The following is a 72,089-nucleotide window of genomic DNA, read 5'->3' as shown; positions in this document are numbered from 1 at the left end:
GAGAAGTCAAGGCTCAAAACCATGAATCATTCTCCACGCTTGGCTCCAGCTGTGGAATAGTGCATCCCATAGGAGTCTTCTTATTTCTGTTCTTTGGCTGCTCATTGGCCTGGTCTAGAGTGGAAATTGCAGGCCTACATAAGTAGCATTTTTTTATTTCAGGTTGTTTTTTTTTTTAAAAAAATTGAAAATCTAACAGTTGGCTTGTAGGGTGGTTATCAACAAGAAGGCAGAGTGTTACTGGGTGTCCAACCCACCCAGTAAAAAGTCCCACACACTCTTTCCATTCTACATCTTTCATCAATTAATTTTGATGTTGCTCATGTGTGCTGGGCTCCGTTGAACTATCTCTTGAGGCTAATCAATTAATTATACAATGCAACTCTGTCCCGATGTATTTCATAAGGATTTTAAAGTAGCGGCATTGATTTTTGCGCTTGTGGATTTTTCTCCATTGGCCATCCTGCCAAGCCACCTTTACGAAAGACCAGAGGCCAAAGGTGAACTGGGAGGCTTCCGTTTAATTTTTCAAAGATGGCAGGTTATTTATGAGTACCGCTTTGCTTGCGGGTCATTTTCCCTCTGCTAAGCAGCTGCATCAGCGCTGGTTTGTTTTTTGAAATCGTTTTTATTTGATTTTCCAAATGTAAAGTTGTAACAGTACCAAATACATATCCATATATAGAGATTTCTCTGAATCTTGAGACTTCCCGCTATTCCCTCCCTGGGTCCTATTGTCAACATTTTCTACTGCATATTATTTCATAATTTATATTTTATATATTTCCATATTTTCCATAGTGTTTGTTGCATTACAAGTGTTATTAGAATCCTGCTAATGTTTTCATATGCTTACAGTGGTCTCCTAAATAAATCATAATTTTTTCCCATTCTTTCTTAAAGTTTTGGTCTTCTTGGTTCCTGAGTTTTCCAGTCAGTTTTGCCATTTTGGTGTAGTCCAAACAACCTTTTCCAGCCGTGGGCCGGTCCACCGTCCCTCAGACCATGTGGTGGGCTGGACTATTTTTTTTTGGGGGGGGGGATGAACGAATTCCTATGCCCCACAAATAACCCAGAGATGCATTTTAAATAAAAGCACACATTCTACTCATGTAAAAACATACTGATTCCCGGACCATCTGCGGGCCGGATTGAGAAGGCGATTGGGCCGCATCCGGCCCCCGGGCCTCAGTTTGCCTACACCTGGCGTAGTCCATCAGCTTAGTTTGCCATTCCTCTCTGGTAGAGACTCTTCTTTCCATCTCTGGGCTAGCAACATCCATGCGGCTGTTGTCACATACATAAAAAAGCATTTTATGTATACATCAGCGCTTAAAGATTGCACAATGCATGGGGGCGACATTCGTTCTCCAGACACAACGTGGACTGGAACCCTGAAAGGCTGAAACAGTGGGACAAACTGGAACAAAGCTTGCTTGTACAATGGACCATGAGAATCTGGCTTTGTGTTACACTCATTGTGTGAAGAGTTGTGGGTGGCAGTTGTGGCACCACACAACTCACTACCGGTGTCAGGTCATTTTGATCCCTCCCAATGGCCAATGGGAGATGTTCCCTCCCTTTGGCTATGGGGAAATTCAGGTTTACCCACCCGCTATAATTGGTCAATCATGTGAGACCTCAGCTCCTCACCTGACACTGCAGTCGGCTTTTTGGTCTCCCACCCTCCCATCCTCATTTCTGTGGTTTATTTGTTTTTTGTGGTTTATTGTTTTGCTAATGACCTTGCTATGCAATTTTTTGGTTGCCATATTTGAGTCCAGGAAGGAACTTCATCTTCAAATCAATTGGCTGGTCTCAAGGTTTTTGTTAGTATTCAGTGGTCTGTGTTTGCCTGAGCTTGAGTCTGGACCAAGGATTCTGAGCTCCTGTGTTCCGATATCCAATCACAGAACATTTCAGGATTTGGGCCTCTGCCATTGACTCTTAAAATCTTAGTAATGATTCGCAGCTTGGAAGTTTAGACAGCCAATCACGTAGGGAGCAGTTGCTTCGCCCCTGTTGTCCAGTTCTGTTAATTCAATAAAGGTTCTTGCTGTAATCACTGTGTCTTTCCTCGTGAGAACCCATGTACACCTCAGTTTTTGCCTCCCACACAGCAATGGTCACAGATTTGGCACCACTGCCTGGTTGTAGGGATTGATGAAACATCCTATGCCCTTTTAACATGTGGGGACTTTGCGGGGTGGGTGTGGGTTATAGGGTTGTTGTTTTCATTTCGATTATATATTTTGTGGTTTTATATTTTGATTTTGTTCTGTGAACTGCCCTGGGACCTCCAGGTATAGGGCGGTATGTAAATTCAAATAATAATAATAATAATAATAATAATAATATAACTATCCATTCTGATTTCTCTCAATTTCTCATTTTTTCCAGTCTTAAGTTCAGTTCTGCACATTTCTGCATTACTTTTCTTTTATAATTATAATAATAATAATAATAATAATAATAATAATAATAATAATAATGCCTATACAACAATTTGCTAGCATTTTATTATGCATTTGCAATTCTTCTGATATACACATTTTTGCAAGCAGTATCTCTCAATAGAAGGGGTCGGCAAGGTTTACCTCGCCTGGGCCAGTTCACTCCAGTGGAGATTGCTCTGTGGGCCAGATTGTGTGTGCGCCTGAGCACACGTGCCTGTGATTTCCAGCATCTGCGTCTGCGCAGATGTAATTTCTGGTGTCTGCATCTGTGCAGACGTGATTTCCGGCGCCGCGGAAGCGAGTCCCTGCGCTGCACTGCACCAGTTTAGCGCAGTGTGTGGGGACTCACCAAGCAGGTGGCTTGGTTTGGGGTGGCTCGTGGACCAGTTAAACGGCCCCCGTGGGTCACTTGTGGCCCATGGGCCTTAGATTGCCTACTCCTGCTCAATATAGTGCATTTGTGTGTGTGTGTTTTTTGTCAAATATGCATTTATTTACACACTTTCCCCAATATATACATTTTTGCACACATTGTTTTGTTGTGAAGGGAAGACTCATTTTGTCAGAAGTCTTTTTTATTTATTTAAGTATTAATTAGGAAAATTAAGCTTTTTATGCACGTAAATCTGCTTTTTCATCTTTCCCCCCTGTATGTTCTTCTTTTCTTTTTTCTTAATTGTTTTTTCTTTAATTTTCTTTTTGTAGTATTAGATTGTAAATTCTTTGTATATGTTTGTAATTAGATTAATAAAGATTAGAGAGAGAGAGAGAGAGAGAGAGAGAGAGAGAGAGAGAGAGAGAGAGAAGGGCATTGCAAAAATCAGAGAAGAGCGAATTTTGTAGCACTGCTACATTTCGATTCAAATATTGTTTCAGGAGGCGGGAATCAAGTAAGGTCACATAAAAATGTCAGGCAACTGGATGTCTGCCCCACCCCAATCTAGGTGGACATGGGGAATTCACCGGAGGAATAGAGGACAACCCCCTTTGCTGTGGACAGAGGAAGAGAGAGACACTGTCATATTACTTCGGTAGCTTCGTGTCACTGCAACCCTCCATAAACAGCATTCCTAGCTTCTGATTAGTCAAATGTTTTGCATGTCTCCGAGGCCTTTCAGATAGCTAAAGTTGAACTTTATTTATTTCCTTTGGCTAACTCTCAGAAATATGAATTGTTGTCCACTGAGAGTGACCCCTTCATCTTTGCTAAATTGAATTTGGCCACTTGGACTAAAGATGGAGCAGATAATTCGTTTGCATGGCTCCAGGACGGTCGACATGTAAGCCAAACAGTCAGAAATTAAGGATGATGAATTATAGCAGGGATGGGAGTTTCACACGCAGGGTCCAAATGCAAACCCAATTTTCCTGGGAGAAGTCCTGGAATTATGAAAGCCATCCCGCTTCTGATTTGATCCCAGAATATGCCTAGCTCCAATGTGTCATTGACCTCTAACAATGCTTCTCACTTGTCTGGATGGGAGATAGAGGGTGTGTTTGAGGATATGCATAACAAGTAGCCTACTATGCTAGGGTAAATTTCACCTTTATTGCCATGCCCATATTTGTCTCTGATCCTGCCCATCACGGGCATTTGGTCTCAGAGGAGAATGTGGAAAAGTTCCCCCAGCCCTGAGTTACAGTGCTGGGGGCTGATTCTGAAGAGCCAATTAAGAAGGGGGAAAGTGAGCTTTGCCACATTAGGCCCTTGCATGCAAAATAAATAATGAATTAAAAAATGACTTAAAGAGAAATCCTACCTTACTAGGGTCACAGTGGGGAGAACTGGGTGGTGAAGCAATTCCTGGATCTATTTTGCTGCAACCAGGACACTGACCGCAAAGCGAAGAGATTTAATATGCCAACTCCAAGGCTATAATTGTTCAGATGGGAAATGATATATATAAATGAAAAAGGATGTTTAAAACAACGTTGGTAAAAAAACACACACAAAACCCCAGAAGCTCTCCAACAGGAGAATTATAGGGACAGAAGTACCTAAACTGTGTAGAAATTGTGCTGCCTCTCAGAAGGAGAGAGAAAGACTGGCCTTTGTGACCTCATGTTGATAGTGGCCAATGAAGGTTATTGCACTTTGAAGGCTCACCATTCAATCTGGGGTGCCAGGCAACACTTGCCTCTACCAGCTGCACTCACAGCCTGCTGTGATCAGGTTTTTTCTTACCCTCTCCTGGCCATTGAGACATCATGAGGATGCTGCCTTCCTGAAGGAGAGAGAGAGAGAGAGACTGGCCTTTGTGACCTCATGTTGACAGTGGCAAATGAAGGAGAGAGACTGATCATTGTGTTGTCCACCTGATGTTGTCTACCTGAAGGAGAGAGATTGGCCGTTCTGATCTCATTCTGGTGCTGATAACAATGTGAATGATGAATAATAACACAGGACATTATAGGGACATTGTTTGGGAATTATAAGGACAGAACTACCCAAACCGTATAGAAATTTATTCATGTATGTGACTACAGCAGCAAGAATGTTACTTGCCCCAAAATGGAAAGAAGCAGAAGACCCAGCAAAGGAAGAATGGATACAAAAACTTATGGAATATGCAGAAATGGCGAAACTTACCAGAAGAATAAGAAATCAAGGTCACAATCTTTTTATAAAAGAATGGAAATGGTTTATTGGATATTAACAGGTAAATTGTAAACAGATAATGACATTGGCAGGATTATTGTAATAGCCTGCAGTTTCATAAGAGTATATGTTTAAAGCAGATGAATAAATGAGCATATTAGGTTAATTTGGATATGCAGAAGATATTAAAAATAAATTTAAGGAACCACAGAAAGAGGGGGGAGAAAGTCAAGTCAGAATGATTGTAAAACCAGTGACCTGTATAAACCTGAAAAGTATAAACAAAAAAATAAAATAATCATTAAAATATATAATTGTTCAAATGCATTGGGGGACATGCCAAACCCCAAACCCCATCATTCCCTTGACTTGCCTCCATCCTCTACAGCACCTGTGCAATTTGGGAACTGCCAACTGTGGTGGGCTTTAAATACCTGCTGAAAAGAAATTTATTTCATCAGGCTTTCGCCGACTCTTTATTTCTGATCACTCACTGCTCACTTTTTTTGGTTCAATGCTCTCTCAAAAAGCCGAGTTCCATTCACTGGACAGAAAAGCAGCCGCCACTTGAAGAAAATGTTTAAAATAACATTTGTGAAAAAGAGACTTTTCTATTAGGCATTTTAGGTACGGAGATTCCAAGAGAGCAGAAAAGACTTATCATGTATGCGACGACAGCAGCGAGGATACTATTGGCCCAGAGATGGAAAGAAGACAAAGTTCTAACCAGAGAGGAGTGGCTGATGAAGATGATGGACTAAGCCGAAATGGCAAAATTGACTGGGAAAATCAGAGACCAGGAAGAGAAGAAATTCCAGAAGGAATGGGAAAAATTATAATGTATTTAAGAGAACACTGTAAACAACTAAAAACCTTGGCAGGATTAGAGTTATGCTTGTAATGTCAAAATACAATGGAAAAATGCTTAATAATATTTCTAACAAATTAGAGAAAATAGGATAAGCTGAAGGAAAAAGGGATTGACAACAGAAACCAGGGAAGGGCGGTGGGAAGTCAGTTTCTGAGAATCCTAAATCTGAAGGTGAATAATATGTTTAAATTGAAATTTGTTATGTAAAATCTAATTTTAAAATTTTCCAAAAAAAGAGAAAGAAAAACAGCTGCTGCAATGAGTTTGCTCCCTCCACTCTTTTCCTGTTGGAGAGAACATTTTGCTCTAGCCGCCATTTTCTCTTGGGATTGGAGAACTGAAAGGAAGAACACTGTGGCCTCAGCCACCTGCCAGAGAATTTAAGGCTACTAGATTATGGATGTTATGTGTGGAGGTTTGGGGTACCACATTTGTAGAGTTGCAATCTGTTGTAAATCATCTTGAGAATCTTCTGACGGAAATGCCAGGATGTTGTTGTTTAGTCGTTTAGTCATGTCCGACACTTCGTGACCCCACAGACCAGAGCACACCAGGCACTCCTGTCTTCCACTGCCTCCCGCAGTTTGGTCAGACTCATGTTGGTAGCTTCGAAACACTGTCCAACCATCTCATCCTCTGTCGTCCCCTTCTTCTTGTGCCCTCCATCTTTCTCAACATCAGGGTCTTTTCCAGGGAGTCTTCTCTTCTCATGATGTGGCCAAAGTATTAGAGCCTCAGCTTCACGATCTGTCCTTCCAGTGAGCACTCAGGGCTGATTTCCTTCAGAATGGATAGGTTTGATCTTCTTGCAGTCCATGGGACTCTCAAGAGTCTCCTCCAGCACCATAATTCAAAAGCATCAATTATTCGGCGATCAGCCTTCCGCCCTGTGGAACGCCCTCCCATCAGATGTCAAAGCGATAAACAACTACCTGACATTCAGAAGACATCTGAAGGCAGCCCTGTTCAGGGAAGTTTTTAATATGTGATATTTCAGTGTATTTTTTATCTTTGTTGGAAGCCGCCCAGAGTGGCTAGGGAAACCCAGCCAGATGGGCGGGGTACAAATAATAAATTATTATTATTATTATTACTTATGGTCCAGCTCTCACTTCCATACATCACTACTGGGAAAACCATAGCTTTAACTATACGGACCTTTGTCGGTAAGGTGATGTCTCTGCTTTTTAAGATGCTGTCTAGGTTTGCCATTGCCTTTCTCCCAAGGAGCAGGCGTGTTTTAATTTCGTGACTGCTGTCACCATCTGCAGTGATCATGGAGCCCAAGAAAGTAAAATCTCTCACTGCCTCCATTTCTTCCCCTTCTATTTGCCAGGAGGTGATGGGACCAGTGGCCATGATCTTCGTTTTTTTTGATGTTGAGCTTCAGACCATATTTTGCGCTCTCCTCTTTCACCCTCATTAAGAGGTTCTTTAATTCCTCCTCACTTTCTGCCATCAAGGTTGTGTCATCTGCATATCTGAGGTTGTTGATATTTCTTCCGGCGATCTTAATTCCGGCTTGGGATTCATCCAGCCCAGCCTTTCGCATGATGAATTCTGCATATAAGTTAAATAAGCAGCGAGACAATATACAGCCTTGCCGTACTTCTTTCCCAATTTTGAACCAATCAGTTGTTCTATATCCAGTTCTAAATACCAGGATACAACCCTTCAAAATCAATCCATCAGTCATGTACAAAACTGCAACTCAAATAACCTTATGTGGTCATTTGTAGCTCTCAGGCAAAACTTTGTTGAGCTGCCCGGTTGAGCTGCTTCTGGAAAATGATGGGTCAGCTCAAGCGGAATCCAGGGGGAAAGGCTTTCTTTTGCCTCTCAAGTGTTGCCCAATGTGAAGCAGATGGGGAGGCAGCATCAGAAGGAGCACACATTGTTTGGCTCCTTTTCCCACGGCAAATGTAAAGTGTAGCCAGACATACAAGGCACACATGCTCCACCTGAAAATAAATGCTTTAGAATGGAGCAAACATATGTTCAAAGTTCTAACCATTTATCCCACATTTTAGCATGTCTGTAGCTCTATTCAGGTGTTCTAGACAGCATCTTAAAAAGCAAAGACATCACCTTACCAACAAAGGTCCGTATAGTTAAAGCAATGGTTTTCCCAGTAGTGATGTATGGAAGTGAGAGCTGGACCTTAAAGAAGGCTGATCACTGAAGAATTGATGCTTTTGAATTATGGTGCTGGAGGAGACTCTTGAGAGTCCCATGGACTGCAAGAAGATCAAACCTATCCATTCTGAAGGAAATCAGCCCTGAGTGCTCACTGGAAGGACAGATCGTGAAGCTGAGGCTCCAATACTTTGGCCACCTCATGAGAAGAGAAGACTCCCTGGAAAAGACCCTGATGTTGGGAAAGATTGAGGACACAAGGAGAAGGGGATGACAGAGGGCAAGATGGTTGGACAGTGTTCTCAAAGCTACCAGCATGAGCTTGACCAAACTGTGGGAGGCAGTGGAAAACAGGAGTGCCTGGCGTGCTCTGGTTCATGGGGTCATGAAGAGTCGGACACAACTAAACAACTAAACAACAACAACAAATATGAGGGAGGGAGAGCATACAGTGGTACCTCGGATTAAGAACAGCCTTGTTTACAAATTATTCGGTTTACAAACTCCGCAAAACCGGAAGTAGTTTCCCGGTCTGCGAACTTTATCTTGGGTGGTGCTGTGGGTAAAAGCCTCAGCGCCTAGGGCTTGCCGATCGAAAGGTCGGCGGTTCGAATCCCCACGGCGGGGTGCGCTCCCGTTGCTCGGTCCCAGCGCCTGCCAACCTAGCAGTTCGAAAGCACCCCCGGGTGCAAGTAGATAAATAGGGACCGCTTACTAGCGGGAAGGTAAACGGCGTTCCGTGTGCGGCTCTGGCTCGCCAGAGCAGCGATGTCACGCTGGCCACGTGACCCGGAAGTGTCTCCGGACAGCGCTGGCCCCCGGCCTCTTGAGTGAGATGGGCGCACAACCCCAGAGTCTGGCAAGACTGGCCCGTATGGGCAGGGGTACCTTTACCTTTACCTTTAAGAATGGAAGCCGAATGGTGGAAGGGCACCGGTGGTGGGAGGCCTCATTAGGGAAAGTGTGCCTCATTTTAGAATGGTTTCGGTTTAAGAACGGACTTCCGGAACGGATTAAGTTCGTAAACCGAGATACCACTGTACTAGTTTTGTCTCCCCGTGGCTATCTCAATGGGTCTCTGTGAGTTGGAGGGAAAACATCTGTAATGTGGATCCTTTTCTAACCCTGCAGTTCCCATAAGATTTAGTTATCCTTCCAACTTGTGGAGGGCAATGAAGCTAGCATGCTTACCCATGCTGTCCCTCATCATATGAAACATTTAGAACAGTGTTTCCCAATCTTGGGCCTCCAGCTGTTTTTCAACTACAGTTCCCATCATCCCTGACCGCTGGTCCTGCTAGCTAGGGATGCTGAGAATTGTAGTCCAAAACAGCTGGAGATGAAATTTTGGGAAACCCTGACAAAGAAAACCTAACTAGGATTTTCCTGTCTTTAGAGTAAATAGCTGGACACTCCATTCAAAATCCAAAGCATGTTAGTTGTATTATTCAGGGTGTATTTAGTTACCTTTGGTTTTCCTTTTCCATTGTTCTTCATCTTCTCTGCGCATCTTCTCAGGGCTAAGCTCTTGTCTCTGAAACAGACCCAGTACGTCTGTTAGGCAAGGGAAGCCAGTGTGGCCTCTCCAGATGTTGTTGGACTGCAACTCTCAGCTTCCCCATCTACTTACCATTCTCACTAAGGCTCATGGGAGTAACATCTGGAAGCCGACATTTGCTCTAAGGTATTGTAGCACACTGTACCCAGCAAACTAATCAACATAGCTACTCTTCTAGAGCATGTACAAAGAGCAAGCATCTCCACCCCCATTGTTCAGTCCAGACACTGAGGTCCAGCACTGAGAGCCTTCTGGCAGTTCCCTTACTGCTACAAGTGAGGTTACAGGGAACCAGGCAGAGGGCCTTCTAGGTAGTGGCACCCTCCCTTCAGATGTCAAGGAAATAAAAAACAATCTGACTTTTAGAAGACATCTGAAGGCAGCCCTGTTTAGGGAAGTTTTTAATGTTTGATGTTCTTTTGTGTTTTTAATATTCTGTTGGGAGCTGCCCAGAGTGGCTGGGGAAACCCAGCCAGATGGATGGGGTAATAATAATAATAATAATAATAATAATAATAATAATAATATACTTAAATAGGCAAGTTTTGCTATCTGAACACAGTGTGTTTTCAGGAAATTGTTTGTTAGATGAGCGTTCACATAATGAGTCAATGATCTATGAGGAAATTTCTAATGTATTCCTGCCCTTGGGATTTTGACCCTCCTCCCCCAAAACACCCACAGAAAATAACCCTATGAAATCTTGTAAAGGCAAAAAAGTGCTCTCTTATTTATCTGGTCTCTCCCACTCCCTGCCACCATGGTTTCTGGTGAAACAGCTGCTGTGGACCGGAAAAACACAAAAAAGTAAGGCTTGTTTAAGGCTGCTTATTTGTTTACAGTACTACTCGCAGCTCTGGCTATTTGGCTGTTTGAATCTGTAGTATGTATACAGTGGTACTTCAGGTTACATACGCTTCAGGTTACATACGCTTCAGGTTACAGACTTCGCTAACCCAGAAATAGTGCTTCAGGTTAAGAACTTTGCTTCAGGATGAGAACAGAAATCGTGCTCCGGCGGTGCAGCAGCAGCAGGAGGCCCCATTAGCTAAAGTGGTGCTTCAGGTTAAGAACAGTTTCAGGTTAAGTACGGACCTCCAGAACGAATTAAGTACTTAACCCAAGGTACCACTGTAGTGAGATTTGGGTGTTAATTCCTTGTTTTTGGACCTGTGAGTATTATTCAACACTGTTAAGGGCAGAAGGATCTCATTTCCCCAAATACAATCTCATAGGTCTATTAAATTATATCCTGTGCCTTAAATCCGAGGCATATTCACCAGGGCAGGGGTAGCCAATGTAGTCCCCTCCTGATGTTTCTGAACTACAATTCCCATCATCCCTGACTACTAACCATGATGGCTGAGGCTGCGGGGAGTTGTAATCCAACAATATCTGGCTTTCCTGTATTTGGGAGTAAGTCCTTTTGAACTCAGCTGGACTTACTGATGCTTATACATGCTTAGGAATTTTTGCGTGTCGAGGTCCCCAATACACCCCAAAGGAAAACACAATTGACACTTAATTTTTGTTTAAATTTTTGGGCATAATTTTGGCCACAACTTTATTCAAATACAGCAATGTGAGTGGTTGCTTAGGCATTGGTAGCACTAACTGCCCCCGCACGGGGACAGCTCTGACATTCGCACCCCCCGCGAAGTCAGCAAGGGTAAATCACCTGGGGAGAGAGATGGGACTGGGAACCATGCCTCACCTATCCCCAGCATGCTCCCAGGGGCTTGCATGGCCCTAGCCCCTTGCCAGGGGGTTTTGGACAAAAGCATGGGGGAGCCCCTGGGTTCCTTTAACGGTAAAACCCTTCAGCAGCAGCAGCAGCATTTTGAAGGGGCAGGCACAGCCGAATCCATACCCCTCCAGCAACCAATTCCAGACCAATGCCTAACCGCAAACCTTACAAGTTGTGACAATTTGCTACGCGGTAGGCGAAAACCAAGTGGCACACACTAATCAGCCAAATGGCAAAATTCCTACCGGGCCCCTGCCCCAAAGCAGACGACCCCATGACAGGCAATAGCAAGGTCAAGCAAACAGCCTAACATTAGAGAAGGGAGGGCGGGTGATCCGAAGCACGCAGTGAAAGAGGACGTCCGTTGTTGCGTGCCTTGTATTTAACAAATAGGGCTGTCAATCACTAAATGGCAACATCTAATTTTCCCCAGTAACAGCCTGCCTCTGCTTGCGAGTTGGCCAAACCATCTGCCCAGAAACAGCAAGGTGTCTTGGAATCCCCAACCGCAACACGTGCTCTCCGTAATGGAGAACACACTTTGTGGGATTTCTGTGCATGGAAACGTTTCCCCCAGTCTTTGCTTGTTGTTGTTGTTTACTCGTTTAGTAGTGTCCGACTCTTCATGACCCCATGGACCAGAGCACGCCAGGCACTTCTGTCTTCCACTGCCTCCCGCAGTTTTGTCAAACTCATGTTTGTAGCTTCAAGAACACTGTCCAACCATCTCGTCCTCTGTCGTCCCCTTCTCCTTGTGCCCTCAATCTTTCCCAACATCCAGTTTTTGCTAGGGGGGCAGAAATTGTTGAACTGTGTTAAAATATGCAGGTGCCGATTGATTGATTAATTATGTGAGGCTGTCATGCGTTTGGAATTAAGTCAGTCCCACTATTAATTTGGCCTTTTGCTTCATTCCAATAAAGCCCCTTTAATCTCTGTTATTTATGCAGATGATTCGTCAAGCAGAATCTTCATAATAATGGCCAGCCCTCCAAAAAAACCCCGACACCCCCTTGCAACCATCCACAGAACATCTCTCTCTCTCTCTTTCTCTCTCAGGACAGATGGCGAGGGCTGAAACTTCATGAATTTGTTATTGACCTAATTGGAATCACATTTGTGCATTGTTCTCAAGATACGCTGAGGGGGTGGATATAGAACGGTGCCAGTATAGAAATGTGGAACTGTGAAAATCCTACAGAAGGCAAGGGAGGGAGGGGGATTCCAGAACCCCTTGGGTCATTCTTGCTGCCAGAGCAGACCACTGTTGACCCAGGGTCAGACATGGGGAGGCACCTCACAGCTGCAGTCGTTCCCCTTCATTTCCCAGTAGAGGTTCTTCTAGGGAGCGAATCAGCCTTAAATAGGATATCTAAAGCCTGGGAAAAGCCACACAGATATGGAGCAATTTACAAGCTAGTAATTAGGGAAGCTATATAGTCTCAATGAATGGAGTGAATAAAAGCTGTGAAGCCTAGCCCTGACTTCATTATGGTTCCTGAACGGGACCATGGAATAGGAATCACATATCCACAGATACAGAAAGTGGTCAGCAGCTACTGAACAGAAAACAAGATGCTACAGGTTCCTCTTTCTAGGCACATTTGCCTCAAAATGGAAAATGAGCGAGGTCTCAACCAAAGAAGAATGGCAACTTAAGTTGACAGAATATGCACAACTTGCAGGCTTAACATACCGTGGTACCTCTAGTTACGAACTTAATTCGTTCCGGAGGTCCATTCTTAACCTGAAACTGTTCTTCACTAGACGCGTGCTTTTGCTAATGGGGCCTCTTACTGCACACACAATTTCCATTCTCATCTTGGGGCAAAGTTCTCAACTCGAGGTAACTCTTCCAGGTTAGCAGAGTTTGTAACCTGAAATGTTTGTAACCTGAGGCGTTTGTAACTCTAGGTACCACTGTATGGAATAAGAGAACAAGAAGAACATACGTTTCGAGAAGATTGGAAAACGTTTATTGAATATATGGAAAATAATTGTGTATAGCTGAAAATGCTGGCAGCATTAAGATAAATTCATCAGTGTAAATAAGTTTTGATGGATGCAGATCTTAGGGATACAGCTTGTTTGCCTTTTTTGAGGGGTGTCAAATATGGCATTTTCAGTGTATCCATACATTTCTTCTGAAAAAGATCCCATTGCTAAAAATATATTAAATTCCTATTTTTCTACACAACTACTCGCCAGTTGCATATTCTTTATTTTTCTTCCTGAATTAACCATGCAAGGGACCCGACTTAGGTAGGGATCAATGTTGTGATGTGAATTGAAGAACATTCAAACCTGAATAGAGCTGTAATGGGGCGCGAATCGGGAGGGCGCATCTGTGTGTGCCATTTCTGCCTCCAGCACTCCTTTCCTTGCTCAATCCACCTGCAGCCTTTTGCAACAAGAAGAAGGTCTGAAAGGGGTTTCTAAGCGCATTTGGTTGAGAAGTACCTATGTTTTTAAAAAATGAGCACAGAAGGGGCTTGCTGTGAAGTTTTGGCTTTTCCATGTGGCATTTGCTGCTATGATTCTTCAACATCAACTTCGTTGGACTGGTCATGTTGTTTGGATGCCTGATTATCGTCTTCCAAAGCAGCTACTCTATTCTGAACTTTAAAATGGAAAGCGTAATGCTGTTGGTCAACAAAAGAGGTTTGAAGACGCTTTCCAGGCAAATCTAAAAAATGTAGTGTCAGGGCCGCTCCAGGTCCCAGCTCACAAGAGACCAACGCCAAGTCCACTTTATTTACAAAAGTCTTTATTGAAGTACATTGCTTGCTCCACAGCCGAGGCGCGCGGCCCCACGTCTGTTACGCTTAGACCGCCGAAGTCCCCTCTGAATCAGTCCCGCCTCTACACCAGTTTAAGAGGCTTGTGCTGGTCCACCTCTTCCTGTCCTTTCTTTTCCGCAGGGTCTTTCTGCCCCCCTGGGTTCCTTCCCTCCTGGATTCCCCTGACGCTGAATCCCCAGACGCCTGCTCTCCCCTCCTTCGTGCTTTGGGACCAGGCTCCTCCTCCGGGCTCTCCTCATTTCCGCGCGCCTCCACATTTGAACTTGGCGCGCGTTCGCTACCCCTGACCTTCCTCTTGACAGTTACACTGCTCTCTGTGCTACTCTCCGCCCCCTCCGGCAGGACGGCTTGTCCCGATCTCCTTCCCCTCTCTGCTTCCTGCTCTGCTCCGTCTGTCCCACTGGGAACTCCACCCTCTTCACTCCGTTCCGGCGGGGAAGCCGGCCCCGACCTCCAACTCCCACTCGGGGTTCCCCTACTGCTCCCCTGCTCCTGACTGGTCCCCCCTGTGGCTCCCCTTGGCCTGACCAGAGGCGCTCCCTTTTGGGAATCCTCCGAGTCACTTGAAAGACTCATGGAAAACCTCAAGTCATAGTCATCCTCCTCCTTCTCACTCCGGGATCCTTCCCCCTCGCTCTCAGTCTCCTCCCTCATCTGTGCCTCTCTCCCTGAACCCCTGACATGTAGTATAAACACTGACAACTGTGAAACACTGGCCTACAAGTGCTCCAATTGGAGAACAGCCTTTACCAAAGGTGTCATGGGCTTTTGAAGATGCTTGAACTCAGGATGAAAGGGAGAAACGTGCTAAGAGGAAGGCACACTTGGCAAACCCTCACTGTGATCAACTCCCACCCAGAAACTTATGTCCCCACTGGAAGGACGTGTGGATCCAGAATTGGCCTCCACAGTCACTTATGGATTCACTGTTAAAATCATGTTCATGAAAGACAATCTTACCCAGCCATGAGTGATCACCAAAGAAGAAGAAGATGACAAGTTGCCATAGAGAATTTGTCCATCTAGTTCACCATTTAGCCTGACTGCCAGCAGCCCTCCAGAGTCCTAACAGCAGCAGATGGCATGATGGGTTGGGGTGGAGGTGCTGCCCTGACCCCCCGGCAGCTGAGTTGCAATGAAGTCGGTGCAATGTGGACACACCAGTGGAGGTCCCCAATATAGGTATCAGATTTTTGTTTGTATATAGAGTCCCCTTAACAGGCCAGTTTAAATTAAGCCTTTTTCTGAATCCCATTTCATGTCCAAGCCTAACCACTTTACTAGGTGGCTGTGAAGCTGAAGGAATTGGTAGCAGCGAAGAAATTAAAAATAGGCAAACATGGGTACTTGTAGGGTAGACAAGTGAGGCTGAAGAACCTGGGACCCCTGGCACTATGGGGTGGAGATAGAAGCTCTCCACAAAGACAAACAAAAACAGAACGGAAACGCACACCCCTGGCATTTCATCAACTGTGAATAGGGTGGTGATGGGGGGGGCAGCTGTTTAGGCTGACACCTATTTTTTAAAAAAATATTATTATTATTATTATTATTATTATTATTATTATTATTATTATTATTATTATTATTTACAATGCACACACAACATTACAGATACAACCATTCAAATACTGACAATACAAATACACTACACAAATACAAACATAAATATTACACCTATGTGGCTTCCCTCCACACCAGTGTTCATCATTTCCTGTATTTCTTATACAGTGGTGCCTCGCAAGATGAAATTAATTCGTTCCCCGAGTTTTTTCGTCTTGCGATTTTTTTCGTCTTGCGAAGCACGGTTTTGGAAAAGTTTTGGAAAAGCTTCAAAAATCACCAAAGTCTTCAAAAACCTCAAAAAAGGCTACCACACCGCGTGCTATGAGTTGCTCCTCGAAGTCAAGTCGCAACTGTATTAACGGTGTTAAGAAAAAGGAAACAAACTTGCAAGACGTTTCCGTCTTGCGAAGCAAGCCCATAGGGAAAATTGTCTTGCGAAGCAACTCAAAAAACCAAAAACCCTTTCGTCTTGCGAGTTTTTTGTCTTGCGAGGCATTCGTCTTGCGAGGTACCACTGTATTCTTATTTATATTGCAATTTGTAACTCTCATCTTTAATATTGTTATTTAACTATTCATTTGTTATCTGTATCAACTTTACAAACTTAATCTAAACATGGCCGAGACCCTATTTTGATAAGGGTTTTTTTTTAAGCTAAAAAGTCCAGGAATTGTGAAAAGCAAGTAGATTTCTAAGTTATCAGCCACACATTAGTCCTGGAATTTACAACAATTAAATCCCTCAAGCGTCCCTGGCCAGCGAAGTTTGGAGCAATTTCCTCGCATAGGAAGGAGGGTGGGAGGAGAGAATCTTCTACTTGAGCAAGTGTTGTGATTAAGAGGAAGGGGAAAAGAGAAAGTCGGGTTGTTATCTTGGGACGGTTGCTAAGTTGGGAGATGGAGGTGACAGCTCCCAGAGACAGGTGACTGATGACAAAGAACACAGACCTTTTCTCAGCAAAGAAATACTGCTCCGTGAAGTGGAACAGGCTGGCTTGCTGTTAAAAGCAAATCCCAGCTTGATATGGCTGAGCACACGCAGAAATCCTCAGCACTTCAGCTGCTAGCAGAACAAGAGAGAAAAATACTCTTTCTAATAAGAATAAATAAATAATTTTCTTATTTACACCCTGCCCATCTGACTGGGTTGCCCAAACTATTTCGACACGTGTAAAAACATAATATAACACTAAACGTTAAAAACCTCCGAATACAGGAGCCCCCGCCTCAGCATGCAGCATGTCGAGTTGCCTGACTGGGCACCCACAATGAACATTTTGTGGGTGCCCAGGCCCCGGAGCCCCCTGGAGATGTTGCCTATTATAGCAGGAGAGGTCTCAATAAGCATTGTTAAAGCATGTTTAAAACAACCACAACAAATGGATATTAGATTTTTAAATATGCTCAGTGGAGGAATAATGTTGCTTGCTGCTTTCATTCACTGGCAGTCGGAGAAGTATGCTTTAATTTCTTTCGGCGACGTAGTTCACATGTCCTTGGAGAGACATCTTGATTCTGGGCTTGGAGAAGAAAAACTCTGGCCCCAGTGAATTCTCCCCAGGGAGACATTTATTTACATACCCTGCTGTGCAGCTTTGCATCCAGAACTGTGGAATGCACACGAATGTGCGAAGAAATAGAAAACCATACTTAGCTGGCGTGCATTTAAGGCTATTTCTGCCCCTATATGAAATCCCGGGCTGAAAGAACAGCCAAAAAACTTGGTATTTCTCCAAATAGCATTTCCCCGCTCCTTGAAAATCTATACTTCTTTGGGGTGGCAGGAACGTTCATTTCTAGTGAGGGGATTCGGAGAAATTAATCCCCAGTATGCCGTAAATCTGAGATAAAGAGCGCTGAGAAAATCTGCGCAGTTGTTTGTTTAGGCAGATAAAGGTAAAGGGACCCCTGAACATTAGGTCCAGTCGTGGCTGACTCTGGAGTTGAGGCACTCATCTTGCTTTATTGGCCGAGGGAGCCGGCGTACAGCTTCTGGGTCATGTGGCCAGCATGACTAAGCCGCTTCTGGCGAACCAGAGCAGCGCACGGAAACACAGTTTACCTTCCCGCCAGAGCGGTCCCTATTTATCTACTTGCACTTTGTGCTTTCGAACTGCTAGGTTGGCAGGAACTGGGACCGAGCAACAGGAGCTCACCCCATCGTGGGGATTCGAACCGCCGACCTTCTGATCGGCGAGTCCTAGGCTCTGTGGTTTAACCCACAGCGCCAGATACATCCACTTAAATCTGTATTTGAATCCCCTCTAAAGTGTATGACATACCTGAACTGGTTTAACTGTCATTCTCTTTCTTCAGAGAAACTTGGGAACTGTATTTTTGTGCTGGGAGGGGGGAACAAGGGATCTCCAACAGAAAATTGTCACCCCCATCCTGCCCCGATGGCACCACTGCCTGGACAACCCTAAACATGCTGGCTCCCTCTTTCAATAAGGGGGTGGTTGTGGATTTGAGGAACTTTAAACAATATAACTGTAAGTTGTGTCCCTCTCCAGGTGTACCCATTGTTTGGTCTCATCTTCTAGTAGTATATATGGGATTATATGGCGTACTTGGTTGGTGATGTAACATGTTTCTGTGTTGGGGATTCCCCATCGTCCCTCGGAGGAAGGGAGGTGCAGGTATTTGGGGCTTATTCTTAGCTTTTCGTGTGAGAAGATAAATGAGTGCAGTTTTTTTCCTGCCATTTGCAAAGTTGGGCTGGGGGAATCCAGATTGGGAGGGTTTGGAATAGGTAGGTTAGTTCTGGGAGGGTGATCATTTTGATCATCGGAAGGTTGGTGGTTCGAATCCCCGTGACAGGGCGAGCTCCTGTTGCTCGGTCCGGTCCCTGCTCCTGCCAACCTAGCAGTTTGAAAGCACATCAAAGTGCAAGTAGATAAATAGGTACCGTTCCGGCGGGAAGGTAAACGGTGTTTCCATGTGCTGCTCTGGTTTGCCAGAAGCGGCTTAGTCATGCTGGCCACATGACCCGAAAGCTGTACGCCGGCTCCCTCGGCCAATAAAGCGAGATGAGCACCGCAACCCCAGAGTCGGTCACTACTGGACCTAATGGTCAGGGGTCCCTTTACCTTTATTTTGTCCGAGAGAGTGAAGTTGGTATTGTTCCATCTCTTCAGGCCTTTGTTGATTTGTATTGCCACTCGACCTCAGCCCCACTCACCATGTCCCCCTCCACCTCTTCGCCCCCCTTTCTTTCTAATGTATCACTAATGTCTCAACAAATGAAACTGATCTGTAGAAAATGTAACTTGAAAAAAGAGATATTTCACATACAGTGGACGCTCGGGTTGCGAACGTGATCCGTGCAGGAGGCACGTTCACAACCTGCAGCATTCGCAACCCGAAACGCTGCATCCACGGACACGCAGGTTGAGATTCGGCGCTTCTGCGCATGTGCAAAGTGCGATTTAGTGATTCTTCCCAGTACTTCCGGTATTTCCGGGTTTCGGCGTGTCCGTAACCCGAAAACACTCAATCTGAAGGGTCTGCAACCCGAGGTATGACTGTGCTTTTGTAAACCAAGAAATCTTTAATAAAAATATGTTAAAAACAAAACAAAACAGCAGTTCAAAATTTGGCATTCAGCCAGGTCACATGGGATTTTCTACCTATAGATAAGAGAAAGCTGGTAAAAGATAGCAAGGAAAGTGATGGGCTCTTCTACTGGGTTTCAGACTTGATAACTGACCATCTTATTGTCTCCATCTTCATGAAATATCCTGCCATAAAATGAACCAGATGTATAACCCCAAGTTCACACATTCCAAAGTGCACGTTGAGTTACATGTTGCCAAACTCTGGGTTCTGTAACAGAATGGCAAACATCTTCGCAATCTCCAGATGCTTAGTTCAAAGACTGCACCAGCGTTCAGAGCAAATATCATTTGTGAATTTGAGATGTTTGTTCAAATCAAACTTTGAGCATTGATTTTTAGCTTTAAGAAGGCTGAAAGGGCAGGCCTCTTTGGCATTACTACTGAGCTTTCCACATGAAATATGCGAGACATTATACCACACAGCACACTCATAAGGACTTTTGCTTGCCCCATAGACATATGCTACATCTAACATGCTGAACTGATTAGCAGGAGGTATTTTAACAGGAATAGAGCCAAATATTAGCCAACAGGTTGGATTCTGTTTCAGCTGCAAGAGCTAATCTTGGAAAATATATTTGGTCTCCCATTTCTCATTTTGCATCGTTGTCCTCTTCCTCCTCTTATCGTTGTGTTACGTTTTAATTGAAAGACATTTGATCCCCACAATAATATTTTTCAGTACATAGACAATGTTCTGATATGTCTCTTCCTTGTCATATATATAAATATTGCCAATCATATTTTATTGATCCTTCTGAGCTGAATTAACAGCCCAAAGTTAACTTTTACAAGTACTATGGGGCTTGTAGATAGCAAGTGCAATGGTAAATGTCAATGGACTGTTCTCAATGATTACTTTGTGACAATATGCCTATAGGCAAATGTAAACTCCGCCCATGACTGAGTTGCTACACTATTCCATCAGCATTGTGATCAGAGACCTCCATTAATGCCTCCTTTGAGCAGTGGCATAGTGTGTGTAGGGGGGCACTGGGGCAGTTGCCCCGGGCGCAAAATTTTAGGGGTTAAAAATGTCAACACCTAAGGCTGCCTCAAAACTGCTGTGCCCTTCCATCGCTGGGCTCCATTGAAAACGGTTTCTCTGTGCAAACCAGGAAGTGACCTCTCCAGACAACGAAATGACTGTTCTTTTGTTATCTCTGCGGCTGTTATCTCCTGGGTGAGTGATGTGGGCGCCATTAGGCAGTTGAACGAGCATGCATACTCAGCCCATTTCCCTCACCCCTTCCATATGGTCCCGGGCGCTGACAACCCACGCTATGCCACTGCCGCTGAGACTTTCTGAGTTGCAGGTGCTTTTAAAAACAACAACACAACTCTCTGCTTGCTATTTGGCAGTAAAATAGACATACATGTTGGCACATGCCAGCTTGAGCCTTGCAAAGTCTCTATTTTAATTTAGGTTGGACGTCCAAAGAGCCTGGCTAGTGCCAAATTGTTTCTACAAGCTGAGGACCCCCCACGACTAGCATCTTACATTGTGTGTTCTCCCCCCTCCTGTGTTGTTATCATTTTAAAGCCCTTGTCAGATGTTTTCATCAGCGGTGTCTGGTGCCTATTGGGATTGGTAGAGCTGGACCATCAAGAAGGCTGATCGCCGAAGAATGGATGCTTTTGAATTATGGTGCTGGAGGAGACTCTTGAGAGTCCCATGGACTGCAAGAAGATCAAACCTATCCATTCTGAAGGAAATCAGCCCTGAGTGCTCACTGGAAGGACAGATCCTGAAGCCATCCAATACTTTGGCCACCTCAGAGAAGACTCCCTGGAAAAGACCCTGATGTTGGGAAAGATGGAGGGCACAAGGAGAAGGGGATGACAGAGGACGAGATGGTTGGATAGTGTTCTTGAAGCTACAAACATGAGTCTGACCAAACTGCGGGAGGCAGTGAAAGACAGGAGTGTCTGGCGTGCTCTGGTCCATGGGGTCACGAAGAGTCGGACACAACTAAATGACTAAACAACAACAAAGGGTGGAAGGCAAGAAGCCCAGACAGTAGCTGGAGCTAAAGCCAATGGCAGGCAGAACCAAGTTTTGTCCCCATTCTCCCCCATGCTTCAACAGCAGGTGCCCCTATTTTCCAGGGACAGTCCCAGAATTATGAAAGCCACCCCAGCTTCTGATTTGATTCAAGAATGTTCCTACTTTCCCCACCAGTGCCGCTACCGAGCTCAGAGAGGAGGATGAGCTGATGCTTTTCCTGAGCAGCAGTGGCAGCTGCAAGGAGCATATTGTTGCCTCTTTGTGGCCGCCACTGCCAACCTCCTCCCTTGGGCAGCTCATAGGGGCTGCTGGAGAGCAGGAGAGGAGTGGGAGAGCCTGTTGCCCAGCACTGAATGACGCACTGGCTCTGAATTGCAGGCAGAGGACAGGGCAGTCCTGGGCATGAAGAAAGGGGGAGCAAAGTCGAGTGCAAGGAGCTTTTATGGCAGCCTTTCTCAACCTGTGGGTCCCCAGATGTTGTTGAACTACAACTCCCATCACCCCTAGCTAGCAAGGCCAGAGCTCAGGGATGATGGGAATTGTAGTCCAACAACATCTGGGGACCCACATGTTGAGAACTGCTGCTTTATGGGGGTTTTTTATGCATTGTGTGTCCACATCTAATCTTGCCCCTTTAAAAATTTTATTTATTGGAGTGTGTTTATAAAATAAAATCAGGGTCAAGGGGTTTTCTCAGGACACTGGAAGGTGTGTATGCTGAGTCCTGTTGTTGTAAGGTAAAGGACCCCGGATGGTTAAGTCCAGTCAAAGGTGACTGTGGGGTTGCGGCGCTCATCTTGCTTTCAGGCTAAGGGAGCCGGCGTTTGTCCACAGACAGCTTTCCAGGTCACGTGGCCAGCATGACTAAACTGCTTCTGGTGCAACAGAACACAGTGATGGAAACCAGAGCACATGGAAACACCGTTTACCTTCCTGCAGCAACTGTACCTATTTATCTACTTGCACTGGTGTGCTTTTGAACTGCTAGGTTGGCAGGAGCTGGGACAGAGCAATGGGAGCTCACCCCATCGCGAGGATTTGAACCGCTGACCTTCTGTGGGTGGCGTGCAGAACCAAAAAATAGGGGGTGGGACAGAGGGGGGTGTCAGTTGGATGGGCAGTGAGGAATGTCCCTATTTTCATCTGGGGAATGTTAGAGGGTATGAATGCTATGACTATGAAGTAGGAAGCTGACAGACAATGGTACCCACAGATCTGTTTGTAAGAAATTAGGCCCCGTGGGGATGCGGGTTGCAGGTTGAAGGCACCCTGAGGTTGATCAAGCAGTGGCTTATTTGTGTAAATGGACCAGCCTCCACTGATTTTTGAAGAACATCACCCTGAAAATCTGAATGAGATTGAAATGCATATGCAAATGTTTCAAGTAAGTAAATGTACAATTAGATATATGCAATCTATTTTTTAGAACAAAAAAATTGATTCATTGCTAGAACGGAGCACTGCCAAAAGGTGATGTCAGCTTGGAATTTGGGGTGCTGTTTCAGGGGGACTGAACTGTTCCAGGGAAGCAATCATGGTCCTTGGTATGTCTGACATAGGTGTGGGCTTGTTAGGCAATGCATTCCACCTGCAATAGTCAGAAGGGGAACTCCAGAGTTAGACTTCGCACCTTGCCTAAAACGATTTTGAGAATGCACATACTGTATTATTTGCTCGCACCAAGGCTATGCACATGGAATGCACATTGATTTTAGAGTCAATAATTATTAGGAGGATCTTGGACCCTGATGGAGACATTCCTGGCCAGTGAGGACCCCCCCCCCAAAACACACACACACACACACACAGCACAGTTGGCCTGTTAGCTATTTACATATGTTCAGAAAAAAGGCAGTTGGTCTACACTGTGGATGTCAAACTTCAGAATGCACATACCCTGGTCAATATTTGCTGGGTCTAAAGGCACCAATTTAAACAGTTTTCAATGATAGAGGAGGTGCATTTTTGAAAGCATCCTAATGATAAAAAAAATCCATTGATTTTTCAGGGTATTTACAGTGGTCTTGCTCTCACATAATATTTAACAACCAATATAAAAAAATCTCTCATTACCTAAGAGCAAAAACTTTGCAAAGACACCTGTTCTACCTGTACGGAATGGTCGCTGAGGTTGCTCTTATTCTATGTTGATACATCCTAGTCCAATGTTTCTGCCATTGTTGAGCGGACAGATGTCCAAGCCATTTGAATTTCTGCATTTTTATTACTTTTAAAACCTGGTAAGTACCGTATTTTTTGCTCTATAAGACACACCAGACCACAAGACGCACCTAGTTTTTGGAGGAGGAAAACAAGGAAAAAAATATTCTGAATCTCAGAAGCCAGAACAGCAAGAGCGATTGCTGCGCAGTGAAAGCAGCAATCCCTCTTGCTGTTCTGGCTTCTGTGATAGCCGCGCAGCCTGCATTCGCTCCATAAGACGCACACACATTGCCCCTTACTTTTTAGGAGGGAAAAAGTGAGTCATAGAGCAAAAAATATGGTACAACTTGTAGGATTGAGCCAAAACTGCTCATAGGTGTTTTGGGGTTTTCTTGCACATTTTTTAACAGTGTTGAAGAACTCCCAATTTTTAGTGATTTTTCTGTATTTCTTGTCAATATATTCACTTATTTTAATTGCCCACATGCCCTCTCACTCTCTCACTTGCCCTTAGTGAATTGGCCAAGCAGCCAAATCGATCTGGTGGGAATAAAATTCTGATGCCATTCACTGTGTAAACCTTGGGTGAGTATGATAGTTCCATGCAACTAAGCCATGAAACATTTGCCTGAGTTGCCTGCAGTGATATCATCATGCTGTCAAATCTGATTGCCTATGTAGCTTATTCACTATGTGATCCCTGATTGTCTGGGATCATCCATATGGTTAATCTATAGGTGGAAGAAGCCACCTCCAAACAATGGCATAAATGAGGCTCAAGAAAAGTGAATATTCACAAATTTCCATCCATTCTAGAAAAAGGTATTTAGCTCACCAATATCTTTAATTCACTTCCTGGAAAATTGAAACACAACACTATCTAGCGCACCTTTAGAGACAACCAATCAAGTTTGGATCCAGAAACATGTGGCAAATCCAAAACTGCCATGTCATAGGATGTTTCACCCCCATTGAGGTTAAGGGGCTTTTCAAAAATAGTTCAAATTAACCCCAGAAGATCCATGCCTGGGAATCTAACAGTATATTTTTGTTCTTAATCCTATAAAGAAAATGAAAAACAATAAAAATGGCATGGGGAATCAACCTTTGGTTTGGCAAAACAAAATAATAATAATAACAACAAGAACAAGAACAATTATTATTAGTATTATTATTAGGTAAAGGTAAAGGTACCCCTGCCCGTACGGGCCAGTCTTGACAGACTCTAGGGTTGTGCGCTCATCTCACTCTATAGGCCGGGAGCCAGCGCTGTCTGCAGACACTTCTGGGTCACGTGGCCAGCGTGACAAAGCTGCATCTTGCAAGCCAGCACAGCACACGGAACGCCGTTTACCTTCCCGCTGGTAAGCGGTCCCTATTTATCTACTTGCACCCGGGGGTGCTTTCAAACTGCTAGGTTGGCAGGCGCTGGGACCAAACGATGGGAGCGCACCCCACCGCGGGGATTCGAACCGCCGACCATGCGATCGGCAAGTCCTAGGCGCTGAGGGTTTACCCACAGCGCCACCCGCGTCCCTGTATTATTATTATACCCCACCCATCTGGCTGGGTTTCCCCAGCCACTCTGGGCAGCTCCCAAAAGAATATTAAAAACACGATAAAACATCAAACATTAAAAACTTCCCTAAACTGGGCTGCCTTCAGATGTCTTCTAAAAGTCAGACTGTTGTTTATTTCCTTGACATCTGAAGGGAGGGTGTTCCACGGGGCGGGTGCCACTACCAAGAAGGCCCTCTGCCTGGTTCCCTGTAGCCTCACTTCTCGCAATGAGGGAACCGCCAGAAGGCCCTCGGAGCTGGACCTCAGTGTCCGGGCCGAACGATGGGGGTGGAGACGCTCCTTCAGGTATACTGGGCCAAGGCCGTTGAGGGCTTTAAAGGTCAGCACCAACACTTTGAATTGTGCTCGGAAACATACTGGGAGTGAATGCAGGTCTTTCAGGCGCAGTGTTATATGGTTTCAGTGGCCACTCTCAGTCACCAGTCTAGCTGCTGCATTCTGGATTAGTTGTAGTTTTCAGGTCACCTTCAAAGGTAGCCCCACATAGAGCGCATTGCAGTAGTCCAAGCAGGAGATAACTAGAGCATGCACCACTCTGGCAAGACAGTCCGCGGGCAGGTAGGGTCTCAGTCTGCGTACCAGTTGGAGCTGGTAGACAACTGCCCTGGACACAGAATTGTCAGCAGGAGGTTAAAGAAGATTATTACAGCCCATTGAAATCATTGCTCTGTGCTGTCTCTCCAGATGGCATCATTCAGGATATCATGAACTGCAGCTTCCATCAGCCCCAGTTGGCATGGCCAGTGGTCAAGGTTGATGCAAGTTAGAATCCAACAACATCTGAGAAGCACCATGGAGGGGAATGCTGGCTCAATGAAAGAACAAATGCTTTGAGTCCATTAAGGCCACATTATAGAGTCTCTGACAGAAGACCTGAGAATTCCTGTCACAGAGAACTGCTGCAGAGTAGATAACACAGAGTTTGTGCCTCTAGCGGTCTGACTCAGTTTAAGGCAAGCACTTGGGTTAATTTCTATATTCATCGCGGATTTTATATGGATACATTTTCTTTCTTTCTTTCTTTCTTTCTTTCTTTCTTTCTTTCTTTCTTTCTTTCTTTCTTTCTTTCTGGTGAATATTGATGGAGATGACTGCCATAAAATGTTATAGGCCTTTGATGTTTCTAATAGAGGATGCAAATGCTTAACAGATGAAAATTATGTTGCTAATAAGAAAATAACCATGAAATGCAGAAATACAATTAGAAAAACTTGTAAGGAGAGCTGAAATATCCAAGACACTTAGTGCTGAAGACGAAGGGGGAGAAAAGAGGCAAAGCATCCTTTGAAGTATGTAAATATTATTTCATTGATCTGCTGTGGGATTATTCTTTTCCAGGCCCATATTTCAACGTATATTGGCAAGGATGAAAGATCCTGTGCAGCATGAATTGTTGCAAATATCTGAAAGCTGAGCGGATGTTTTTTTTCCTAATGAGAAACATGGAATGCACAAAGCAAATAAGTAATCTTCCTCTCAGCTTCTTAGGTTCACGGAATGCACTGTAGAGCTACGGCAAAAGAAAGAAAACAAATAATTAGCTTATGGAACTCTCTGTCACAAGATGTGGCAACTTAGCGGGTTTGAAGGGTGAGTAGATAAATCCATGGAGGGTGTGTCTTGGTTTAAGCACATTTGCTTTTTGCTCCATTTCCCGATGTCCACCAGGGCCCACTGGGAACAACCTGGCACTTTGTTTGACCACCCAGGAATGATCCTTTCTCCCCCCCAGACCTCAATCTTAATATAAACTGAACATGCTCCACTCTGTTGGGGAACTACCAAGTGCTACTCAAGATCTCCCAGAGTCCACCCCTTGAATGTCACCCAGAGCCTTGAGAGACCTGGCAACCTTACGCAGAGTGACAGAGTGGTCAGGGTTCCCTTTTTACAAGACCACCACATATGATAAAAAGAACCTTCTTTCTCTTTACATTTCCATCAGTTCCCAGGATTCTTTGGGGGGGGGGGACCAGAACTGTTAAAATGCTACAAAGGTACTTTAAATGTGTGGTTATGGATGTGAGCTATGACTTCCACATCTCTCTGTGAGATGCTCTCCTACTTACCTAACTAGCAGTCGGCTGGTAGAGAGACTGGTTATTGTTTCCAGAGGTCTGAACAGATTGCTCGAAGAGGATTCCCTTTCCACAACTCTCCTCTCCATTGCAGTTTTGTCTTGTTTTAAACTCCATTTCCCTCCAAACCACCATTCTTCTCTCCCTCCAGGCTTCCCGCACCAACATGCAATCAGGATGAGGGCTGCTAAATTTCTTTGTTTTTTTTTTTTGCTTCGTGTAAATATTTAGCAACCACACTTTCCTAAAAGAAAAATAAAATAAGGTGATGTTCAACATAAAAACACATGAACAGCAAAAACATCAAAAAAACCTCACAACCTAGTCGGTAAAAAAAGAAAGCAAGAGAAAATGTTCGCATCTCAAAGGCCTGCCTGAACAGTGCAGTTTGGAAAAGAGGTCCTAAAGAAACCAGGGAGCTTTCCAGCCAAACCTCTAGTGGCAAGGAGTTCCGCAGGGCAGGGACTGCCACACTAAAGGCCGCAGGTGGCTCAATTTTTTCTGTAGGAGTAGGAAGCAATGCATTGGTGTAAACAGAACATACAGCAACAAATGGTGCGGTACGGCTGTGCCATTTACCCGACCTAACTCTGGTAGAATTGCTACTGCATACTGGGTTGGAGAAGGGCAATAGGGGAGGCAGCATGGTGCAAATACAGCAGCAGAGCTGGCATGTTTGCACCATGCAGAACTCACCACTGCTTCACCCCTCTCTATTGTTTAGGGGTTTTTGTTGGAGGTTGTTGCTATTTTTGACATTATTTTGTATCTTTATTCTAGACCTAATTAGGATTTATTTGGAAATGGTCTAATTTGGTCTAATTTGTACTTTTTGATGTCTCATTTACAGTGGTACCTTGGGTTACATATGCTTCAGGTTACAGACTCCGCTAACCCAGAAATAGTACCTCGGATTAAGAACTTTGCTTCAGGATGAGAACAGAAATTGTGCTCCGGCGGCACAGCAGCAGCAGGAGGCCCCATTAGCTAAAGTGGTGCTTCAGGTTAAGAACAGTTTCAGGTTAAGTACGGACCTCCGGAACGAATTAAGTACTTAACCTGAGGTACCACTGTATAGTTTTATACTTTTGTTATGTTTGTAATTATGTGATATTTTCATGTTGTATGCTGCCTTGAGCATGGTTTTAACCAGTGCTTTTTCCCCCCTGCGGTGACCATGGCGCTCATCTTGCTTTCAGGCTGAGGGAGCCGGCGTTTTCCGCAGACAGCTTTCCAAGTCATGTAGCCAGCATGACTAAACCACTTCTGGTGCAATGGAACACCGTGACGGAAACCAGAGTGCACAGAAATGCCATTTACCTTCCCTCTGCAGCAGTACCTATTTATCTACTTGCACTGGTGTGCTTTAGAACTCCTAGGTTGGCAGGAGCTGGGACAGAGCAATAGGAGCTCACCACATCATGGGGATTCAAACCATTGACCTTCTGATAGGCAAGCCCAAGGGGCTCAGTGGTTGAGACCACAGCGCCACCTGCGTCCCATACTTTTCTGGGGTACACAGTCCCGACACCTCCCCCTCCCCCATATTAAAAGTTTGGCACTTGCTGTTACAACTTCATGGTGAGTACTGGCACCTTTTTTCCTTAAAAAAAAAAGCACTAGTTTTAACTTTGGAAAGGCGGCATAGAAATATAATGATGTATGTATCCCAGTATGCAGCAGCTACTCAACTGGAAGGAGGTCAGATAGGAAAATAGAAGTGTCCCTATTTTCCAGGGACAGTCCCAGATTTACAGAAGAAGTCCCAGTTTCTGATTTGATCCTGGAATGTCCCACTTTTCCTTGAAAAGGTAAAGGTAAAAGGACCCCTTACCGTTAGGTCCAGTCGTGGCTGACTTTGGGGTTGCAGCGCTCATCTCGCTTTATTGGCCAAGGGAGCCAGCATACAGCTTCCGGGTCATGTGGCCAGCATGACTAAGCCGCTTCTGGCGAAACCAGAGCAGTGCACGGAAACGCCGTTTACCTTCCCGCCGGAGCGGTACCTATTTATCTACTTGCACTTTGAGGTGCTTTCGGACTGCTAGGTTGGCAGGAGCAGGGACTGAGCAACGGGAGCTCACCCCGTTGCAGGGATTCGAACCGCTGACCTTCTGATCGGCAAATCCCCTAAGCTCTGTGGTTTAACCCACAGCGCCACCTGCGTCCCTTTTCCTTAAAGGTAAAGGTAAAGGTACCCCTGCCCGTACGGGCCAGTCTTGCCAGACTCTAGGGTTGTGCGCTCATCTCACTCTATAGGCCGGGAGCCAGTGCTGTCCGCAGACACTTCCGGGTCACGTGGCCAGCGTGACAAGCTGCATCTGGCGAGCCAGCGCAGCACACGGAACACCGTTTACCTTCCCGCTAGTAAGCGGTCCCTATTTATCTACTTGCACCCGAAGGTGCTTTCGAACTGCTAGGTTGGCAGGCGCTGGGACCGAACGACAGGAGCGCACCCCGCCGCAGGGATTCGAACCGCCGACCTTTCGATCGGCAAGTCCTAGGTGCTGAGGCTTTAACCCACAGTGCCACCTGCGTCCCTCCCTTTTCCTTAGGACGTCCCTATTTTCATCGGAGAGATGTTGGAGGCTATGGAGTTATGTGACCCCAGAGCTAAGGAGATAAGTAACTATACAACCTTTAGAAGACATCTGAAAGCAGCCTGTATAGGGAAGTTGTTTATGTTTAATGTTTTATTATGTTTTTATATATGATGGAAGTTGCCCAGTGTGGCTGGGGCGACCCAGTCAGATGCGCAGGGTATTATTATTATTATTATTATTATTATTATTATTATTATTATCATCATCATCATCATTTTCATTGGAGAAATGTTGGCGGGTGATGTGCGTGTGTGTGTTTTCCTGGACCATGGTTATTTATTTTCATGGCTTTGTTTTTATTGAATTTTCACAGAAAAAAACCCTGCAGCAGACACTTTTGGGGGAGTAAAGCAAAAATAAATTGGATTTCAAATCCCTCTAACTTGGGTATTTATTTTGTTTCATTATCAGGCCAATTAGAATGTTGACAGAAGAAAGCAGTTTGTCATCGCTCCCCCTCTCCCCCTGCAGCCGCCCAAGTCTAGAGCAAAGTTTAGAGGCTAAAGAGACTCAGTTATAACAAGAGGGGAAGTCACAAATGAGGGTTTCATTAGACGCATGCCGTCCTCCACTCCCACAGGTCTGAACAGGTGTAACATCAATCAGAGTGCACAGCCCTGGCCGCAGAACCTCTGAAGTTTTTCTGGCATTCTCTCTGTCCTTCTCTGGCTTCTCTGTTCAGGGTCAATAGCCAAGTGTCCAGGAAAAAGGCCACTTCTGGAAAAATCTCCTGCCTTTGAACATCCGCTTTCATGTTAATGATGACAGCCTCACGATGACAACCTCGAAGAGCCCGTATGTGACGCACAGCTCCGACATTAGCCGTGACAAATACAGTGGTACCTTGGTTTTCTAACGTCTCTGTTTTCGAACATTTCGGCTTTTGAACGCTTTAAACCCAGAAGTAAATGCTTTGGTTTTCAAACTCACCTTGGAAGTCAAATGTGCCACGGGGCTTCTATATTGAGTTTTCTGTATTGAGGCTTCTGTACTGAGTTTTCGGTTTTTGAATGTTTCGGCACTTGAATGATCTTCCGGAACAGATTACGTTCGAAAACCGAGGTACCACTGTATTAAAAACACAACAAAACTCCAACCATTGAAAACTTCCCCATACAAAGCTGCCTTCAGATGCCTTCTAAAAGCCATATAGTTTTTTATCTCCTTGACATCTACCAGGAGGGTGTTCCACAAGGTGGGTGCCACTGCCGACAAGGCCCCAGCCTTGTTCCTTGCAACTTCACTTCTCTCAGTGAGTGAACTGTCAGAAAGTCCTTGGAGCTGGACCCTGGTGTCTGGGCTGAACGATGGGGGTAGAGATGCTCCTTCAGGTATACAGGGCCGAGGCTGTTTAGGGATTTGATCCCGTATCTGTGAGGGGGAGAATAGCTTTCAGTTGTGGAAGGGGCAGCCTTCTGTTGTTGAGAAGGATAGAAAATATTATAGTAACTCAGATTGAAAGAGAGCTTGATAGCTTTGCCCCAAGCCTGGAGTTCATTGTTGGGTGGGTGTGTCGCATCAGTCTGTCTCTCCTTCCATCTCCTTCTCTTATGTATAATAACACCATGGGTGGTCTCTCCTCGCTCAGCCTCCCTGCCTGAAATCTGGCTGTCTCTGTAGCTAGCTAGCTAGCTAGCTTTAACTCAAGCACCTGCATGCCAGACATCATGGCTGGCTCAATATGTACAGAACCTCAGCAGATCTGACTTCCAGAAGATGAGACAACCCTCCCTTCACACAGAATTCTGCCAAGAGAGACTAAAGCGCAACTGGGTTGCCCATGTGGAAAGCAAAAATGGAAAGCAAAAATGAATGAGAGAGATGAACTGTTGCCGTTCATATTTTTCAAGCAGGACAAACATGGTAGCTTCCCCAGTTCCAAGTTTAAAGCTCGTCTTGCTTACTGGACTCTAGGAGGCTCCTGGAAGATCTTAACTGGCCCTGCCTTTCATTTGCAAGATCGCAGCTGGCTGTCCACCAAGCGCAGAAATCTGTGATCGTGCAAGTTAAATGTGCACAAGTTGTGAGTCGATGGCATGTATTTTTGAGCTGGAACATGGCTGAATTCAGAAAAGTGAAAATTTGGAAGGAGGGCTGCATGATTCTGTGGTGATGATTTTTTGGTTCATGCATCAGTCCAGGAAATGCAGAGTAAGTAGGTTTGTATTAAACAGCCAAATCAATCAAATTTCCTCCTCATCTCTACTCAAAATATCCTTTCTCTGGCTGATACACAATGTATGGGACCTGTTGGTTGCCAAAATGGGCTCTGAGAAGTATGGATTCTCATACTCATCAACTCTCCCACTTTTAGCAGGATGTCCTGGAATTACAGAGCCCCCCTGGCTTCTTATTGGATCCTGGGATGTCCTGTTTGGGCTCCCGTGAGAGCGCAGCCCCCAAAGACGCCGGTTTTGGGGGGCTGTGCTCTCATGCAAGTCACATGACTCGTGCAGGGCCCAAAAGACCCACACCCCAATTTTATCTGTGGGTTGTTGGAGGGTTTGGATTCTTAAAATACTGCTCAGCCAATGCCTGCCATTGGTTTTGATATGGAAGACCGGCTCAGATATGAATCACTTCACAGCAGTGAAACTCACTGAGGCAGCAGCAGTCTCAGGCAAGTTGGCATCAGTCAGGCTAACCTACCTCAAAAGGTTGTTTTTTGAAGCTAAAATGCTGTTCAAAGCAGCTCCCCAGAGAAGGGTGTGTGTTGGGGGTGGGTTGGGGATGATAATGTAGTAAAGCAAATACAGTGGTACCTCAGTTTTTGAGCGTCTCAGATGTTGAGTGTTTTGGTTTTCGGACGCCGAAAACCCAGAAGTAAATGCTTCCATTTTCGAACACGCCTCAGAAGTCAAACGGTTTCCGCTGTGTTTTCCCCCAATTTTCTCCATTGACTTTGCAGAACGCCCTTTGTGCCTCAGTTGTCAAACGTTTCGGAAGTCAAATAGTCTTCCAGAACAGTTCGGCAACTGAGGTACCACTGTACTGGTAAACAATAAGTCGGTTGCAGAGCGAATGTAGAACTTGTCACTTTTAAGTGAAGGAAGACCATAAGGACTGAAGAACTATTTTCTTCTCTCTCCCACAGTCCCCTCCTGTCAACCCCCCTCCCTTTCACCTCTCGGGCTAAGTGAGCAGTCTTGTTTGTGAGATGGGCTTTCCCAAATTCTCACAGCTCTAATCTGGATACCATTTAGTGTGACAGGCTCCTTCCCGGGTTCCCACAGCTGGTTAGTGTTTTGAATTCCTGGCTCATGAACTCATATCAGGCTACATGGGCTAATGCTCAGAGCGCAACCTAGGGCTGATATCTTTGATGACAGAGTAATGGAGGAAGCTCTGGTGCTTTCGCTGTGTTTATAAATCTGCTGCCATTTGTGTGCTGTTCTTCAAATTTTGGTGGAGAAATGGCAGATTGTTCATAATACCTTGTGGAAGCAGTTAAAGCATCAACGGAGGTGAAAATAAAGTGATTAAATATAGTTGGTGAAAGGCCAATAGAAAATTCTGCCATCATTAGTTCCTCTCTCTCTCTCTCTCTCTCTCTCTCTGTGTGTGTGTGTGTGTGTGCGCGCGCGTTTAGGAAGGTACACATTCTTTCACTAGTATTGCAGGCTGATTACAAACATCACATAACAAATACTTCAGCTGATTCTTTCCAATAAAATAGTATCAGTCTTCTAAGTTTGACCTCTCTCTCCGTTAATGGCTAAATATTTAGGAAGTCTGCAGATCAAGTGTGATATCCACTGTAGGCAAGACGCACACACCCACCCTCAGTTCTTCCATCTGTAATATGGAGGAAAATAATACAGTGGTACCTCGGGTTACAGACGGTTCAGGTTACAGATGCTTCAGGTTAAAGACTCCGCTAACCCAGAAATAGTACCTCGGGTTAAGAACTTTGCTTCAGGATGAGAACAGAAATCATGCTCCGACGGCCCGGTGGCAGCGGGAGGCCCCATTAGCTAAAGTGGTGCTTCAGGTTAAGAACAGTTTCAGGTTAAGAACGGACCTCTGGAACGAATTAAGTTCTTAACCCGAGGTACCACTGTACTGCTATTTCTTACAAGGTTGTTGTAAGGATTACAACTAGATAATGCAGCTAAAATGCTCTGAACTCTTGAAAGGGCTAAAAAAATGTTAAGTCATATGATACCCATAATGTACACAAAAGGAAAACTTTTTTATTGTGTGTGTGTGTGTGTGTGTGTGATCAACTAACACATGGTTATTGCAGAAATTTCCACTGTGGGTGTTTATTTCAGTGTTTTGGTTTGACTGTGATTTTTTTTATTATGTGTGGAGATGTTTTTGTATTTGGTTCCATATTTGTAAATCGCTCAGAAGCCACTTTGAGTGCCGTATTAATCACCACCACAATAGTAATAAATAATCAGTATATAATAGATGATAATCAGAACAATAATCAGAGTAACAGTAATGCAGTTGTACCTTGGAAGTCGAAAGGAATCCATTCTTGCAGTCTGTTTGACTTTCAAAATGATCGAAAACTAAATCACAGCTTCTGATTGGCTGCAGGAAGCTCCTGCAGCCAATCAGAAGCCATGGAAGCCCTGTCAGACGTTCGGGTTCCAAAAGAACATTCGCAAACTGGAACAATCACTTCTGGGTTTGCGGCATTTGGGATCCAAGGTATGACTGTAAATAGATTTGCAGTCCCATATCAGACTGAAGATGATAAGCCATTAGGGTTATAGAAACTTGAGGAACAAACGTGCTTCAGAAATACCTGCAGAGAGCAGACCGTCAGTCAGTCATGTTTTGCTCAGCCCTTGCCACTGCTTCATGAGATAACTTATCTAATTCACACTTAAAGGTAAAGGGACCCCTGACCATTAGGTCCAGTCGTGACTGACTCTAGGGTTGCGGTGCTCATCTCGCTTTATTGGCCAAGGGAGCCAGCGTACAGCTTCCAGGTCATGTGGCCAACATGGCGAACCAGAGCAGCGCACAGAAATGCCGTTTACCTTCCCGCCGGAGCAGTACCTATTTATCTACTTGCACTTTGACGTGCTTTTGAACTGCTAGGTTGGCAGGAGCAGGGACCAAGCAACGGGAGCTCACCCCATCACGGGGATTCAAACCGCCGACCTTCTGATCGGCAAGTCCTGGGCTCTGTGGTTTAACCCACAGCGCCACCCGCGTCCCAATTCACACTTAGTTAACCCCAAACCCAGCCACCCTTCAGAAATTGCACTTCTCCAGTTTTTGCCTTGCAACTCGCCATCCAGGTAATGTGTATGAAAACGCATATACAAAAAAAGGTATCACAGTGGGGAAATCGCTGTCCAGAAACGTGTATATTGAGACAAATCCACACTATAATGATGAAGAATTTACATGAGGACTTTTTTTTTTAATGACATGGAAATTTGGAGAACTGAACGTAAGTTTGGGGGAAAATGAGAAACTGAGCATTGACAGATTCACCTACCTCCAGCCATAAATGAGCCACTCTTTCTTTACTTAATGGTAGCCTCTGGGAGAGCTCTCCCTTTCCTTGTGAAGGAAGCAAACCCACTGGTGTCCAAAAGCACAACCCAAATTGTGTCTGCTCATTAGTAAGTCTTGCTGAATTCAATTGGGCTTACTCCCAAGTAAGTGAGGCTGGGATTGAAGCCTTAACATCCAGGCACCTTTTATCATATGTGGTGGAAGTGCAAGGTAATATAAGCATTCTGGGAAATGATATATAATGAATTTTTAAAAAGTTTAAATTAACTTTTATTAAAAACAAACAAAACAACAACAACACCAGAGGCTTTTCTATTAGGAATTGTAGGTGCGGATATTCCAAGGGAGCAGAAAATACTTTTTATGTATGCAACAACAACCGCAGAGATGGTATTAGGCCAGAGATAGAAAGAAGATAAAGTCCCTACCAGAGAAGAATGGCAAATTAAACTGTTGGACTATGCCGAAATGGCAAAACTGACTGGAAAGCTCAGGAACCAAGACCAAAACTTTAACAAAGAATGGGAAAAAATGTAATTTATCTTGGAGGCCACTGTAAGCAGATGAAAACACCAGCAGGATTGCAATAACACTTGTGCTATGGAGACAATGGAGTTATATAAAATACAGATTATTTGAAAAGATGCAGTAGAAAATGTTTAACAAAAGGACCCATGGAGGAGAAGGGGGGAAGTCCAGAGATTCGAGGGAATCTTTTAACTGTTGAGATGTGTGATTGTATTGTTATAATTTTATATTTGTAAAATCAAATAAATTTTTTTTTTTTTAAAAAGAAGAAGTCTTACCATCCATTTACCACCCTTCCCACTTGCATTTATAATATGCGGATAGAAGCATGTGTGCTCAGGTTGTGCCCCAAAATAATTTTATTTGGATAGCCCTAGTGCTTTTTTTCCTGGGGGTACGCAGGGGGTACGCATACCCCTAAACATTTCGTGAATCTAAGTTTGGCCTCATTGAGGAGCAGTATCTCTATATGAGTAGGAAAATGAGAGTACCCCTAAAGCGTGTTCTCACTAATAGAGAGCATGTGTTGCGGTGGAGTCTAGCAGGCCACCCCACTGTTGTGGGCTGATCTGTTTGGATGGCCACAGGCTGTGATTGGGTACTGGTGTTTCTGGGGAGATTTTGATGTTGCCAATTTGTGGGTTGGGCTCAAAGGTTTTAAATACTGGGCACGCAGCTTTAAGCATCCTCTTTTGCTGCATGCATTGGATCACCCGCCCACCCTCCCTGAAATGGGGATTTTGTGCTTGACCTTGCTATGCCTGTCATGGAGTTGCCTGCTTTGGGGTAGGGGCCTGGTAGGAATTTTGTCCATTTGGCTGATTGGCTGGAGCCATTTGGTTTTTGCCTACTGCGTAGCCAATCGTCACAACTTGTAAGGTTTGCGGTTAGGCATTGGTTTAAAAATTGGTTGGTGGAGGGGTAAGTGCCTACCCCTCCAAGGCTGGTGCTGCAAGGGAATTCCGTTAAAGGAATCCGGGGGCTTGCCATGCTTTCGTCCAAGTCCCTGGCATCGGGCTTGGCCTCTGGGAGCATGTGAGCAGAGGTGAGGGTCTGGTGCCCAGCTTCATTTCTCCCTGATATTGTTTTCCCTGACTGGCTTCCGCTGGAATCCGGAAGTCAGTTCTGTCACTGGGCGGGGGGACAGATAGTCATAACCAATGCCTAAGCAACCACTCACAGTTATGTATTGAAATAAATGTATTTAAATTATGCCAAAAACCTTAAACAAAAATTATGTGTGATGTGTGAGTTATTGGGGTGGCTTGGGAACCTCAACATGGAAGCATTTTTTTTAGGGGAAAAGCACTGGACAGCCCCGCACCTTTGTCTTTTAGCATTTGGGCAATGCTGGCCTAAGCAGTCTAAACCCCCTCTTGCTAAAATAGACTGTGCTTCTGTTGAGGAGCTGCTCTGTCACCATTCATCTTCCAGATTGGTTACAACTAACCGGAGCCGGTTCCACTGCTGGTCTCCGTTCAGGAAACATCCAAGTCTTTAAGAAACATGGGAGAGCAAATGTTTACGGACCGTGTAATTAATATGATGATTTGCTCTGTCTATTGGCCCTTAGCACCGCATTTCCTGTGAAAGTGGTAGAAAGCTTCCCCCTTTTTCTCTCCCCCCCCCCTTTTTTTGAAAAGCAAGCTGCTATTTTACTTTGACGAACAAGTCATCTTCCAAATGAACAAATGATCTATTAGAAGCTGAAGAGAGTATTCCCATGGGAATAGGCATTTTGCTCCTTTTTTACAGCTAATTTCTTTCATACGGCAGGTTCCCAGACACATCAAATGCCTCACATGTTAAGCTGTTAGTCAAGATTTATAGGCTCTGTGAGCGTAAGTCAATGTTAAATCGTTCTGATAACATGAGGGCTGGCAGGCAAACTTATTCTCAGGGATTTTCATTTTCATTTTTTTTTAAGAGGGAGGGAGGGAGGCTGAGATCAAGTCGGAGTATCTGAAGTGTTTCCTTGACATAAGAAATGGCTTTCTTTTGGCCCATCCTTCCTATGTCTACTTGCTTCATTGGAGACTTCAGCACTGAGATGTTCTAAGCCTGACAAGCTACAAACCGCTGCGGAAAAGTACAGTGCTGTAAAATTGCTAGTTATGATCACAATATTAAAATGTCCAGTAGCTGGCCTATATACCCTACATAATGTGACAAGGCTGCCAAAAACATTTATTTTGCTACCTGAGGAAAAAGGTAAGATGGCGTCACCTCCACTTCCTCCAATCAGTGGTGTACAAAAGATGGTAAGCCCACACCCTCCAATATTTCTCCAGTGAAAATAGGGATGTCTTTTTCAATAATACTACTACAGTCATACCTTGGTTGACGAACGCCTTGCAACTCGAACGTTTTGGCTCCCAAACGCTGCAAACCCAGAAGTGAGTGTTCTGGTTTTCGAACGTTCTTTTGGAAGCCAAACGTCCGGCAAGGCTTCCGTGGCTTCCGATTGGCTGCAGGAGCTTCCTGCAGCCGATCAGAAGCTGCACCTTGGTTTCTGAACATTTTGGAAGTCGAACAGACTTTCAGAATAGATTACATTCGACTTCTGAGGTACCACTGTACTACTAATTAGCCTCGGTCCTGCATACCTGAAGGAGTGTCTCCACCCCCATCATTCAGCCCGGACACTGAGATCCAGCGCCAAGGGCCTTCTGGCGGTTCCCTCTCTGCGAGAAGTGAGGCTACAGGGAACCAGGCAGAGGGCCTTATTGGTAGTGGCACCCGCCCCGTGGAACACCCTCCCTTCAGATGTCAAGGAAATAAGCAGCTATCCTATTTTTAAAAGACATCTGAAGACAGCCCTGTTTAGGGAGGTTTTTAATATTTAGTGCTGTATTGTTTTTAACACTGGATTGGGAGCTGCCCAGAGTGGCTGGGGAAACTCAGCCAGATGGGCAGGGTATAAATTATGATGATGATGATGATGATCATGTGACTGGGTTGACCCAGCCACTCTGGGCAGCTTCCAACATATATAAAAACATTAAAAAATTAAACCTTTAAAAAACTTCTGAATACAGAGCTACCTTCAGAGGTCTTTTAAAGGTTGTATATTTACTTATGTCCTTGGCTTGGGGGGTGGAATAAGTCCATACCCTCCAACATTTCTCCGATGAAAATAGGGACGTCCTAAGGAAACGCAGGACATTGCGAGATCAAATCAGAAACCAGGATGGCTTCTGTAAATATGGGGCTGTCCCTGGAAAATAGGGACACTTGGTCTGTAAGCCTAGCAGTTGAATGCTACTTCAGCACTGGTAATGGGAGAACCTCCTCCATTGCAGCTAAGGGCAGCATGCTGGTCTGGGGGCTACAGAATAGGCTGTGTGACATATTCTGTGTGCTCCCTGGCCCTCAGCACCTGCTGCCTGAGATGGCTTCTTCCCCCTGCCTAATGACAGGGCCGGCCTTTATAAACATATATGGGCGTAGGACTACTCTAAATAATACACTGTAGGCGTTTTAAAAATTAAAAATTGGATTATATAATCAATTGGAAAAGGTAGTAAGAGGATGCAAGAGATCCAAATACCTCAGCAACTGTAACAGAGGCTGCATATACAGTGTATTTCATTTTTGCTTCTTTTCCGCTTCTTCTATCTGTCTAGGATTTAGCAACAGCACAATTTCTATATCCCCAGTCCAGCTGTTTGTTTGAAGAATTTATAGCCTATTCCTTTTCAGTTCTCAAAGAGGGTACTAACAATAAAATAACCACACAGAATAAAAGTGATAAAGATCAAAACAACAATATAGTGTGCTACCTGGATTCAGATTGTGGCTTCCCCCTTCCTTGCCCAGCCAAATGTTTGTGATTGCATCTGCAAAGGAAATAGAAAACTCAACACCCTGAACGGAGACAACCTAAATTCACAAGCAAAGGCCATTTATCTCATTGAAAGCCGTGGGAGATCTAATGACAGCAGAGAGATTTCTTTAGAGGGACCACCGCCACATTATGCCCCTTCCCAAAGTTTGAGGTTATGTAAGAAGTAGGCATTGTTGTGGTTCTAAGCCTGAACTCTAATCATCTGCCATTTTGCAGACAGTCTGGTTGGAGACTGACTTACGGTGCCATATTCAGAACTGGTCCACGAGCAAACCAGTCACCCAGACAGCTGGCTTTTGGGAGGGATAGACTAGCCTAATAGAGAGTTTGAGCACTGGAGAATAATAACATGAATATAAATAAGAGATCCCTCTAGGGCATGATTCTCAAAGGGTGTGGCACACCATACTGGCTTGGCAGGAGAGGACAGCAAGTGTGTTGGGAAGATTCAAGGACAACCAAAGGAACATTTAAACAAATCCCTGTTGTATAGTATTAAAATTACGGTTTATCTCTGCAGGATATGGGCAGATATCTTTTCAAAATGAGAGCTCTTTTCAAGTTGTTGTTTTCCCCCAGTGTATTCCTTATCAATAAAAAAAAATTCAGCGTGGTGCAAGCAAATTTGTATTCTGAAAGTGTGGCCCAGAGAAGAAAGTTTGAGAACCACTGATCTTAAGGCATCACGTGGTCTAACACGACCACAATAGAACGCATACGAGCACACAACACAAATCAGGAAGCTGCCTGCACATGACTCTGGTCGGTCATGTAGTGAACCTGAGCACCCTGTAGCACATTCCAGGGGGACTCTTGCACTCAGCGCCATGGAAACTGTCCCCACACAGATGAACCTGATGGATAATAATAATAATAATATTTAATATTTGGCTCCCAACTGAATATTGAAAACACGATGCAGCATTAAACATTAAAAACTTCCCTAAACAGGGCTGCCTTCAGATGTCTTCTAAAAGTCAGATAGTTGCTTATTTCCTTGACATCTGATGGGAGGATGTTCCACAGGGTGGGCGCCACTACTGAGAAAACCCTCTGCCTGGTTCCCTGTAACCTCACTTCTCGCAGTGAGGGATCTGCCAGAAGGCCCTTGGCACTGGACCTCGGCACTGAATGGTGGGGGTGGAGATGCTCCTTTAGGTATACAGGGCTGAAGTCGACAGCTGCCCTGGACACAGAATTGACCTGTGTCTCCATGGACAGCTGTGAGTCCAAAATGACTCCCAGGCTACACACCTGGTCCTTCAGGGGCACCGTTATCCCATTCAGGACTAGGGAGTCCTTCACACCAGTGCTAAGGAGTCTACAAATGTTCCAGCTCATACGTGGAACATGGCCATGTGAAAATGTTTCTCAGCAGTCTCCCATGTGAGACCGTCAACACTTCTTAATTTCTTAATACCCATCAACAGGAGGCCAGGAGATTATCTATCTATCTATCTATCTATCTATCTATCTATCTATCTATCTATCTATCATCACCTTTCTCTTACCCTAAGGTTCCAAGGCGGGTTACAACATTAAAACACAATATTCAGGAAAGTTAAAAACAACTTACAATCACAAAAATAAAGTGGCTCCTGAAAATATACACCTTTTGTATGGGAGAAACTTCATGACAACTTTCCAAAGGTCAGTAGGTTAGTTTCTACTTACACTCCCCATTCCCTGCCATCTCTATCCTTCCTCAAGGCAAGCAAGAAGAGTTCAGTGACGTGTTTCTGCCAGGCAAAAATGTCACACTTAAGAATATTCCATGGGGTGAAGAGCTGTCTGTGAAGCAACAGAGCTGGTTTGGAAGAGGCTATGATGCCTGCTTTCTAGGGCTGAACTCCATAAAACAGCTAAGCAATTCTACTGCAAAGACCAGCTACAGAAGGTGCCGACTGGCTAGCATCAGTGACGTCACAATGACACCATTCTAAATTCCTAGAGTGGTTTTGCCATTGTTTTAGAAAATGTTTCTTTCCTTTCTTTATGGGAAGGATGGATACATAGCAATATATATATATATTCCATAGGCAAGCAGGCTGACTGAAGCATGAGAGAGAGACAACAGTTGATGACCAAATCAGCACTCAGTTCACTGGTATAGATGTCTGTCATACACAGGCTTTCCTTGGATGTTTCTGTCTGTTTCCAGCCATAGTTGATCATTGGTAAGAAAAGGAATATATTGTCATTTTGTCCATTCAGTTTACTCAAGCCCACAATTTGTTTCCTTCCCACCTGCCCAACTACCCAGGAGAAACAATCAACATTTCTTTCATCTCCAAGGTCAACATCCTCTATGTATTAATGTGGCTATTATATAATGAGTTTTACATCTTGCTATAGGTTTAATTAGGATAGAAGCTTTTCCATGGTTGTTTAAAATCTTCCAAATTGTAGAGCAATTACTCTGCGTAATACCCCGACAGCTATTACATTTGGTTTTACTGCAAGCAATAATTGCTCACATTTTCTTACAAGTATGTAATCAACACATTAAGAAGGGAATCTCTTCTTGTGGAGCTGAAAATGAGCTCATTTTCATTTCGCCGTTAAAAGAAAAATGAGGGAGATGCTCAAAAATAGCACATTCTCTGTCCTTTGGGGGGGGGGGAGTACAAAAGGTTAGTAAAAAATAAAGAATCAATATGGTGTCCTTTCATCTTGGGATACCTGATACTGTTTAAGTCATCTATCCAAAAGGATTGCTTCACTTATTTCAGGAGCACCAGCAAAAGCTTATTCACAAGACCCAGCCTGATAGTACTCAAGTTTGCGGTCCTATATAACAGTCCAAACCCCTCCTCATGTGTGCATTCTCTGGGAGCAGCCATCAAAAACAATCCAAATAGCCATGAGAAACAGAAACGGAAGCTATCTGTGACTTGGACCAGGTATGAGCAACATCAACTGCGCAAAGGCTTGCATGCTAGTTGCATTAGGTAAAATATATGATAACCAAGGAATCTGGGCATCTCATTTCTCTGTGGAAAGGTAGCAGAAGATCATCTTTTCTTCACCACCAATTCTACCATAGTGCACTCCACAGCCAGGATGGTAAAGGATGATGGGATCTGTAATCTAGCAACATTGGATGGGCACCAGGCTAGTAAAGGCAGGTGTAGACCTTTAGCTGTGCTCTATGCTATGTTCAAGGGACGCAGGTGGCACTGTGGGTTAAACCAGAGAGCCTAGGACTTGCCGATCAGAAGGTCAGCGGTTTGAATCCCCGCAACGGGGTGAGCTCCTGTTGCTCGGTCCCTGCTCCTGCCAACCTAGCAGTTCGAAAGCACGTCAGAGTGCAAGTAGATAAATAGGTACCACACCGGCGGGAAGGTAAACGGTGTTTCCGTGCGCTGCTCTGGTTCACCAGAAGGGGCTTAGTCATGCTGGCCACATGACCCGGAAGCTGTACACTGGCTCCCTCGGCCAATAAAGCGAGATGAGCGTCGCAACCCCAGAGTCGGTCACGACTGGACCTAATGGTCAGGGGTCCCTTTACATTTACCTTTATGCTATTTTCAGAGGGAATGAGGACAAATTTCCCCACCTTTAACACTCTTACTCCCCTCACTGGTTGCCTTAGCATTTTAGTGTGGTAGTCTTTGGGGGCACTTAGCAGAAACCGTGTTTTGTCCAATAAACATTCCTGTATGGGGGCATCTTGACTTCACCTGGTTTTGGCACGCCACAATCAGGTGCCGTCACACAGTGTGGCAACTTAGAATTGCAATAAATGATCACTCAGTCAAGAAGATTGCATCCCTTCAACAAGTAAAAACCTACTGGACTGGCATGTGAACCTTACTTACCTCAACACTGGTGACAAGATAGCACCCCTCTCTTGCATATGAAGCACATTGTAGGTGGCACTGTGGTCTAAACCACTGAGCCTCTTGGGTTGGTGGTTCAAATCCATGCAACAGAGTGAGCTCCCGTTGCTCTGTCCCAGTTCCTGCCCCCCTAGCAGTTTGAAAGCATGCCAGTGCAAGTAGATAAATAGGTACCGCTGCGGTGGGAAGGTAAATGGCATTTCTGTGTGCTCTGGTTTCCATCACAGTGTTCCGTTGCGCCAGAAGTGGTTTAGTCATGCTGGCCACATGACCTGGAAAGCTACCTGTGGACAAATGCCAGCTCCCTCAGCCTGAAAACATGATGACCACCGCAACCCCATAGTCGCCTTTGACTGAACTTAACCATCCAGGGGTCCTTTACCTTTTTACCTTATGACACTTTAGGGGACTGAGAGGGCCATGTGGCAACATGTAGGATGATAGGGGGCTCAGGAGGAACATCTGGGAACTGCTGTTGCTGCACTACAGCATTTTTTGCCTGCGGCTGTTGCTCCCCTCTGTCTAACGGTAGGGCAAGCCGTCCTGTATGATACCTGAGTGTTCCTATGAATCTTTGGGAATATAGGATCCAGCACAGGAATTTGAACTGGCTAACCTGCGTGCTGCCACTTCAAACTCTCCAGCGCCATAAACTGCAGTGAGGAGCTGCAAAAGAGCTTCACTCGTTATGTTCCATATGCAAAGAAGATCAATGGCAGGGGTTTATGTTTGACAGAGACGGTATCATTCTCAGATCATATTCCAACGTCATTCTGCAAAGCGGCGGGGGGTCTTTTCTGTATCGCAGCCTATGATCAGAAATGGTTTCATGTGTGTTTCTCTTTATGCATGTGTGTGCACGTTGAATGTTTGTTCTTTGTTTAAATAGGCCACGATTTAATCAAAGCAGTATGCCCAATAACGCAACCCATTCTCAGCAGCAGGCAGCATCTTTGCTTTATCATCAGAAGTGATAAACCTAGGGAGAGTGTCAGAGGGGTTAGCCACTTGGTCTTGTCAACCATCTCCTCCAACACATTTGCTGTGGTGGTGTGAGAACCTCTCTCTCTCTCTCTCTCTCTCTCTCTCTCACACACACACACACACACACACACACACACTGCACATGTGCAATATGAGAACCTGTTCAGAAGATGAGGAATCTTCAGAAGATGAGGAATCTGGCACTTGCTAAGAACCGAAAAAGCATAAAGACACCCAGCAAGTTATTGGTGTGTTGGTTGGTGGTCTGCACACATACACACACACACAATTTCAGAAGGGAGGATGCCAGCATATGGTTCCCATCTTGGAATTTCTCAAAGCTCTTTTTTCACGCTGACTCACAGATCATTGCAACGGCTCGGGGACCCCCCTTGGTGGGAAAGTAACTAGTCAGTGACTTGGAATCACTTACTTGACAACGTGTGCCCTGTCACACAGGAGGGGAACAAATTATAGCTCTCGGCGATCATGAAGTCTTCAGATGTTATGGTTTTCTTATACAGAAGGAACTTCTGTGTGAGGAAAACACATAAATAATGTTTATATACTCCTCTGTTTCATATATGTGTATATGTGGACTGTGATTGCTTGTTGGCTGGACAGAATCCAGACCTTTAATGTACTTTTCATATTTGCACACAAGTAGGGGTGGGCAGACCTGCCCATTTCAGTATCTCTCAATTTCTCACTTAGAACAATCATGGACCATCCTAAAAAGTCAACTTTGATTTTATTTAGTTTTTTGAGGACTCTATATAGACTCATGCAAACATATACTAAAGCTGAAGTGCATCCCTGCCCCCCCCCCATTTGTTTACTTTGATACTGACATATCCTCATCAATTACATATTAAGTTACCTTTGATTTGGTGCATTTCACAAAAGGCTATCCAAAGGCTAGCCTTTTGCTTCACAAAGGCTAAACACTTGGACTGATTGGCTGGAAAGGCTGTAAGAATGAATTAGGCATTTTGCTGTTCTCGAATGTGGCTGGATTAGAAGTTACAGTATTTTCCAGCCCTTTTGGTCAATCACTATTTTCCCCCATCCTATTCGACTACTGTGAATGTCACAGCTACAGCATCCTCCCCTCCTGTCCCCTGCCTGCTTTTTTATGAATGGGGTGCCCTGTTGGTCAATCTAATAAAGGTCTTTTCATTATACTTTCTCTCTATGTCAGATGGCATTTAGAGAGGTTAAAGGGGGGAGAGTTTCAGAAAACGCATGGCATTTTCCCATCGGCTACTGTTATGATAGCACAGATTAATGTGGCAAGTATGATGCATAACAGTTCATCAGCACATTTACGGCGCACATAGGCAGAAACACATTAAATGATACATTTTCTGTGAGGGTGAGATTTGGGCTCTTGAGTCCCATTACATCATCCACAGCATCTCTATTGTCAAAAATCCAAAGGGGTTCTTTGCAAACATCTTTTGATTTAAAAATAAATAAATAGCCAAAGCTAAACCCTAACTTGAATTTTATTTTCTAGGAATGTAAAAAATAAAATAAAAGACATGGGTCTAACCAAGGCTGGCACTGCCACTCTCTTCTATTTTTGTCAGTCTTTCACAGCTGTGGTTGCAATGTAGTAGCAATTACGGTAGCCCAAGCCAATAAACCATTCTGGGGAAAGGAAATCAGTTTCTTTAGTTTGTCTGACATGGCCCAGTTTGGGGCATTCCATCAGCTACTCCTCAGTCATAGAACCTCTTAACAGATACAGGATGAATCATATTTCATTCTCAGACTCCTTTGAAAACAGGGGTTGGAACCAAAGCTTCTGAGTAATTAAAAAAGAAGAAGACAAGAATATCCTCCCATGGTGAGCCACTCTATGCCGTATCAAGCCACGACTTGGCCTGCACACCTCTGTGTCTGAAAACAAGGGAGACTCTTTTGAAGAGTCTCACTGTTTATTTGCCTGGATCCCTCTGTGCAGACAGACAGCCCTGAGAAACTTCTGTACACATGCTACAGATGTTTTCCTGTCTGCCTTTTCTTTTGGCCGAATGTGTCTGACCTCTAACATGCCCACAGGGAAGGGAAACCAAAATAAAACACATATACAAAATGCGGGGATCAGCGGCTGGGCAGCAACACTGCTCTGAAGGCTCTGGACATGGTAGGAGATTACAAACTGAACGTCAGCCAAGTATAATAGTGGGTGCGACGACGTTACCCAGAAGGCAGTGCCATTTTTAAGCCCCATAAGAAAATGCAAGAATGAGCAAGCCATCCGAATGTTGTAGCCTTTGGGGAGACTTTTCTGGAGAAATCTGAGTCTAGAAGGGAACGCGGCACTGGAATATGGAGGCCGAGCTATTTTTCGCACAGTGTAACTTGGAGAGCAGTGCAGGTGTTTTAGAAGTGGGGAAATGGTCTGAAGGAAAATTAGGAAAACAGCAGACACAATTGTGCACATTCTGCATTGAGTAGGGCAGGCAGAGGTTTCCTTCCTGTCCTGAGTTTGTTGCAATCAGCTCTGTTTCTTTTCTGCTACAGTTCAGCTTCTGCTAAAACCTACATTATCTGTCTCACTCCTGGCTGTGGTCAAAACAAATGCAATTAACTACATAAGTAATTTCAATACATTTCAACGGAAGGGAAATGTCAAAAACAATGCACACCTAAGAATTTTTGGGAGATGATTGTTCAAGCTCTTTGCAGCTATTGTTGGATATGTGGTGCCTTTTGATCCACTTTTAAGTCTTTTGGGAAACATGGAAAAGGATATTCAATCAGAACGCATAATGACAGTAGGAAATTGGTTGAGAGCTGTAAGAGTTTTCCTGGCCACTAACTGGCCAGGAAACACCTAAAATACCCTCGGTGATGGAATGGTTGCTAAAATATTGTGCAATAGTTAAACTAGTGGAGATAGTTGGATCAAGGGAAGATTGGAAAAGAAGCAGTTTTAAAGATCATAGTACTCTTTTTTCGTTTATTTAAATCAGCAGTATAATCTACAGGTTTTTTATGATTTCATGCTGCTGAGATGAGCAACATAAGGAATTCATAATTTTGAATGCTGCAATATTAGGAAATATTTAATAACTGGCTATGAATGATCTAACAAAAGTTGGATCTGGAGCAGGTATCATTTGGGCTCTCCTTCCAAAAGCAAAAATGAGTGGGCACTATTTTCTAAAACAAGCCATCAAAGACTGCGTGGGGTCCAATGGTGCATAATGTATGCTTACACCTTTAGTAGCCCCTGGTCTCCTTTTCAGAATTAACACCCATTTGCAGCACGCTGCAGCTCAGGCTTTCCCCTCCTGTTTCAGGAGTTTAAACTGGGTAGCTAGACCTGGACAGTTTCAATCTCACCTGCTGAGAATATCAGCTTTCTGGTGTTTGGTGGGGACAGAGAACTCTTACAGTGAGCTTAATTAAGCATGGACTGTTTGACTTAGCTTGGGTTTGGACTGCAATAGGTTATTTTTCCTGGCTGGGAGCCAAGCAAATAAAGTTTGTCTAGGATAAGTAGAACAGCCAGCCTCCATCCTGCTGCACCCATTCATGAGTGTCTGAGCCACTCCATGGAATGTTATAGTTTTTGAAGTGGGGAGATCCTTGATTCCTTTCTCCATTTTGCGTTGTCTCTAAATGGAAACTTTCTGTGGGATCTTAGCTTTCAGATCAGTGATAACCACCCCAACCCGAAGCTAACGCCAGTACCAGTCAGTTACTGCACTGTCAGGAAAAGATTAACGTTGCGTCAGGGTGCGGAGGGACATGTCTTCCATTATTCAGCATCTCCCCGTGCATTGCATTTTAAAATGTACACTTGGGATGCCTTAGGCATGTGACTGAAATGTAATGTATGGAGGCAGTGCTCCCCCACCCAAAAAAATAAATGTTTAGGGGTACTCTCATTTTCCTACTCATATTGAAATACTGCCCCTCAGTGAGGCCAAACTTAGATTTATAAAATGTTTAGGGGTATGCCTACCCCTGCATCCCTCCAGTAAAAAAAAACCCACTGCCCTTAACCAATGACAGTTATCAGGATTCTTTTTTTTTGGGGGGGGGTACCAAAAGTATTCTTTAAATGTATGGTGTTGGTGCGACCTTAGAGAGAGAGTTGTGAGCAGATGAAAACATTAGCAGGATTGCAATAACACTTGGAATGTGGCAAATACTATGGAGATAATGGATTTATATATGACTATATATGGACTATTGAAAAAGATGCAGAAGAAAAGGTTTAATAATAGGTCCAGTGCTTTTTTCTAAAAAATAATAATATATGTTTAGGGGTACTCTCATTTTCCTACTCATATTGAAACACTGGCCCTCAATGAGGCCAAACTTAGATTCACAAAATGTTTAGGGGTATGCGTACCCCTGCGTTACCCCCCCCCCCCCCGAAAAAGCACTGTATGGAGATGACAAGCTCATGTTGACAAATACCTATAACATACTGTGGCGTTTGCCCGTTCATTTGAAAATGTCTGTACGGGGGAGAGAGAAAGGGTTAAAATGTAGACCAATAGGAAAACCGGAGGCGGAGCCTACCTGTTTATAAAAGGGCTTACCCGAGGTTTGGGTGTGGGTAGTTGGTTGGTTTTAGTGGGTTGGTTGGTTGGGAAAGGCAGTTGGAAAAGCAGTTGGCAGGCAGTTGGAAATAGAGAGACAGTTAGGGCAGTGGGTTCTTATGTGAGGGGAGGTAGAAGAGACAGAGACAGGATAAAATAAGACTAAGAAGGTAAAGAGTAACAACATTTTGGAATGCAGTTAAAGTTTGTTTGTGTCGGCAATAAACTACACTCTTCTTTGTTAACTTGAGAACCTGATACAGATAGGTAGCCGTGTTGGTCTGCCATAGTCAAAACAAAAAAAATTCCTTCCAGTAGCACCTTAAAGACCAACTAAGTTAGTTCTTGGTATGAGCTTTCGTGTGCATGCACACTTCTTCAGATACACTCTTCCAGTAGCACCTTAAAGACCAACTAAGTTAGTTCTTGGTATGAGCTTTCGTGTGCATGCATACTTCTTCAGATACACTGAAGAAGTGTGCATGCACACGAAAGCTCATACCAAGAACTAACTTAGTTGGTCTTTAAGGTGCTACTGGAAGGAATTTTTTTTGTTTTGAGAACCTGACTGAGACTAAGTGATTTACCGGGGAGGACCTGGTTGGTGGCAGCGGATTAGTGGTGCATGGGTCACTAGTCCGTGAGACGACCGGGGGGCTCCGTACGAATGCCACACATACCATCACACATGGTAGGGAGTCAGGGTTGACTGCAGGGTTTCAACTGCTGCTCGGTCGAAGATCTTGCTGGAGTCTTCAGCGAGGAAGCTTCCTTTTCTAATTTCTGCAAAGGAATGTGCTTTGAATGCAGAACTATCAAAACAGGAGAGCAAATAAGAGTCATGAACACAGACCTACCATTGGTGATGGTTTTAAAATGGGATGAGACAGTTGTGGCAAGCTTTCTCTCATTCCCGTTGAAAGTCAGCCTGAGTGAAAGTTATTGGGCCAGGTTTTCCCCCCACAAGTGATTTTATGGGAGTGGATGAAAGTAGACTCTGGGGGATAAATTATCTGCATTTTTCAGGAGCCACAAAGGGCACATTTCTCTTCTGTTGCTTAGACCAAGAAGTAATATTTACTGCTGCTTTAAGCCATGGTAGAGTTTTTTGGTACCCCAGCAGCATCTGACTTTATTGACAAACAGAAGACCATGGGAATGATCCAAATTTTGTTCAAGGGACAGCCTACAGTTCAATGCCTGAGGAACAATGCCACATTAAGAGCCGCCATGACTTGCAACAGTGACAAAGGGTTTATTTATTTTTAAAAAGAGAGAAAAAACCTTACTCTCTGCTACCTCAATTGAAAGGTACACCCTCACCAGAAAATTCAGTACCTCCACCCCCAATGTTTTTAGACACTTCCTCCCCACCTTCGCAACCAGGTTATAGTTGAAATCTATATTTTTTACCTCAAAGTTTAAAAATGAACAAACTATCCGTATTTATCAATCTTTCAAAAAATGGAAATGCTCACGCAACTGGATGCTGGGTAGCTGGCAACTCATCAGATTCAAGCTAGATTGCTTCTGTACATGTCTCACGATGCACTCAGTTTCTCATCTATTTGTGTCACAGGCTGAATATACATGGTCACCTCCAGACATTTTGTCTACATTCAGAAAGAACAGTAGATGCATCCTGGCCCTGCCCACAACAGCCACACTGAATTCAGGATGTCAGAGATTGGGCAGCTGTGTGTAGGATGTTGAAGACAAGCTCAATAGCAATGGTTCTTGCTTCTCTCCTTGTTTAGGCTACACACATGGAGGCAACTATGTGTCTATTCCTACGAAGGGCTTTGTACCATGTTCTTCAAGATGCAAAAACCATTGATCAGAGGTGATATTTGTTATTACTGCAGCTGTAAGATATGCCACTATGAGCAAATGAAGTGTGGCAAATCCTGATTCACATGACATACAGTGGTACCTCGGATTACAGATGCTTCAGGTTACAGACTCCGCTAACCCAGAAATAGTACCTCAGGTTAAGAACTTTGCTTCAGGATGAGAACAGAAATTGTGCAGTGGTGGCGCGGCAGCAGTGGGAGGCCCCATTAGCTAAAGTGGTGCTTCAGGTTAAGAACATTTTCAGGTTAAGAACAGACCTCTGGAACAAATTACCGGTAAGTTCTTAACCCAAGGTACCACTGTACGCAGAGAATAACACCAGTGTGAACTGGCCTTATTTTCTTCAAATTGCATGAGAACATCTAGAATGTTTAGCTAAGCAGCCTTGATTTGTTTGTTTAGATTAATCGAATGCTATCTACATATGGTTATGAGGAAAACTTAGAACGGAACTGAATAATTAAGAGTTGGGGAAAACAAGAAGTCACAAAACAGGAACTCTTCTGAAATACAAGCCGCTAAATGGTTTGACTTGAGACCACGTTGCTCCAATAACACTGGCATGAGTAAGAGTTGCACTGGGTTTTCTAAGAACAAGCAGGTGGGTAGAACAAGTGCATAGAATGATAGTCAGTGTTTGCTTGGATAGCAGACAAATGTCCAGTGAATGCAGACACAATCAAAGCTGTTCTTTTGCCCAGTAAGAATGCTAATTATACTGCCTTCGAGTTTCATAGGGTAAAGTACACTCTGTTCATGGGAAAAACCCTCCACACTTTGAGATAGCCTCCCATTGAGTCAGAAATTGGCAGCAATGACACCAGCCCTTTTGTCTCTGGTCTGACCCTAAAACAGTTTCAGCAAAAAGGGGTCATGGCTTTGGATCTGGGAGGAAGTAGAAGAAGGCAAATTATATGGAGAATTCTGTCTGTACCAGGGTTCCTTGGCACCCTCCACTGTGCCCAAAATCTTCACCTTTTCCCAGTTCAGTCAAAACAGATTAGAGGGTATCAGGGATATATTGCAGTTTGCAAAAGTGGGGCAACAGCAAATTACTGGAGCAATGGCTTTAAAACAAAGTTGTTGCAAAGCTTCTCATGGAGCATCATTCCTTGCCATGCCCAAATGATAGGTTCATGTGCTCACCTTAAGAGATGACCCGCAGCCTCCATTTATCATTTAAAGGTAAAAATAAAGGGACCCCTGACCATTAGGTCCAGTCGCAGAGGACTCTGGGGTTGTGGCGTTTGTCTCGCTTTATTGGCCGAGGGACCCAGCATTTGTCCACAGACAGCTTCTGGATCATGTGGCCAGCATGAGTAAGATGCTTCTGGCGAACCAGAGCAGCGCTCGGAAACACCATTCACCTTCCTGCCGGAGCGGTACCTATTTATCTACTTGCACTTTGACGTGCTTTCGAACTGCTAGGTTGGCAGGAGCTGGGACCGAACAATGGGAGCTCACCCCATCGCAGGGATTCAAACCGCCGACCTTCTGATTGGCAACCTAGGCTCTGTGGTTTAACCCACAGCGCCACCCGCGTCCCGCTATATATTAGAACCTTGGAAATTACAGGTGTCATTTCCCTTCAAATCTGCAAACCTTTATATTGCAGACGAAACTTTAATGAAGGTTTGGGTGTGCTCCACCCAAACTGAAGCACTTTAAGGTTCTATTGAGTTCACTGGGAGAGTTATATTACAATCCTATATATGCCTACTCAAAAGTAAGTCTCATTAAATTCATGGGGCTTGTTCCCAGGAAAATTGGTATAAGATACTTGTTTGGCACCTGTTTAATTTCTGCCTTTGAATCTAGTGGGGCTTGGAAGCCTGCAATCCACAGAATGACTCGCGAGTCTCTGATTTGACTTGAAACATCTTGTTAATACAGTGGTACCTCAGGTTACATACGCTTCAGGTTACAGACTCTCTTCAGGTTAAGAACTTTGCTTCAGGATGAGAACAGAAATCGTGCTCCGGCGGCGCGGCAGCAGCAGGAGGCCCCATTAGCTAAAGTGGTGCTTCAGGTTAAGACCAGTTTCAGGTTAAGAACAGACCTCCGGAACGAATTAAATACTTAACCTGAGGTACCACTGTAGCTGACCCCTTCCCCTTTTGTTGCTACAGGTGTCCCAGAAAGTTAATTTTCATTGCTTGGGGTTGATGTTCATGAGCTGCCTTATGATTCTGGGTGACTGTCACAGGGACAAGTACAGGTGAGCATAGCTACTTCTGTTCTAATTACCTTCTCTCTTCCTCTCCAAGTGCTGTTTGCTTCCTCCTATCCTTCCTCTCTTCTTCCGTAGTTTCCTCTCGGCTGTTCTACTGCTGCTTTGCCCATCAGTTGCTGCCCAGTCCATCTCTGCCCTCAACCTGGGATGGTTACTGGACTTTGAAGGCTCACCATTGAATTTGGGGTGCCAGGCTATGCTTGCACCTACCATCTGCACACACAGCTTGCTGTGGTCTGGTTTTTTCTTACCCTCTCCTGGCCATTGTGACCTCATAAGGATGCTGCCTCCCTGAAGGAGAGAGAGAGAGAGAGACTGGCCTTTGTGACCTCATGTTGATGGTGGCCAATGAAGGAGAGAGACTGTTCATTGTGTCCTCGTGCTGATGTTGTCCACTTGAAGGAGAGAGATTGGCCATTGTGACCTCATGTTGATAGTGGCCAACTGAAGGAGAGAGACTTGACCACTTGAAGGAAAGAGATTGGCCATTATGATCTCATTCTGGTGCTGATAAAAATGTGAATGATGAATAATAACACAGGACATTATAGGGGCATTTTTTGTGAATTATAGGGACAGAACTACCCAAACTGTATAGAAATTTGTTCATGTATGCGACTACAGCAGCAAGAATGTTACTTGCCCAAAAATGGAAAGAAGAAGAAGTCCCATCAAAAGAAGAATGGATACAAAAACTTATGGAGTACGCAGAAATAGAAAAACATATCGGAAAAATAAGAAATCAATATCACAAACTTTTTATAGAAGAATGGAAATGGTTTATTGAATATTTACAGATAAATTGTAATCAGATAAGAACATTGGCAGAATTATTGTAACAACCTGCAGTTTCCTAAGAGTATATATTTAAAGTGGATGAATCAATGAGCAAATTAAGTTGATTTGGATATGCAGAAGATATTAAAAATACATTTAAGGAACCGCCGAAAGAGGGGGAAGGAATTCAAGTATTGAAATGTTAAAAGGATTGTAAAATTAGTGAAATGTATAAAATTGAATAATAATAATAATAATAATAATAATAATAATAATACAGGGCATTCTGTTGCATAACAAAATATATTTTGTCTTCCAGTGAAAGCAGGGAAAACAAGCTTCCTGAGGAATCCATCAAACCTTCAGGTGCATTAGTCCTTTGTGGCTTTGTTTGCTTCTGCCGAAAACCAGGGACCTGCACCAGGCTGGACTCTGATTTGGTTCTGTGAGAAACGAACGGGAGATTGGGGTGGGGGGCGGGTTGCAAAAGCAAATGTTCTGACATGAATTGCTGCCCTAAAGGGGCCTGGCCACCAGGTTGTTTCACATAAAGCTCTAAACAGTTACCAGATGAGCAATAAAAGCAACTTCCCAGAACAGCAGATCAGCTGCAAGCTTGAGTCAGTGCATTTTCAGCATAAGGAGGCATGGAGTAGAAACCTTCCCCACCCCCAAGTTGTCCTTACCTGGAACAGTTTGTTTCTGCTATTGTGTTTTGGTCAAATGAACAGGGGGGGAAATGCTAGCCATTTAGGATGTAGCTTTGAAGAGGGGTGTGTACATCAGTTTTTCCCATTTGCACATGTGATGAATTGTTCTAATGATCAGCAACTCTATCGATACTTATAAGGAAGATGATGCCGCAATGAATTTGTTAGTCTTTAATGTACCAAGGCTCCAGCCCTTTCCATGCATTGTTTGTGTGTAGGACATGGTAGTCTAGAAAAAATGCCAATGCAGAATCTGATCTGAACATGTCAAACCACGGAGACCTTTATAGATACAACTACAATTTCAAAAAGCCATGCTCCAAAATGGATGAGGAACAAAGACTATTATTATTATTATTATTATTATTATTATTATTATTATTTTACATTTGTATACCGCCCTATACCCACTGCTCTCAGGGTGGTTGCAACATAAAATCTCAATACAGTGGTATCTCAGGTTACAGACGCTTCAGGTTACAGACTCTACTAACCCAGAAATAGTACCTCGAGTTAAGAACTTTGCTTCTTGATGAGAACAGAAATCGCACGACGGCGGTACGGCAGCAGTGGGAGGCCCCATTAGCTAAGGTGGTACCTCAGGTTAAGAAGAGTTTCAGGTTAAGAATAGACCTCAGGAACAAATTAAGTTCTTAACCTGAGGTACCACTGTATAATGAAGGCACCAGTTGAACCTCCTGGGCAGGGGCAGTCCACAAGCAGGGAGCCACTGCAAAAAAGGCCCTTTCTCATGTTGCCATCCTCCAGACCTCTTGAGGAGGAGGCACATGAAGAAGGGCCTCAGAAGAGGATTTCCGGGTCCAGGTAGGTTCATATGGAAATCCTTAGTTAAGGCAGACATCTCAGAGGGTGGAATTAAATTTTGTGCTAATATGATCACTCCGTCAGTGCAAACTTCTCTCCCTTCCTCCTGGGCTGGGGATTTTCTTGACCCCCTCAGAGCTGATGGCATGCAGAGGGAGCGGAAGGGGGAAAGACACCTTTGAGTTAGTGGGGCTAGTTGTGCCGACTTCTGCTAGTGCAACTGTTCAGCTGAATCCGGCCCATAGATATATTTCATTGGAATACAAGCATACAATGGCTTAGCTCAAAGGCCGTTCACCTGCAGATGGCTAATTTGCAATTTCAGTGATTTTCTGCAGTGCTAACAAAGGACAAGAGAGAGATAAATAATTGCTTTTCATGCCAGGTGCTTCTTGAGCGGAAAAAGTTATTTGGACTCTGAATATCTGAATCAGAACAGTGTGAAACTCTATTTGAAGTTATCCCAGATGGTCATTTGTGAAATAAAAACTTCAATTTAATGTGCCAATTCAGTGTTACGAAGGCAGAGAATGTGTCACATTTGGATTCTCTATAGCATTGGCACAATTTCCCTTCTAAGTGTCTGTGAAATGTTTTTGACTACTTATAAAACCCATCCTTGCTCATTAATGTAAAATAAATTTTGAAGCCATCACAATATGTTCCTCACATTGATTCAAATGAATAAGAATTGAAACCCGAAAGCAAAGCAGCCCAGTCATGGAATATAAATTAATTTTGGATTTGATTTATTGAATACATACTCTGACTGAAATGTTCTCCATTTCTCAGAATCAGAGAATTGAATCACAATAGGCTGCACTCAGATAACACTTTATTCCATGTTCTTGACATTTCTTGACCTGATAATTTTTGCATTTGATGTGATCTTTCACATCACATAAAAGCCACTCGTAGTTGAAGTTTAGCACTCATATTTGTGTTAATTGTTTCCAGAAAAAACCCCTGCTTGCCACACTGTTAACTCAGAAAACCATCGGAATTTTGTGTTGTGATTTCACATGACAAAATGCAACAGGTGGGAATGTAAAGGAATGTTGGAAATCAGGAGAGAAGTGCTAGCACTACAATCAATAAAAGCAGTTCACATTTTAATGCAAAGTTCCCTAATTCCCACTTCCTGAAACAATCCATGAATCGAAATGCAGCTTGTCCATTGAACTTCTCTGAATTTTGCTATGTAGTTCTCCAACCAAATAATGTAAACAAAGAAATGTGCGTAAAAATGCATATATTTCAGGAAATTGCTCACAAAGGTGTGCATATTAGGGAAAACTGCATACCAAAATATGTATAAGCAGAAAATGCTGGTGAAGTTTCTTCAGTTTATTTATTTATTTTTTAGAAAAACCATAGACTGATGTGGAAATGAATTGAACTTGAAAAATCAAAGAGAAAAACCAAAATTGACAGGTTAGTCTAGGTTTTCACACAACTTAGGACTCAGCCACACCTCTGTTTACTGACCACTTCCCCCCAGGAAAACCCATGGTTTGGCTCTGAATCAGAACAAACGGTAGTTTGGTTTTCTGCTGATTGTGGTTTGTTCCGATTTAGTTTGAGAGCAGTGGGGAAAAGCAGTGGCGCAGCGGCAAAATCACTTGAACCCGAGCCTAGAAAACTCATAGCAAGTGGGAAACTGCTCAGACCTGTGTTTTCCAGGCACAGGACAAGTGGGAATGTGCACGAGCCCTTAGTTTTAAAAAAAATCCATAGCATTAGCCCATCTTTTCAAAGTAATGGACTCAAGGTGCCTCTGTATTTTCCCCACATTCTAGGCCTTGCTTGGGGAGTCCCACGATCCCCACAAATGGCTTTTGGGGGGCACACTGGGCTGCAGTGGGGAGCCTAGTACAGTCATACCTTGGATCTCGAATGCCTTAGCTCCTGAACAAATAGGCTATCGAACGATCAAAACCTGGAAGCTGAATGTCCGATGGGGCTTCCGCGGCTTCCGATTGGCTGCAGGAGCTTCCCGCAGCCAATCAGAAGCCATGCTTTGGTTTTCAAAAGTTTTGGAAATCGAATGGACTTCCGGAATGGATTCCATTCAACTCCCACGGTACGACTGTATGAGGAATTCCCTGTGTGTAAGCATCCTTGTTCATTTGCTGCTACTGGATACAATCCTCAGAAGCCTGCAACAGAAATGATAATTAAAAACATTTCTGGAAGAAAGGATTCAAAATGAATAGAAGTGCCTATTCTTTCTTTGATTTGAAAGATTGTGGCAGCACATCACAACTTTTGTAAACTGCGTGGGCATGTAATTGGAATACCTGTTTCAGCTGCTGCAGTTTCTTATATTCCATCTCCTTAGAGCGGACCCATCCATTCGATAAGATTTTCTTCCTTCTGGGTTCAGGTTTCCTACAAAAGGCTTAGCAGAAGCCTTTGATCCCGGAAAATCCAAAGATCCTTTGGAAAGCTTTATGAACTCTAGAGAGGGCACATGAGCTGCCCCGGATTGGAATGACCTTTGCCTTTTTCATCTTTAGCTTTTAGGATAAGCCAGGGCCCTCTCACAAGTCAGGCAAAAGAAAAACCCTCTATCCGACTTGCAGTTCCTAATTAAGATTCCACTTTCCCACTCCCAGGTCACAGGAACATTTAGCATCTTCAGACAATGAAGAGTTGACCGGGGAGGTGGGGAAAGTCATACCATCCTATATTGTTAGCAATCACATACAGGGCTTGAACTATTGGGCCAAGGTGGGGGAAGGATTTAATGAAATCTACAAGCCCCACTTCCTGATTTCCCCCTCCCCCGTTTTAGCCAAATCTGCCCCAGAGGGCTAGTCCAAGATACTTTGCTTCCTGAAATTGAACAACAAATGGTGTCCCCTTCACCAAAAAGCAAAGAGTTTGGTATCCCAGGCCCTTCAACTGCCCCAGTTTTCCAGGGACAGTGCTAGATTTACAGAAGCCATCCCGGTTTCTGATTTGATCCCAGAATTTACCACCTTTCCTTAGGTCGTCCCTATTTTCATCAGATAAATGTTGGAGAGTATGGAGTTATGCGACCCCAGAGCTGAGGAGATAAGTAACTATACAACCTTTAGAAGACAACAGGAGGCAGCCATGTATAGGGAAGTTTTTTAATGTTTTTATTATGTTTTTATACATGTTGGCCCAGTTAGATAGGTGGGGTATTATTATTATTATTATTATTATTATTATTATTATTGAATAGGACTTCCCTATTTTCATCAGAGACTTGTCGGAGGGTATGCAGGCCAGTTATTTTGGTCTCCAAAAATCCCCCATGTACCTATTTTCTGTCCCCAGCAGCAAAACAAACAAACAAACAAACAAACAATTAAATAAATAAATAAATAATAGGCCTTTAGACTGATCCAAGAGGGCTCTTCTTACGTTCTTAAATTATGGTCCATCAAAGGTTGATTATATTAAATATACGATTGGAAAGGGTAGCGAGCCAGAGTTTTGTCTGAGAGTGTCTTCTAGTTAGGAGACAAATTCCTCAGACTGAAGAGAAAGCCTTTGGGCTGAGCCATTTTTACAGGGTTGAGTTGGATAGGTTCCTGAGTCACCTGTCTTGGTCCAGATTCAACTGATGCAGCTTGTAATGCTGCCTATGTAATGCTCCTTGGTAGCACAGTTCTGCAATTCCATCTGCAAGCATGTTGCTGTCTCAGTGGTACACGAGATAACACTGCCAGGAACCCTTGTGTGAAATACCCCTTGCAGTGGTGTAGCATGTATTGCTAGAGCCCAGGGCCACACGGAAGGAAATCGACTGACAATGGATGCATATTCAACTGCCTAACGGCGTCTGTGTCACCCAGGAGATCACAGAGATAAGAAAAGAAGAGCAAGTCACTTTCTGGGTCCCAGGGAGAAGCCATTTTCAACTGAGCCCAGCAATGGAAGCGCACAGTTGTATCGAGACAGCACTGGGAATCAAAATTGCGAGCCCCTAACAATTTTGTCCCCGGGGCAACTGCCCCTGTGGTGCCCACCACCCCATGCCACAGCCCCCAGTACATTGCAGAGAGGTTTGTTAGCATCCTGTGCTAGGGAAATGCTGTGAACCTCTCCAAAAAGCTTCCCTGCTAGACATTTAAATCAACCCAGAACACCCCTGTAATGCAAATTGTCCTGTTGTTGGAGACACCAGGTCATTCTAGCAACATTTTAAATACTGGAGAAAGGAGCCATTAACAACAACAACAACAACAATAACAATAATTTTTTATTTGTACCCCGCCCATCTGGCTGAGTTTCCCCAGCCACTCTGGGCGGTTTCCAACAAAGACAAAAAATACACTAAAAAGTCACACATTAAAAACTTCCCTGAACAGGGCTGCCTTCAGATGTCTTCTGAATGTCAGGTAGCTGTTTATCTCTTTGACATCTGATGGGAGGGTGTTCCACAGGGCAGGCACCACTACCAAGAAGGCCCTCTACCTGGTTCCCTGTAGCTTTGCTTCTTGCAGTGAGGGAACCACCAGAAGGCCCTCGCTGCTGGACCTCAGCGTCTGGGCTGAACGATGGGGGTGAAGACGCTCCTTCAGGTATACTGGGCCGAGGCCATTTAGGGCTTTAAAGGTCAAGCCCAACACTTTGAATTGTGCTCGGAAACGTACTGGGAGCCAATGTAGGTCTTTCAAGACCGGTGTTATGTGGTCTCAGCGGCCGCCCCCAGTCACCAGTCTAGCTGCCGCATTCTGGATTAGTTGTAGTTTCCAGGTCACCTTCAAAGGTAGCCCCACAAAGAGCACATTGCAGTAGTCAAAGCGGGAGATAACTAGAGCATGCACCACTCTGGCAAGACTGTCTGCGGGCAGATAAGGTCTCAGCCTGCATACCAGGTGGTAGACAGCTGCCCTGGATACAGATTGACTTGTGCCTCCATGGACAGCTGTGAGTCCAAAATGACTCCCAGGCTGCGCTCCTGGTCCTTCAGGGGCACAGTTACCCCATTCAGGATCAGGGAGTCCTCCACACCAGCCTGCCCCCCAAGAACAGTACTTTTGTCTTGTCAGGATTCAACCTCAATCCATTAGCCGCCATCCATATAATTTTATTTATACCCTGCCCATCTGCCTGGGTTTCCCCAGCCACTCTGGGCGGCTTACAGCATATTTATAAAGCATATCTGCCTCCTTCCCCAGTTACCCCCTTCTGTGTGAAACCCTCTTGTGCTGTGGAAATGGAAATGGGGCAGACAGTACTTTATGGAAAAGAGAGGAACAAGATGGGGCAAGTCTAACTGCTACCTTGCCATTGGCACAGAGACACTTGACTTCAGATCCTATAGACCCCCAACCAGGCTGGCATATGGGAGGGCGAAGGCTGGCAACCCTAAGTCATAAAGAAAAAATATATAGAGATATCAGATCTTTCTAAAGCCTTGAGATTTAATCTTGCTCCGCTGAACTGGGTGATGCATTAAAAATGTGACTGCTTATCTCAGCTTCAGCTTACACGCCGAAGTGGATGAGTGAACTTTGCACAGCTGGGTGTGTTTAAAGTAGTTAAACTGTAACATAGGTTGAAAAGGGTCCCGTACCATCCCCTTGGCTCCTCTTGTGTAAATTATTACTTTGTATAAAACTGTTACAGAGAGGTCTGGCTTTTTAAAACAACAAAGTTAATTGGATATATGGCGTAGAAGGACCAAGCTCAGACTCCGGGTATTATTATTTTTTAAAGAAAAGAAAGGAATGTATTGTGTTAATGGGCACATACCTTACAATAATTAAGCAGGCCATCACATTATTTTTGTCCCATGGTTTATACCAGGGATGAGAAAACCTCAATCCTGCTAAGGGGTCTCTGTGAGAGGTAAACTATCGTTCCTCATATTCTTTGAGGAAAGTCATGTGCTTTAAATATAAGGTGTGCACACAGCCCAGTTATCTAATGACGGTAACTAATTATAGGTAAAAGTAAAGGTAAAGGACCCCTGGATGGCTAAGTTCAGTCAAAGGCAACTATGGAGTTGTGGCGCTCATCTCGCTTTCAGGCTGAGGGAGCCGGCGTTTGTCCACAGACAGCTTTCCGAGTCATGTGGCCAGCATGACTAAACCACTTCTGGTGCAACAGAACACCATGACAGAAACCAGAGTGCACAGAAATGCTGTTTACCTTCCTGCCACAGCGGTACCTATTTATCTACTTGCACTGGCATGCTTTCAAACTGCTGGGTTGGCAGGAGCTGTGACAGAGCAGCAGGAGCTCACCCCATCACAGGGATTCGAACTACCAACCTTCTGATCAGCAAGCCCAAGAGGCTCAGTGGTTTAGACCACAGCGGCACCCGCACCCTGCATATATTAACTCTGTGATATTACAGAGTCTGTGGTCATATTAACTGATACCGGTGAGAAATTAGAGAAATGTGGAGATGTGCTTTTAGGGCCTTAAATGTGCCCAGTGCCTCTCGCTTCTTGAGACTTAACACAACCAGTAGTGTTTCTGTTGTTTTAATAATTAGAGATGGTAATGTTGTGGTTCTTTGGTCCCAGAAAATGAGAGGCACTGGATATTTTCAGGAGTAAAATATAGCTTTAAATTCTTGCCCCTGTTTGACATGCTGGGGCCTAATTTGGCAATGTTTTAAAGCAGTTTCTCCTTGATAAGAATGCTTTTCCGTGAACCTTCGGCATTTGCTCTAGAAGAATGTAGAATGACTGCCCAGGGACTCTCTCTCAGCTGCTCCTTGTTTATCAGGGAACAAAGGCTTTTTCATATGTTTTAAAGTGGTTCAGAGAAGGTCTGGGATTAGCAAGCATGGAGTAAAACTGGGCCACTCTAGTGAAGTGTGGCGGAGATCTGAATTTACAAGCTTTTGCCCTTGACATAGAAACCTAGCCCAGCTCAAATAATATCATGTTTTTTGGAGAGATAAGCTCAAGTTCATTTTAGCTAAATTATTTTAAGACTGAAGTATTGAGAGAACTACATTTGTGGTAATGACAGCTCCCAGAATAAAGGTGGAGACTGAGGACAATAGGCCCTACTCTCCAAATATTTATTATTATTGTTTTATTTTTTAAGTAAATAATATTTGGGGACACCGTTGACATTTGGTCAAGACTGGAGGCCTGAAACACCTTGGACCCAATCCATGTCCAAATTTTTGTATGTTTTGTATGTAGTTTATCCAATTATACTGAATTAATTCAAGAGTAGACTTGGGTGATCATACCCTTCATTAAACATCTGTGTGATTTGAGTTGAGTTGTTTTCCGAGTCTTGGTAAATTATTTCATTATTGGAACTGATAAATTCTAATTAACACCCTCAACAATCCAAGTACAATAGAGTTTCTTTATTAGTCAACAAGAGTTCATTTAACAAAGAGCAGCACAGAATTGATTAGACTCCACCATGGCTTTCCCTGATTCACTGAAGCTTTCTAGTGTAGGGCTGGATCTGTAACCTTGCATCCACCAATTCTGGTCCAAAGGATTTGAGCTGGGCTGGAGCATTATTGACTTCATATAGATCTTGAGAGGGTAATAGAGGTTATGATTAAAAACATGTCCTACTTTATATACTCAAGTCAAACAGCCACATTCCTCTTATAAAATTTAAGTACAGTGGCACCTCGGGTTACATACGCTTCAGGTTACATACGCTTCAGGTTTCAGACTCCACTAACCCGGAAATATTACCTCGGGTTACCTTGCTTCAGGATGAGAACAGTAATTGTGTGGCGGCGGCACGGCAGCAGCAGGAGGCCCCATTAGCTAAAGTGGTACCTCAAGTTAAGAACAGTTTCAGGTTAAGAACGGACCTCCAGAATGAATTAAGTTCTTAACCCGAGGTCCACTGTATCTCCATTCTGTATTCCAAGATATCAGTTCTCAACTGTCATGAGTGGTCATCTAAGGAACATAGGAAGCTACCATATAATGAGTCAGACCTTAGATCAGTCTTGCCTACAATGATCAGTCTTGCCTATCTAGATCAGTTTTGCCTACAATGACTGCCGGTGGCTCTCCAGGGTTTTAAACAGTCCTTCTTCTCCCAGCCCTACCTAGAGATGCAGGAGATTGGACCTAGGAATTTCTGCATGCAAGACAGATGCTCCATCACTGGGGCCTATGAACATACATCCAATCCTGCCATTGTATGCAATCTTTCCAGGAGTACAGAGGTGAACAGCTAGGCATGATCCTTAAGATAATGGAGGAGTGCTTATGATCCATACCATGCAGCTGGTTGTTTGAACATTTTTTGTGATCCAGATAAATGTACAATGGATGTGGATCAGAACTTTATTGCATCAAATGGTTGGGGCCAAATAATTTGCACATAATAGCTACCAACCCTGCTACAACATACAATGTTGCCAGATTCTGCATAGCAGCATCCAATATTCGTCGGATGATGACCTGTGCCACAAACTAGATTTAATAAACACTCATATCAGAGTGCTCTGTAAATTGATAGCTATAGTCTTTTCTATACAGCGGTATCTTGGAAGCTAAACGCCTTGGCTCCCAAACACATCAGCTCCTGAACGATGGAAACCCAGAAGTGAGTGTTCTGGTTTTTGAATGATTTTCAGAAGCAGAACATCCAGCACGGATGCTCCTGCAACCAATCGGAAGCTGCACTTTGGTTTTTGAACGGTTCCCAGCGTCGAACAGACTACCAGAACACATTCTGTTCGAGAACCAAAGTACAACTGTACTCACCTTTTATTCTCTTCCACATCCGTTTAATGCTCCTAACCCTTCTTTTAGCTTCTTTTGGATTCTTATAGTCTTTTATATACACCTTCTGCTTTAATAATTTTTAGCTTTCCAAAACGTTTTACAGTGTTTAAATGATTGTATCCCTCCCTTACTTATGCTGGTCTCTGACCTTAATAAAGATGTGATTGATTGCACATAATGGCTCATAATGGGGCGGTTCTCTTCTCTACGAGATGTTTGGCAACTTTATCTCAAGCTTTCCTTGGGTCATTTACGGATTTCCACAAGCTGCTGGCCTAGCTTTAAGAGCCCTCTATTTACGGTGATGCCTTTGTGTATATTCCTTTCCTTTCCAGGAAGGAGGCACTACGGATGCAGCTCAGCAAGGGCGGGGGGGTGAGATTGTTCAGTGAGAAGAGGATATTGGTTGGAAATTAATGGTGACACCTGCTGAGGAGAAAGACATGTAACAGGAAGATGTTTACTTTCCAGCTCGTTAGTCAAAGTGGGACTACGTTAGGATCAAGGAGATGGGTATGTCAAGATAACGGACTTCAGTCCAAATTTCACACCAAAGCCATGCTTTTTGATGCTTGTGAAGTTTGGCATAAACTCCGGAAAGGTTCCTTAGGCATTCAGCTTTGAGAAATAGTCAAATAACATTGTGACATTCTCTTGCGATGCAGCCATCATTCATAGGCTAGGTTCAGATGTAAAGGAAAACCGTAGCTGGCATTTAATTCATGAATTAAAGCCCTGCATAAGGACTTCTGATTGTGCAATGGGTCTTTCCCCCCTCACTCCCCCCCCTGCAGCTGCTGAAATTGGCAGGGGGGGGGCATTGGGAGAACCTCTAGAATAGCCTGCCATGGGAGGAGAGGGGGAATTAATAGCAAATCAATATTCCTGAAAAGTGTACAAGAAATGTATTATGGAAAGCACATGGCAAGCATGAACTGTGACCCATGCTAATGAGAGGAAGGAATGGAGAGGAGTGGAGAATCCCCGAGAAAGCGGTGAGACCTTAAAATATGAGCAAATTATACTGAGCAATATCATTTTAATCTCTTCATTCTTTCCCATCCATTTCTGATGTTCCAATATCCTTGACGTGTTGCAGACATTCATATTAGCCCACTGCAGCTAAAATCAGTATTCTCTTCTCACAATCACTTTTGCAAAACACAGAGGTGGGTTGAAGTCCTAAGGTAGCTCTGGGCAGGGGTGAACGAAGGCATCGTGACACCTGGGGCGGGTGTTGCTACGTAGGGCGCATGTGCGGCATCACTATGTACAACGCATGCGCCTGATGCCACACACGCACTATAAATAGCGGTTTGCCGGCGCCACCGCTCCAGCGCCATACGGACGGTGCCGGGATCCTCTGCTTGCGGCTGTAGCGGCGATGGAGGGATCCCACCGCCATCCGTACAGTGCTTGAGCGGCGCCAGTGGCATGCGCCGTACATAGTGATGCTGCACATGTGCTGTGCATAGCGGTTTGCCGCCGGCGCCAGGATTCTCTGCTCGCGGCTGCAGCCGTGAACGGAGGATCTTCCACATGTGGCTGCAGCGGCATGATGGCTGCTCGCGCCCCCACGATCCCCCATGGGGTGCCTTCTTGTCACCCCCCAGACATGACAGCTGGGGCACACCGCCCCCCACCCTCCGTTGCAACGCCACTGGCTCTGAGGACCAAAATTGGCTTAACTTCCATATCCTAAGATCTGCATGGCTCTCAGACAGACATAGTGCCAGAGGACTCCTCCTTCGAGAGCCAGTGTGGTGTAGTGGTTAAGAGCGGTGGACTTGTAATCTGGTGAACCGGGTTCGCGTCTCCGCTCCTCCACATGCAGCTGCTGGGTGACCTTGGGCCAGTCACACTTCTCTGAAGTCTCTCAGCCCCACTCACCTCACAGAGTGTTTGTTGTGGGGGAGGAAGGGAAAGGAGAATGTTAGCCGCTTGGAGACTCCTTGAAGGGAGTGAAAGGCGGGATATCAAATCCAAACTCTTCTTCTTCTATTTTGTGGGTTGCTTTTTGCAATCCTGCCCTGTTGAGGGGCATTTTGTTTCCCATAAAAGCGAACTCCTGAGCTAGTGTAAATATCTCCCGAGTTGGGAAGATGAGTGGTGTCATTTGGCAGAGAGAACTTTGGATCCTGGGTGTTTCCTAGTCTGCCCCCCCCCCCCCAAATTGCCTGTGATCTGGCCTGTGCTGGCTGAGCCAGGATGTTGAAGATTTCTGTGGCAGAAAGTGGATCTAACACTGGATCTCTCTCTCTCTCTGATCCCAGAAGGGAGCTCTAATACATCCTATAGGATTGCAGCCTTGATCCCAGGAAAGCAAACAAAGGGGGGAGGGGTTTCCCATTCATCTGCAAAACCACCTGAACACAAAGCAAATCAAAAAACAAGAAGTGACACGTTCCACGTACATCTTCAGAGGAGACTTATACTGAAAAAGATTGATTAGAAATAAGTATATCATGGAGTAGAGAGAAATACAAAAGACCTTGCCTGGAGGAAAGTATAATTCCTCCTGCTTCCCTTGCAAGACCCAAATCCTGTCATCTACAACCATTTGCATCTCTGTGTGGCTGGGAGAGCAAGTGGCGACTATGACTCATGCTAGTCGATTGTACCCCCTCCTTTGACTTCACTGTTGCTATTTCCTGATAATAATGAAAATAATAAAGAAGGATTTTGGAGAGGGGGAATAAAGTGCGATGAGGACTTTTTGAATGTTATGTCTTTGGATGTCCCATTGACTGACACAACATCTGGCCCTAAATATATTTACTGATGCCAGTACCAGTAGTTGGGGTGGGTGAACTTGGTGGGTTTTGAGGTTTTCGACATGTCTCAAACTGCTAATTAAATATGTAAAGTTAGTTTGAATTCACAGACTTTCCCACCACCCCTATAATTTAAAGCTATAATTTCTCCTACCCACAGATGATTCACTTTTAAAAAGAAAAACATGGTTTCCTTGTACGTTTGGATTAGGAAAGCACCCAGAAAAAGGCAGATTGACAATATATGTCGAGTCTAAATTTTGCTGTCTTCCACACACACCCAACACATCATCGACACAGATTTTTTCCTTATTCTTTTCTACCTTTCACATTCTTATTTCATACATCTATTCTTTCACTGAGTTCTGCCTCTTTTCCTTTAATAGTCTCTTCTGAATGTTTCCATTTATTTATTCATTTGATCGATCGATCGTTTTCTACTCCACATTTCAGTTCAAGGGGGATTACATAAAAATAGCAAAATGCAATTAAGCGGGGGATGGGGGAAACCTTTTAAAACCACGGTAGAAAACATCAAATTAAAAGCACCAACCGAAACCCAGGACAAAGGACACAAAATGCAGGTTAACAATACTGGCAATTAACACCCCCGAAAAAAAGGTTTTATCAAAATTAAATGCTTTTTAACTAGCCTGATACTATAGAGAGACGAGACACCTTGATGACCCTCCATGAGCAAGGATCCCACAGTGAAGGTTCCATCTCTTAAAATCCCCTCTTGTCAGCCTCAAAAACCTAGGGTTCTTGAAGCACGTTCTTGCCTCTTAAAGGTAAAGGTAAAGGGACCCCTGACCATTAGGTCCAGTCGTGGCCGACTCTGAGGTTGCGGCACTCATCTCGCTTTATTGGCAGAGGAAGCCGGCGTACAGCTTCCAGGTCATGTGGCCAGCATGACTAAGCCGCTTCTGGTGAACCAGACCAGCGCATGGAAACGCCGTTTACCTTCCCGCCGGAGCGGTACCTATTTATCTACTTGCACTTTGATGTGCTTTCAAACTGCTAGGTTGGCAGGAGCAGGGACCGAGCAACGGGAGCTCACCCCGTCACGGGGATTCGAACCGCCGACCTTCTGATCGGCAAGTCCTAGGCTCTGTGGTTTAACCCACAACGCCACCCGCGTCCCTTCTTGCCTCTTAACCTAATGTAATTGTTTAAATGCTTGAACCCCACCTGGCTATGTCCACCGCCTCAAACAAACCAATTACTGTGGATGGTCTCCTAAGCGGTCATTTGACAATAGGGTTGTGACCTAAGACAAAGGCTCTGCTGAGCTTGTGCATGAGAAACAGCAATTTGATGTTTGAATAAAGAGAGAAAGAAGCAAAACTTTCTAACTAGAGTTAGCTGGAAGAAGTGCCTGGGTGCAGCCTCAGTGGTGGAGAATGCACGAGATAGGCTCTTGTGTTCTTAACATTTTCAGTGGCTCTGCAGGAGTGCCTGTTTGCCTCCACTATGCCCTGCTTGCTTGCATATTCTTGTCTGGTTCTGTTGCTGGATCCTGATTCTCTATGCATCTCCATTTTTAAAAGTGTTTTGTTGTTTTATTTATCTTTTGAATTACACACACACACACACACAATCAGTTTGTTATATGCTGCAATAAGTCTCCCTTTCGGTGGGAAAGCCAGCCTATGAAATCTAAATAAAATAAAATAATAGTATTTGTGAATTAAGAAAATATTTTAAGAACACCCTCAGTCTCCAGTGCTCTTTGATCCAAAGGAAATGTCTGGACTTGCTGCTGTTGCCCCTGAAACATTCCACTTCCTGCTTGGAAGTGGGGATTGTGTAAGAGTATTATTGGGAAAGATCCCAATTGTACGAGTTTATAATCAGCCCATGTCCTTTTCGATGTCTTTCGTATCATTTTACATTCGGACTCTTGTGTCCTTTAGGAGCAGAACTAATGCACCAATAAATGTGCTTAAAACTAAGCCAAATAAGCACACAGATACAAATGGCAGTTTCCTGCTTTTTCATTCCGCAGCCTTGTCTCCAGCTGCTCTCCATCGCCTGACAATCCCGATTCGATCAGATAGCAGTGCACTGTTTAGTAGAATCCCAAACCTGTTGTGAGCAAGAAACAGATTTTCTCAGTGTTTCATGTTACTGACTTTTTGGGTGGCAGAGACTGAAATGGTGGAAGGGGCGTGTCAGTGCTTAGGAACATCTTGTAAATGTGTGTGTGGTTTTCCTGGTTGAAGAGGACACAGCCTCTCATTTTAAAAATGCCACCAACTGATAAGAAAAAGCCGCTGGTGAAGGTTCTTCTGACCCAGACTAGAGTATGAAATTAAGGGACTTGTAGAAGCTTGCTTCAAATGAGAGGTGAGTTTTTAAAGCCCTGATATGGCTGAAATGAAATTCTGAGTTGGAGATGAATTCTTGCTTTCCCCCACTGTCCATTGCTAAAAAACCCCCTGATCAGCCTACACACTTCTAAAACACATTCTCCCACCCCCTTCACTAACCTCTCAAACAGTGATTGGATCGACAGTGATGGCGGTAGGGCAAAAGATCATTTTCATTTTATTAGTTTATACCTAACTAGCCCATCTTTTCTCCCAGGAGCTCAATGTGTTATCGATAGTTCTCCCCCCCCCCTTTATTCTCACAACAACCTTGTGAGGTAGGTTAGGCTGAGAGACTGCAACTGGCCCACAGTCACACACTGAGGTTCATGGTTCAAAGAACCCTGGTCTCCCATGTTTTGTTCCAGTACACCACAACGTGGTGAGGGCCTTCTTTACACTTCCTTCCATCCTTCTCCATTCCCCTGACATGCTGGTGAACCAGGCTTTATGGTCTAATGTGAACCCCACGTCTGTATAGGGTGAAGACACTTGCCCTGGAGACCCCATTTTTGACATGAGGGTTCTGCCTCCTGGCCTAATACATCTTCAAGATGATGTAGCCAGTTCATCTTACCATGACTTCCTTTTCCTTGCTCCTATATATCAGTAGTGGTGGATCTCCATAGATCTCCAGATGTTACTAGACTACAACTCCCGTCATCTCTCACCATAGGACATGATGCCTGGGGATGATGGGAGTCCATCAACACCCGGAGGACCACAGGTCCTCCATTCCTGTCATATCTGTTGCGCCACCATTCAATAATTCTGAAGGGTCCTCTCCCACAGATCTTTCCATCTGCACAGCAAATCAGGAAACTACATGCAAACAGCAAACTACAAGCAAACAGCAAACTACAAGCCCCATGACAAGATGCCTAATGGTCATCAGGGAGAGGAAGCAGAAGAGATCCTACAAAGTGCCTGAGGTGGAACCTATTGAGATCAAGTGAGACAGGAGAGGGCAAGGCGGTGCCCTGTATCAGAGCAGACAAGCTTATGCATTTGCCCGAAGTAGCACAATCCACCCCAACAAGACAAGAGCTGATGCTAGAAGGAAGTCACAGCACAACAGGGCCAGCTCTAACATTTTACAGACTGAGGCAGCTGCCCCAGGTGGTAAGTGCCCAGGGGGTTCAGGGAACATGGATTGTCAGTGAGGTGTTGGAGGACAAAGCCATACATGAAATGTAACCTGTCCTGAATCCCTGAAGGTTGTCTGCTGCCTTCCAGTGTGGTGGTGGATACCATCCTGTTTGTCACCGGTGCTGAAGTAAAATTCAACTGCCAGTCCATTCAGGATCTGGAACGGAAGGGGGCATCAGGCAAAACTGTGTTGGTGAATGGCCTGGGATTCGGACTCGGAGGCTGAACCTGAGGAATCCCAGCCTGCACAGGAGTCCCTGCCTCCAGAACCAGCTGAGCCGGGGCTGGGGCATGAGCCTGAAGGGTCCTCACCTGTGCTGGATCCTCAGGTGCAGGCATCAGCTGAGTCTGCTCTGGCTCCTGAAGTGATGGAGGACCAATTGCCTGCAGGTGCTCCACTCTCAGCCCCGTCAGGGGAGGCTGAGGTTGCTTCTGGGTCTGGTAACCCTCCAGCCTCTCCTGAGCTGCAGAGGCTCAGGGCAAAGAGGCGGAGGGAACTAAGTTCCTGCAGGAGGAGTGCTCGCCTCCAGGCCAGGAGAGGCGAGTCACCAGTGGACCGGGGCCGCCCTATGCCTCGGGGCAGATAAAAGCCAGCCAGCCCCAGTCCCAGGTTGCGGGAGCAACATTGTTGGTAGCCTGTTCCTGCCTGCACCCTGTGCTGCTCTTCTGCCAGAGTTCCTGACCTCACCCGACTCCCTGCCTTGGACCCAGCTTCAGCTCTGACAGACAGCCTCCATACCGCACCCTTGACCTCGGACTGGACTCGGACCTTGCCGCACGGTTTACCCTCGGGACCAGCACAGTCTGTCTCAGGCTGGCCCCGAGACTCAGAGAACGTATGAGGTCCTGAAGGGCCATGTCTCTCAACAGTGCCAGAAAATTGCTCCTTGGCATTGCAAGGGGGAGTGTGGGAAAGGGGCCTGTTTCAGTTCTGTCCTGGAAGGAATACAGTTGCTAGATGAATTTAGTGTGGTAGCAGTTTACAAGACACATGTCATGCTCTTCTTTCTTAGTCTCTCTTGACGTTTTTAATGGTCCATTGTAGAGCAAAGCCTCTCCAAGCCGGTGGATGGCAGGGTTCGGAGGCTTCATCGCGCTTGTGTTTAATGCATTAGCTGGCAAAGCTTCAGCGCAGGGGTGGCTGGAAGGGGATACATTTGGTAAATGTCTCCTCTCCCCTGCTACCTATCTGATTTCTCTTGAACCAAATTTGCTAAGCTCCAGTCAATTTTCTAATCTCTGCTTGCTGACAGACTGCAGGCCAAGAGAAAGACAAGTTTAAAACCCTGAAAATGAAGTGCATTTTATTTATTATGCTGTCTAAGATGTTTTCAATGAAGCAGACAGAGATAGTGCCTTGCCAAATTAGTGTCATGACTTTCCAAAGGTTTTGGCTAGTTAGGAGACTTCCAGTAAAAATACACGATGGCGCTCAGACCTCTTGTGGGCGATCCACACCTCTCTTGGAGCCTCCTCTTATTATCTTGTGGTTTCTGGTGGAAGGAAAGGGGGGGAGAGCACAACCCCCTATGAATGGCTTTGGACCTCTAGTAACTGTTCTGCAAATTATATTAATAACAAATGGAGAAAGAGTTTAATATGCCAAAACACTTGGTTCCTCCCCACCCCCCAGCCCCGTGCCTCT

General features: G+C 44.5%; 1 long non-coding RNA gene across 1 annotated transcript; it reads right to left on the bottom strand.

Moving 5' to 3' along the window:
- Nucleotides 1–36,537: 36,537 nt before the first annotated feature.
- LOC114593669 (uncharacterized) lies at nt 36,538–49,742 on the bottom strand. Its single transcript, XR_013392381.1, has 6 exons — nt 49,598–49,742; nt 49,014–49,287; nt 44,899–44,998; nt 41,314–41,378; nt 39,575–39,631; nt 36,538–37,287 (listed from the first exon to the last, which is right to left on the bottom strand). It is a non-coding gene; the product is annotated as an uncharacterized LOC114593669 (long non-coding RNA).
- Nucleotides 49,743–72,089: the final 22,347 nt, after the last annotated feature.

Source organism: Podarcis muralis, chromosome 3 (assembly GCF_964188315.1).
Source record: "Podarcis muralis chromosome 3, rPodMur119.hap1.1, whole genome shotgun sequence".
In the NCBI taxonomy this organism is placed as follows: domain Eukaryota; kingdom Metazoa; phylum Chordata; class Lepidosauria; order Squamata; family Lacertidae; genus Podarcis; species Podarcis muralis.
The sequence above is the reverse complement of the archived record's forward strand: the minus strand, read 5'-3'. Positions and strand labels throughout refer to the sequence as shown.